General features: G+C 36.6%; 4 protein-coding genes across 5 annotated transcripts in view; 3 read left to right on the top strand and 1 right to left on the bottom strand.

The window, feature by feature from the left end:
• The window catches only part of LOC137020420 (neuroblast differentiation-associated protein AHNAK-like), a 23,009-nt gene extending 18,840 nt beyond the window's left edge, over window positions 1-4,169 (top strand). For both annotated transcript variants that reach the window (XM_067385932.1, XM_067385933.1), the window contains exon 7: window positions 1-4,169. This exon is cut by the window's left edge and continues 7,164 nt beyond it. In XM_067385932.1, the coding sequence (XP_067242033.1) occupies window positions 1-3,558 (3,558 nt within the window). In that variant the 3' untranslated portion in view covers window positions 3,559-4,169.
• Window positions 4,170-12,397: 8,228 nt separating this feature from the next.
• Window positions 12,398-25,541, top strand: si:ch73-49p17.1 (protein LBH). Its single transcript, XM_067385150.1, has 4 exons — window positions 12,398-12,559; window positions 20,861-20,945; window positions 23,107-23,323; window positions 23,504-25,541. The coding sequence occupies exons 2-4, from the start codon at window positions 20,862-20,864 to the stop codon at window positions 23,554-23,556; spliced, it is 354 nt and encodes a 117-aa protein (XP_067241251.1). The 5' UTR covers window positions 12,398-12,559; window position 20,861; the 3' UTR covers window positions 23,557-25,541.
• Window positions 25,542-39,701: 14,160 nt separating this feature from the next.
• Window positions 39,702-54,418, bottom strand: si:dkey-45k15.1 (exocyst complex component 3). Its single transcript, XM_067385931.1, has 14 exons — window positions 54,356-54,418; window positions 53,906-53,961; window positions 50,989-51,096; window positions 50,252-50,870; window positions 50,087-50,171; window positions 47,333-47,458; window positions 47,062-47,162; window positions 46,867-46,980; window positions 42,692-42,815; window positions 42,426-42,548; window positions 42,195-42,347; window positions 41,993-42,114; window positions 40,870-41,011; window positions 39,702-40,657 (listed from the first exon to the last, which is right to left on the bottom strand). The coding sequence occupies exons 2-14, from the start codon at window positions 53,925-53,927 to the stop codon at window positions 40,655-40,657; spliced, it is 1,842 nt and encodes a 613-aa protein (XP_067242032.1). The 5' UTR covers window positions 53,928-53,961; window positions 54,356-54,418; the 3' UTR covers window positions 39,702-40,654.
• A 706-nt stretch (window positions 54,419-55,124) lies between these two features.
• On the top strand, window positions 55,125-71,278 carry exoc3l4 (exocyst complex component 3-like 4). Its single transcript, XM_067385930.1, has 14 exons — window positions 55,125-55,397; window positions 56,712-57,004; window positions 57,281-57,361; window positions 57,816-58,040; window positions 60,402-61,029; window positions 63,351-63,468; window positions 63,584-63,709; window positions 64,248-64,348; window positions 65,449-65,547; window positions 67,772-67,895; window positions 68,214-68,336; window positions 69,097-69,249; window positions 69,334-69,452; window positions 69,543-71,278. Exons 2-14 carry the CDS (start codon window positions 56,737-56,739, stop codon window positions 69,757-69,759), a joined length of 2,382 nt encoding a protein of 793 aa, XP_067242031.1. The 5' UTR covers window positions 55,125-55,397; window positions 56,712-56,736; the 3' UTR covers window positions 69,760-71,278.
• The last annotated feature ends 811 nt before the right edge of the window (window positions 71,279-72,089 follow it).

Below are 72,089 nucleotides of genomic sequence, written 5' to 3'. Positions count from 1 at the left end.
CCCCAACCTGATGTTGATGTTCAAGGCATATCCATTGAAGGCAAAGCAGATATACCTGAAGTTGATTTGAAAGGGCTTGATGTGAAATTGAAGAAGTCAAGCTTTTCACTTCCAAAATTTGGTTTTTCAAAACCAGATATTAAGGGGCATGATGTTGATGCCAGTCAACCAAAGGCAGATATGTCTATGCAAGAGGGCAACATATCGGTTAAAGACCAAGATGCAGAAATACATTTCAGAGATGAAATGAACAAACAAGAAGATCCAACACATACAAAGTTTAAGATGCCCTCAATCAACTTCCCAAAGTTTGGACACAAATATCCAAAGTCCACATCTGATATTCCAGAAGCTGAAGTAGATATCAAAGAACCTGAAATCAGTTTCTCAGAAACAGGAGAGGTACAAACCACTGACATGGAAACAAACATAGATATTAAGGGGCCTACTGTAAATGTTGACATTAAGGTCAAAGAGGTGGACACAGATGGGACAGGAAGTAAGTTCAAGCTGCCAAATTTTGGAATTGGCATGTCAAAAGTAAAGGAGATAGAGACGGAGGGTAAAGAAATAAACATAGAGACTGGCCTGCTGTGTGAAGGAAAAGTTCATGTACAACAGCCTGATGTTGAAATTCAAAATGTGACCATTGAGGGGAAAACAGATAAAGTTGAAGTTGATTCCAAAGGAATGAAAGTGAAACTTCCCAAATTGGGATTTTCAAAACCAGATCTTAAGGCTCCTGAAATTGATGTGAGTCTACCCAAAGCTGATATGGGCACGTCACTGGGACATGTTGATGTTTCAGAGCAATCGGTAGAAATTAAATTACCAGAAGAACAACCTGATTTGAAAGAGGACAGTTTTGGCTCTCCAACAAGATTTAAACTTCCAACATTCAGTTTCCCAAAATTTGGAACCAAAACATCAAAGGACACAGTTGATATTCCTACAGCACATGTGGACATCAGTGAAGTTAGCCTTACTGATAAGAAGTTAATCATGTCAGGAGAAGTAGCAAGTGTTGACATAAAAGAGCCAACAATAAATGTTGAGTATCCATCCATTGAGATGGACATTAAAGGAAAGGATAAAGAACAACAAGAGAGCAAATTTAAGCTTCCAAAATTTGGGATTGCTCTCCCAACAACTAAAGCTCCTGAGAGTGACCAAGGGTTTAAGAAGGCTCTGACTGAAACAGAAGTGAAAATGTCAGGAGATGTGCTAACTACAGACAAGAAAGAGCTAAAGTTACCCAAAGGATCAGTGGAATTGGATATGCAAGCCAGTGAAATGACAACAGATATTTCACTACAGGGCACTACAGAAATGGGAGAAAGTGAGAGAGATGGCAAAACAGAAATAACAAGTCCACAATTTGGCTCTCCAACAAAATTCAAACTCCCAACAATAAAATTTCCAAAATTTGGATTTTCCACTTCAAAGGTCACTACTGATGCTCCTGATTCTGAGATCAAGGAAATTAAAGGTAGTTCAGTGGATTATGAGATAGAGACATCTAAAGTGGATCAAGCAGATGACATCGAATGCAAAACTGCAGAGATTGAAACCCCATCTATTGATATCAACATAAAAGCAAAAGAGATTAATCAAGAGGGACAGGAAACTAAATTTAAACTTCCAAAATTTGGGATTTCGTTACCCAAAGTAAAAGGTCCTGAGGTGACAGTAACTGCAAAAGAAGTAAAAACAGGAACACCTGAGGTGACAGTAACTGCAAAAGAAGTAAAAATGGGAACACCTGAAATTGGGATCACTGAACCAGAAATTAAAATCGCAGCAGATGATGCAAGTCTCCCAAAATTAGACACTGCTTTAGAGGGAAGTTCCAGCCTTGAAAAAACAGAGGTAGAGACAGAGTTGAAAGATGATAGCGTTGCTGTTTCAGGTTCTCCAAGTAAATTCAAATTGCCTACTTTTAAAATGCCAAAATTTGGAATGTCAGCACAAAAAACATCTGATGCAAAAGGAAAAGTAGCAGAAGTAAATGTACCAGATACTAAAACTGATCTAAATATTAAAGACAAGCCTTTACAAGTAGAAGTGTCCAAAGATATACACCGAGAGGGTGAAATTAAAGAAACCACTGAACAGCCTCCAGAGGTTGCTGTTAAAAAACTGGAGGGTGACAAAGGCTCCCCAAGTAAATTCAAACTTCCTACTATAAAAATGCCAAAGATGAGCCTTTCAAGAACAAAATCTCAGGATGGAGAAGATGACACAACCATAAATGCTCATGCTCCAGAAGCTAAAACAGAACCAAAAGATGATGCACAAGGACCTGGAAAGTCACCCAGATTTACAATGCCTAGACTTGAGGATGTTCTCAGTGGCTTTGAGGTTGAATTTAATGTTCCAACAATAGAGGAAATGGAAGCACAAATAGACAAACCATCTGTTAAGCAGGATCAGGAGGCTGGAGAAAAAGTTGAGGAAGCAGCAGAACATAAGGACAAAGGAGTGCAGGAGAAATCAAAGTTCAAATTTAAATTTCCAAAATTAGGATTCAGCCAGTCCTCAGATGAAAGTGATAAATTAGCTGATGCTAAGATTGAAGAAAGTGAAAAGCATCTGGAGGCTTCAGCGGATCAGAAATCAGCTGTTAGCAAAGAACAAGAAAAAACTGAAAAAGGAAGCTGGTTCAAGTTCTCATTTTCGTCTCCAACCAAAACTACAAAATCTGACGAGAAAGAAGAAATAATCAAACCACCTGAAGAGGCGAAGAAGTCTGATGATGTAGAGAAAGAATCCAGCAAGGCACAAGAGGAACCTGAGAAGAACTCGCTCAGCGAGGCTGTGGAAGAAAACATCAGCCCAACTTTATCACTAATGTCATCTGATGCTTTTGCAGATGTAAGTTCTGCATTAACCACTGAGCAGATTGGCCTGTCACAGACCTCTCCTACAAAAGTTAAAGTGAAATATGCAGAACCCACTGCCACCATTGGGGTCAATGATGTACAAACTAATGTTGTGACTTCCACAGCCAGATGCGAACTGATATCAATGGAGCCTCACCAGCCAGAGAAAGTCAACATCCCATTCTCATCAGATATGTCCTCAACCTCGGTGGACACTCTGAAACAGATGTCAGGGGAAATTCATGTCATCACATCGAACATACAAGCTATACCAGAAACACAGCAAGCTGCAATCCTTACTAATTTAGATGCCCATGGAATTCACACCTCACCACTACAAATAACACTAGGCTCAGACTCAGTGTTGACAGTGGAGGAAACCAGAGTGCAAAGTGGGAAGCAAACATTGGTGGAAAAGCATGTTGTGAAAGAAACATTACATGATGATAAAGAGACAATAATTGTGACACAGAGAACACGTGTTTTTGAAGGAGACTCTGCAGAACCCATTTCTGACGAGACGGCTTCCTCGATTCGTAGGCTGAGAGACACGGTACACACTGAGAAAATGAGGTTTTTTGACAGTGTAGAAAAAAGAGAAGAGGTCACAGTTGTGAGCTATGAAACATCTCTAAGACATGTGGATTCCTCTACCGATGAGAATGGGGGGAATTGAACATGATATATGGCTGAGTTGATTTTATGCTTTTGAATGTATGTTTCAGTGTTCTCTTATATAATCATAAGCCAGCTGAATTGTAACGCTAATTAAGTAAAATTACACTTACTTATGAACATATCACAGAGTATTGTTTAGCTAATGGAGATTTTAAGCTTAAGAAAATATATATATCCACTGTACAAACTATGTATGTACAAGGAATAATAGGAAAAAAATGATTACATTATAATTTGGTGTGTGTTTTGTCAGTGCACTTTACTGTAAAACTGTTATCTTGGGAAAATTGTTTACAGTGCAAACTCAATAGCCTAATATTCAAGCAAACACCATTTAAATAGATATATTCACAAATAAAATTAATTATAAAGTTGGTGTAGCTTTCAAAGACTGTTGACAGTATCACATATTGAGGCATTTTTTTTCTTTGAGGTTATCTATTTTGAGAAAACTATATAATTGCATATGAATCAGTGTTTCTGCAGCCTTGACAATAAATAAAAATAATTGTGTAAATATGTTTTTTTCATTTCAAAGTCTGTCCATTAGCAGTGTTTTGAAATCGGCCATCACTAGATATTGTTGAATAAAGTCGTTATTTTGTTTTTTTGGCGCACAATAAGTATTCTCGTCGTTTTATTATATTAAGGTTGAACCACTGTAGTCACATGAACTGTTTAAAATATGTTTTTAGTATCTTTCTGGGCATCTGAAAGTGTTAATTATCTTGCTGGCAATAGAGGCCTCACTGAGCCGTCGGATTATATCAAAAATATCTTGATTTGTGTTCCGAAGAGGAACAAAGGTCTTATGGGTGTAGAACGACATAAGGGTGAGTAATTAATGACAGAATTGTCACTTTTAAGCTCCCATGTAGTCATTTTTTATAGCTTTATCTATTGATTCTAAAGCTTATTTATACTTCATATATTTATATTCATTTAAACTAAGTGTTTAATAATAATTGATAAACTAAAATTGCACGTGTAATGGATTAATGGTATAATAATTACATAAATCAAAATCTAAATCATGCAAAATTATTACTATACATAAGCATTGCCAAAAGCCAGACAATTTTGTCTTTAAAAATCATTTGCTATGTAGTGACATTAAATTTGGAGCAAAAACAGAGGGAGTGACATGTGTCACTTTGCTCACAGCTGATTGGTTCAATTGTGGTTTAAGATCTCTTACCCAGAATATAACCTTCCCCCAAGCAGGTTAGCCGTGGAGCGTAAGTTACTGTGGTGGTGAACACTGCTAAAAGCCAAACCACTTTCATGGTGCCTAAAAATCAGGGCGCAAACTAAAATGAAATATACCTGGCTAGCCACTTAAACCGGCTTCATGATATAGGACCCAGTGCTTCTCAAACCTGTCCAGGGTACCCCAAGATAGATGAGTTAGATAAGAAAATTATCCTTGACCACTACTTCGACCAGAGGAAACCAGTGCTAAAGGGTAAAAAAGAACGATTGTGTCTATTGCCACTGAGTGATATACAGTATGTTCTTCTGTAGAGGCGATACCCTTAAATTAAGTTTGTGTGTGCATTCTTGTGGTTGCTTAGATATTGGAATTACACCAGCATTTAGTCTGTACTACAGTAGTTTGTAAAAAAAAAAATTTTTTTTTTTTTTTTTTATGAAATTCAAGAAAGGAATAGTCAGCCTGTTAGTAGTAATTAAAAAATGTACTTGATATTAGAATAATTTGCAAGAAACAAAGAAAGTGCAGACAATCAAAAAATGTCATTCATTATAATTTCAGTGCTAAATGTGCATTACATAACAATTAAATACAAATAATAATACAGTAACCAGAGCTGGGTAGTAACGGATTACATGTAATCTGGATTACGTAATCAGATTGCAAAAAACAAGTACTTGTAATTAGAATAAACTACTTTTTAAAATACTTGTAATCAGACTACAGTTACTATTTTATGGATTACATGATTACATATTATTTACACAATGGCAGTTAGTTGTTCACAATTCATTGATTCTCGTTAACGTTTATATTTGAGGGGGAAATATATATGAAATATAGATGAATATATATGAAATATAGATTAAATATTTGATGTCTGAAGTCTGTAGCAAACAAAGCAAAATCAGAATCGATAGTCAAACAGGCGTGGGTCAACAGGAAATATCAACGATCAAAATACTAAAGTCACACTCACAAATACAAACTCCAAATAATCACTCACAATCAATCTCTCAGGCACGACACTCTAGACTAACAAACGATACGAAGTAATGATGATGTACGATCAAAGACACAATGGCACAATGATGGCCCCTTCAGTGTGTTTGGGGCAGCCTTTATATCTGGATCAGGTGAGGAGGAGAACCATTTGCAGCCTCCAACAGGTTATCACAAGTCACTGCCCATCTGTAATACAAACATGCATAGGCACATACACAGAGAGAGAAAATACACAAGACAAACACAGGACAACAGGATGGGATAAATTAATAAATAACTCTGCTCATAACAAGCAGTGATATTGATTTGTTTTTGTAATGTTGCTGTTTTAAATTTACTTAATTTTAAGTAAATATGTTTTAAAATCATAAGATGTGATTTTGTTTTATTCAGTGTTACTATCAGCAAACACTAACAGGTACATTATTGAAGTATTAACTGTCCATACATTGCACTTTAAAAAGAATCTGTTGAGGCTCTTGTTGGTGAATAGAGTATTTTTTGGAATATATTTTTTCTTTGTATCTGTCAAAATTATACAAGATTATCCTACAATATATGTGAAATCAAATAAGGGTTAGCACAAAAGTAATGTAAATGTAATCCGATTACGTTACCAAAAATGTGTAATCCAGCAGATTATTAGTCTATCACCAGACCAAGCTCAATTTAAAATTGAACATTGGTCTGGGGAGTTTGCTATGTATTTCCTACTGCACAAGAGGCGTGATCAACGAGTATTATTCACGCAATTGGATAGTCCTTCAACCAATCAAATCAACGATCCGGGTGACGTACTTTGCAGAGCGATCCGAAAACTCCAGACAGGCTTAACCTCTTCCACTCTGAGGCATTTTTTAGATTTCCGCCTGAATTTGACATACCAAAGTTTAAATGTTCACCCTTCACACATACAGTGAGAGAAATGTAAAATATTGGTGTCATTGTAAAGAAAACCCCTCAAAATAACAAAATCAGACTGTAATACTTCAGAAATTACATTGTATGCATTTAAAATACTGTAATAAGCACTTAAAAAACAGGCGATTTTTGTTTTTTTTGTTTAAAATCCTGTTTTTGAAAATCTGTAAATCAGGTTCTGTTTGCTTTAGGGACCTGCTGATTATTTTCTTTGATTCCACTAGGTGACAGCTTGTACTAGAAAAAATATTTTGAATCTATCATCTTCTAAACAGAAGTTATTGAAATGTAACTGAAGGGAGGCAAAATGATATTTTAGCATATGAAAGTGTTCTTTGGATTGTCCTTTGCAAAAACAGGTTTTACAGACTGCATTACCCCAAAAATCCTATTTTTATTATATGGTATAGCACTTTATTTTATTATTTATTGATTTTCTTCGTTTTCATCTTTGTCTCTGAGATGCAAAACAAGTACTATGCTAAAAAGCATAAAAGAATGAGATATTGTTTAGCGTTTTACACTTTTTATTCTCCTTTCAGGTGACACAAGACAATATAACATATAAAATAAAATGTATGTGGTCTTTAACAATGTAAAACATGATCTACATCCTCCACATTTTTATCTTTCTGTGCATCACTATAATATTTTGTCCCTTGTGTTGAGAGCATCACCTTCCTCTGGCCTGTCTTGAAGATGTGAAGCTGAGGACCATCTGTTGCGGTGGTCCAGGATCTCATGCAGCATCTGAAACAAAAAATAAAAGTTGTTAGTTAGTTGTTTACAATATAATAATATACATTTTACGATTTCAAAATGTAGATTTACTCAAATGACGATTTTATTGAAGTCTGCATACTTGTATACTAATATGTATGAGTATGCATAGTTACGCAGTTTCGTCAAATGTTTTGTCAAATGTAACGGATTATTGGCTTAGTTGCTGTGCTTTCCCATTTCAAAATAATAATTTTATAATTAAATAAGCATTAGCATTGTAAATGCAGGAATATATGAGCTTACCAGTCAAATGCAGGGTCCTCTCGTCTCCCTCGAGAAAAGCGAGCTGTCATTTTCGCCGAATCATAACACGTCGTCACTGGTCCATGCCTCATCACTTTCAAGTACTTCAAAAACGTTTCTATCGGTGCCATTGGTGCTTTTCCCTCTCCATATGCCATTTTAGAAGTCAAAACAATACACAAACTATGAAAACACATGCAAATCTTCCATCAAACAGCTCCTCTCATCACTCGCAACGCGATCACACGCCCACCACGTGAAACTGAAGCGCGTGTGTGTGTGTAAAGCTGTGGTGTGATCCCGCCTGTCTGCCTCAATGATTTGTTGAATATCTCGCCATCTGATTGGACTAGAAGCTTGATTGACATGTCATTGGACAAATAGGATCCTTAGCTTTATACACATGCCTGATATGTATATCATCGTCATCACTGAAGGAAGCCAGACCGTTTGGATGATGGTGTGAAGATCGCGTGTTTCTTCATTCGTCTCCATTTTGTGTTTCGGACAACCGCAACATAACAGTGGATTATTTACCAATATAAGCTCACAGAAAAGTGAAAGTAGGCTCATTTGAAAGAAAACTTCATAAGGTAAAAGATGATATAGAGTTTGTGGCTGATTTTATCTTAGAGAAGCATTGAACGGGGTAGAAATGTGACATTTGTGTTTGTTTTTTTCCACATTTATCAAATTTATTGCGCGATTCTTTTGAAGATCGTTCAAATGGTGTTGTTAAAACAATAAAATAAACTATACAGCCGAATTCCTGAGAATGAGAGCTTTCTTCTGATATATGACATGTCTGTTTTATGAAATATGCGAAAAATTCATATTCATATTTATATTTCCTCATCGTAGTCAAGGGGAGGGGCGTTTTTGGCATAATTGTATATTTAAGCTTTATCTTCCTAATTTGTGTAACATAAACACAGAAGTCATTATATTCTTTGTAAAGATTAGATTCTAAGCTTTCAAATGGTACCATATGGGTTGGTAGTATCTCCAGAAATCTTAAAACAAAATAAGTGAAAATATTATGACGTCGTTTCGGCCCGCCCACGGGCCGGCAGAGTGGAAGAGGTTTTAAGGGGCGGTCACACTGCACTTTTCATTCCATTAAGGTGCGGTCACACTGCACTTGTTCCATTGACTTCCATTCAAACGCATGCGAATGCGTCAGACCGGAAACGCAAGCTCGTGCGAAGAATTTCGCATTTCGCTGCGTTCCAAAATTCAAGTTTGGTGAACTCTGACCTGCGAATTCGCATCACGTGAAGACGTGCGACCAGATCGATTCGTCACGGCATGACCTCTTGGCTGAATTAAAAGAATTATATTTTTGCAGTAAAGTCGAGTAGGTTCTATATTTGTACATTTTGAATGTATTGCTAATTATGTATTAAATTCATGTTTATAAAAAAGACAGGGCACTGATCAGGGAATCAGCCATATTCACTTGCATGATATACTGATTCACGACCTAGGGAACTAGGGAGCTGATTGATACGCAGGTTTAGTTTGTATTGGTTTGTACTTTGTAGCATTGATCCGCGGTTTGCAGAAGCAGCAATGGCATCGAGTGATTTTTGCAGGTTGTGCAAAAATACATGGAAGTGATCGGTATTTACACCCACTCGAGCAAATTGTTTGCTAACTAAAGAAGTCATTCAGCATCGTCGAGAGTTTAAAAGGCGACTCTGATACTGTTCTGGTTCAGTGTAAATGAACGCGGAATATAGACCCTTTTACTGTTTGATGATGTAGCAACGTATGCGCGCGCATTTTGGCAACGGAAGCGGTGTTGTTCCCTACAGTTTCTAACGTGTTAGCAACTCCGAAAGAGAATCTATATCTACAGCTTCGCGAGCGGATTAAGCAACACAGACAGATAAAGTTATTTTAAAAAGTTGACTTTATCAAATGGTATCCGGCTATCAGATCCGTGTAGTCAAGTGGATAGAAGACGTTAGCAGATGGCCAAATACAGTGGCCAGATATATAACGTATACATAAACCAGGGCTCTGAAGTTTTAAAGACAGGCAAGAATGACAGATATCCAACAATATGACATGATTTTTAAAGTGACCAATAACATCGACGATGTACACTATAATTTATTTAGTGCTAATAAAATGATTAAGCCTATTTAGAGAGAGAGATGTTTAATGTGACAAAATGTTAGTCATCGTGTGATAACGAAAATATAACTAGGTCTAGACTACTGAGCAGGTGTTTTCAGTGAACAGGCTGTAAAACTGTTGACTAAGTTCAGACACTCATGAAAAACTGATGCTGATTATCTGGGAAACATTCTCTAACAGCAGTCAAGTTGTCATTGTTTGTGTCAAACAAGCTGTAAATTTGTTGTAACATTAAAATAGGAGATCATGACTTATTCTGTGCTCAAAGTGATGCTCAGAGCTCCAGTGTTTTCCTCTGTGGGTGAACGAGGATGATGGTGAACAATTCCAGGATATGCTTTTTTTTCATTGTTGCGTTAAATCTTACCCAGATACAATAGTGCTATTTTCTGATTGGCTACTGTGTAGCCTCTTTCTTTTTTTGATTGGCTGATAAGTGGGGAGACAGGCTTGATTCCTGCCCGGCGCAGCGGCATATTAAATATATGAAAAATAGTTTTTCTGCGTGAGGAATGTGGCAGGAGTGCGTGACAAAAGACCGAAATGAGTGATTGTCACGTTCAGTGCGTTACACTCGAGAGCCCTGAAAAACTTTAAGTTGCTAACACGTTAAAACTTTCTTTTACTGTCTATGGTTAAAACCAATAGGCAACAACACCACTTCCGTTGCCAAAATGCGCGCGCAACTATTTGATCACGTGGGCTGTAAAAGGGTCTATAGCCGCCCTAAACTACGTCATTGTGATGACAACCAAAAAGAATTCCAGTCAGCTCAGGGCGCGAGATTCAAGAAGCAGGGAGACGAAACATATAGAGCAAATAATAAAAATATTGTCTACCAACAAGGGGCATTGAAGTAAAAGAGTCCTGTACTCACATCGTGAAGCAAACCACTAAAATAACAGCAGAGAATCTTCGTGTGTCATTAATCACTGTTAGTAATCTTCCTATGAAGAGACTTTCGGATCAGCGCGCTGCTACCTTTCTCTCAGATAAGGTAAATGCTTAACTCAATCAGCGACACTGCATTGTTATTTTGGAGTGACGGGTAGATCAGATAGTTTGAAAGCTGCTTGCCGCTTCTCTATTATCATCGTGTTATACCCTCCAATAGAGTGCCCCAGGGATGACGCGTTTTTGTAGGCAAAACCCGGAAGCGAGTTAGCATTTTAGGAGTTCCGGTTCCAACGCCGTCAAGTCTATGGGTTTTTTGTTCGGGTTTTTGCTAAATCTTCTGAAATAAGGTCTGTGGTTAACAAAGCCTCTAAATACTTTCACGTTTTTATCTATGACATAAAACACACCAGTTATAACCAACTTTCTTAAAATCGGCGGTTGCTAACAAATTGCTAAAAGGGATTACTTCCTTTGGCGGGGACTTTAGACGTCATCATTAAAAACGGGACATTTGGACAGCATTTCTCATGAAAAAGTGGATAAGTATTCATACACAGCGCAGAACATAATCAGCGAGCATGTTTATAAATAACATAGTTTTTTAAATACAGTTTGAGGAATCTTGGTGGTGACGACGATGATCCGCGACCATGGTGTACTGTAGTCCATTTATAGCCTACTGTTAGCCTTTTATATCTGACGACTTTATTTAGGCTTCAAAATCTATAAATGTTGTGTTCAAGGGTTGGCCTACAAAAACACGTCATCCGTGGGGCACTCTATAGCGAGCAAAGTGGATAAGCCAGTCTGTGATTGGTTCCCTTAAAAGTGTAACAGAGAGCAGTAGAAATGAATGTACGGGTTTCCAGACTGAGTTGCCGAGTGAAATCAAATCGCCGGCAGATCAGGCTGGGTTTACCCAGACTAAGAGATTATATTACTCATTACAAATTTAACTGATTGCAATTCATAAGTAATCTACCCAGCGCTGACAGTAACGTATGTTTTATTCTTAGAACTCTTCATTAAAGTTCAAATGGTTAGGAAAAAAATGAATAGGAAATATTTATGGAAAAAGTGGACAATGGGCAGTTACTATTGTATCCTGTTAAAGGGATCTTAACCAAATCTGAACAAAAAAGTCCACGTTTGCATGAAATATGAACGCAAACAAACACACAAAACAGAAGGCCTATAAATACCTCAGTGGGAAAAATGTCATGATGTGCAATGATTTCTGTGAGCAGCAGAGGGCATCAGTGATCCACAACCAACAACGTCAGAAATGAGTTTTCAACAATGTCCATTTCCTTCAACCAGAAAAGCTCTAAAATATATGAAAGAACACTAAAGCTTTACCATATTAACTAGTAACATGAGGTATAACAATCTTGAATAGAAACTTTTTTTCCTCTCTCTGTACCCCGTTGCTTCTAATAATCTGGTTCAGTAGTGCAGCTCTCTAAACTCACCCAAACACTTGCATAACAATCATCATCTGGAATCAGAGATCCTGAAAATTACATGAACAAACAGGCAGTGATGACGACATGGATGCGCGCTTCTCATAACCAATCGTGCAGCGATTCATGCAGCATGCATGCAGCTTTCAACATGTAAATGAATGACGTTGGTAGGATGAGCACAAGCACTATGACCGCATTCAACAGTAACTTTCCGCTCGAACTGGACGGACTGATGTCAACGGAAGGTGTTTGAGAGTTTAACGGGAGGACATACTCAATATAATAAAGTTCCTTGCACTTAAAGAAGAGAAGAGGACAAAATAAAGGTATTTGACATATATAATATAATATGGTGGTACATTGCATATTTAAAGTAAAGTGTTAAAAAGAAATCTTGAGTAGTATTCAGTCTCAGGAAACCATATAGGATTTATTGCAAAACTTAAAGGCTCAACAGCATATTTAGATATGCATATAATTTGTGCCTACATCTTTTTAATTGCTTATACAAATATCTGGTGTATTGATGAATAGCTTATATCTTTGACTAAATTAAATTAGGTACCTTTTTGATGGTTTTGTTATCTATATGCGTGCTATATTGTATTTAAACCACATTTGCCTTTCGATGGAGTTGCATATACACGCTATGAAACCTTTTTATTATGAGTCATTCCATTATAGGGGAGATTTTTTGTGTCCCTCAAATATTTTTTATATTAATGACTTTAACAATGAAAAGATGACTTAACTTTTGACTATGCCTAATAGCTATGTTCAGAAAACACATTAGTACAATCCATTAACTTTATTTTATTTTTGTTTATTTATTTTTCCTGTTGTCTTGATTCATAAATGTAGTTTGGTCGGTCCCCAACCACGTTTTTCTAACTTCTCCTTGTTGTAATATTAGCAAATTTGCACAATGAATATGAAAATAAAATCTAATATTTTGTATTTATATATTTGTTAAATTTTAGGTTTTATTAAAAAGACTTGAAAAAAAAAAAAAAAAACTGACCAAATGACATCATCCTTTCAGGATATATCAGTAGGAGACCATCTTAAATAGTCAACCCTGTTACCATGGTTTTGTATAGTAAACAATTGATTATTAAAAGTGTCATGACACTTAAGGTCATGACCTTGAATACTAGGCTAGTTATGGCTAAATTAACTGTAAATTCTGTTTTTTATTTATTTATATCAAAGCATAGCTATATTGCAAAATAAAATAATAAATAAAATATCAACTGAAAAAGGCACCCATGTCGTGGCATGGCCATCAAATCTAAATCTGTGATTGGTAAAAGCTGAGATCAGAATTTTGTTACACCTGTAGGAGTGAACCTTTAAAATCCAGGAAGCCTTTCTTTTCCTTCATGATTATAATCTATCAAAATAATAATCATAAAATAGTTGCTCTCAGTGAACTCAAAAAAGGCCTAGACATGATTTGGCACGTATGGTGACGTCTGTGCTTGCAATCCAAAAATCATCTGACAGCCAGAGGCTTTTGCCACTGAATTAAAATAATATCATTGTAATTTCTTGTAAATTCCACCCTTGCTTACGGGCATTAAAACAAGCACACGTGCATTCATGTGTACACGCAAAGACACCCATAGACCTCACGCATCAGTGTTAAAGTTAGACTATACTTTATGGCGTGTATGTCTGTTTTAAAGACCTTGAGTTGAGCTGCCTCAATATTCACCTTAAGCAAAGCCATAATTAAAGGACAGTTCTAACTAAGTGTATCTGTCAGTGTTATTCTAATTACACCACAATCTTATGTAAAACACTGTATTCAACAGTCTAGCAATTCTTTGAAAAAGACCAAAACAATACTCAAACAGTTGCTTAGCATGCTCCTAATACTGGTTCCCTGGTAACATCTTTTCTAACATCCCACAGAAATCTGTTAATTTTTCTCATTTTGCACTTTCTTGTCTAGAAACTTAGCAATATACAGTTAGAGCAACTAATGAAACCCATTACAAACTTCAGGAAGAGCATCTTACCACACTCTTTGTGACAGTTCACCCAGAACTCCCCAGTCACACACAACAGGTTCCCCTTTTTCTCTTTAGTGGCTGGGGGTTCTGAATCCTATATATAAAAAATAAATGAGATCTCATGAGAATTCATATTTTTTCGTAAAGTGTGGTTCTACCACATTACTTGCCTTTGCATTGACACTGAAACATACCATACTGACAGCCTCTAAATTATCTATGTATCAGCAACTTTACAGACGTACAAATAAATAAAAAACATATTTAATCTAATACTGAATTCATGGTATTAATTGTTTGATTTTGTTGCATTTATGATAAATTATATTATTTCAATCGCATTTATTTCACGCAGTTTACTCTTTTATTTACTATTTGTGACTTCTGATGCAAACTCATCTTAAAGAATTAAATAATGTTAAACAAGAATACCCTTTAAAGTCATAAAATGAATAAGATTTTTGTAATTGTTTTGCCATTTGTGTAATATTTTATGCATAAGTAAAAGAGCCTACTTCACCTTTCCATAACAGCGAGTGAAGCGGCATATGAGGCTTACCATTTCTGGGACACGCATATTTCATCACTGGACTATAGTAGTGAGACTAACACCACACAAATCGGCACAATACTAAATGTTTTTCTCTCATTATAACAGCGGAAACAACTTAAAATACTCAGTCAATTATGGTCATACAGATAAGAGTAAGACGTCATTCAAAACTGTAAAGCGTCTATTTTTATTTGTGTACACTGACAATAAAAAAACGTTTGTAAAATAAAGAAAACAAACAGGATGCTGCTTTCTGCCATCCTGGTTTCCTTTCTGTGAAGCTTGTGGAGCGCGTCACAAAATTTAATTGAAAATCAGCTGGTGTTTCTAAAATGGAAGGCTGCATCCTACAAAGCTGCATATCTCTGCTGCCACGTCATCAAACGTCACTGAAGGCCATCTCATTTTGAACGACCCTTGGAAGGTAACCTTTGTTTCACAACCTTCATTCAGTCTCTTTTGAAGAACATATCAGATGACATAGCCATGCACACTTAATAGAACGTCTCATTCTAGCGTTTAATGCTGAGGAGGACACTAGCCTACAAGCCTCAGAAGGACTGGACTAGGAAGGATGCGGTCTCAGCAGGATGCAGCCTTCCATTTTACAAGCACTCAGCGTATAGGCTACTGGATAGTCTGTGTTATCTGTACCGTGACAGTATGGGAAGAATACTGTTACACCCCTAATATATATATATATATATATATATATACTTTTCATTTTTATTACTTTTAGTTTTTTTAATATTCCATTTAGCTTGAATTTTTTATTTCAGTTTTAGTTTTAGTAATTTTAGTACTTTACCTTTAACTTATTTTAAGTTAGTTGCCGAAGCAACATTTCTAATTTTTGTTTAAAGTTTAAGTTCCTTTTCCAGGGAACTCAACGGCGAATGTTGACGCGATGGGAACGCTTCTATGTGGCGGGTCTCTGAATCGAATGGTACACCCTACAGTCACAAAACCACAAATGCACAAGAAGTGTGCCATTTGTGAAAGGGCCATTGTTGTTTGACCAACGAGGTTGGGAAGTTAAAATGGGGAACAAATAATTCTAAATGTGTATGTCTCTGTGTCCACGCTACATCACGGCTGGTGACGCACACAATTTTGATGTTGTTTATTTGGGAGTGCATGTATTTGTTTGTGTGCATTCACAGTCAGCTCTTGCATTGTGAACGGTTCTCTACAGCCTCGTTTCCACCGAAATTACCCAGAACAATTTGTCCCAGGAACTTTTCCCCCACAGACCTGTTGCTGTCTGCATTTCCATAGTGGTCTAAATAAGTACCGTGAAGATTAATCCGGTGACGTATGACTTTCCAGTTCCCGCTGGATTTCGTCCTCTGCATATAAGCTTAATAAATCCTGAACCTTGTTGTTGGTCCATCGGCCGTATTTTTAAACTTCAATGTTAATACTGATAGCAGACAACTCTTACTGCATGCACCACAACAAACTTTTAAAAATGGTGGTTAAAATAAAATGCTGCGTGTAGTCAACCAATTAAAATGCTGCATGAACTCAACCAATCAGCATGTTCAACACCCAAGTCCCACCCTCAAAAGTTCCTGAACTTTGAAAAAGTACTACCTCTGCCTCGTAATTTTTGAGGGGAGAATTTTTACCCGGAACTTTATTTAGACCCTGGTTGCTGTGGTTGAAACACTCCGATTACCACTCCAAAGTCCTGGGGAAAGTTCCTGTGGTGGAAACGGGTTTTATTAGAGTGCTCCAAAGTGTTTTCCAAAGAAGAAGGCCAAGCATGTGCACACCGTTGTTTGGGTCTGGTGACTCAGATCATGGGTGTCACAAATGGAGTTGACAGAGGATCTAGAGATTCTGATCTTTCTCCATTCTTATCCACCACTCCCCTCCCAAAGCCTTTGTTTCGGATCCAGAAGCCCGCTCTGCAGTTTCTTCTTTCTTTAATCTGAACGAAGGCATTTGGAAGGTGTGACTCAAGCTGTGGCAAGGCTCAGTTCTGATTGGCTAGCTGAGGAGCAGGAAGAAAAAGCAAATTGGATAAGCACTTCATTTGCGGTAGAGAACAACCTCTTTGTCTGAGACTTTCATTTGGTTAAAACCATACTCAGCTCATGTTTTTGCCCCAACTTTGTCTAATTATTACACAATTGCAGGGCTGAACGAGCATGGGTACGGACAATGCCTAAGGTTGAAGAGGCATTAAAAAGCTATCTCTCGCTTGAGCCAGCATCATGCCTGAAGGCTCTGACACTGCCCACAAAGCCCTGCAGGTTACTTCCGGGTTGGTGAGCAAAGCATACGTCACTGCAGGTCAGGCTGGTGCATGTCTACACAATCTGCTGGTTTTACAGGCATACCAAGCTGCCCTGCTTATAGACCTGGATGAAGGCAAGGGAATCCTGAGGTGGTTAAAGAACTCAGCTGGACCAGGGATCTGTCTGTTCATGCCACCAAGCAGATGACCCGCTCTATCGACCATTCGATGGCTGCCTTGGTTGTCACAGAGAGGCACCTGTGGCTCAATCTATTGTCCATAAAGGAGAAAGATAAGGCTTTCCGTTTAGATGCCCAGATTGCTCACACTGGAAATCAGGAAATCTATCTGTTAACCCTACCACCTCAGGTTTTTTTGGGGCACAGTGGTTTCCAGCAGCTTTTTAGCCCAATCTCTGCCCAGGAATGGTATGTTTGTACCTTTATGAAGTGCATGGATGTAGCTCTGGCTCTTTTGCGATTCCAGGACATCCGTGTGATCAATAACATAGACAAATGGCTTATTCTAGACCAGTCCAAAGTGATGGCAGTTCGGCATTGAGATCTAACTCAGAGGAGGTGCTTGAGTTTAGTTTTTGTCTAAACTCCAAGAAGAGTGTGCTCTCTCCAGTACAGAGATTGTTGGATTTTACCAAAATGCAGGCACATTTGTCCCCTGCATGGATAGAGTCGATTCTCATGGCCATGGGCAAGATCAGATCAACAGTTTGAGTTCCATCAATGTCACACAGTTTCAGAGACTGTTGGAATTCATGGCAGCTGTGTCCAACATCATACCTTTGGGCTTTTTGTACATGAGACCATTGCAGTGGTGGCTCAAGACCAAGGGGTTTTCCCCAAGTGGCAACTCTTTTCATATTATCATGGTTACATGCAGATACTTACAAGAGTGATGTGGAACAAGCCTTGGTTCTTTGCCCGTGGTCCGGTGTTGGGGGCATTGTGTTGTCACAAAATGCTAACAACAGATGCTTCCCTCATGAGCCGGGGTGTGATCCTAGACGGCGGCTCAGCTCAGGGTCTGTAAGGAGGTCACCATCTTTCATGGCACATAAATTGCCTGGAGATGAGTGCTGTATTTTTGGCTCTGAAATACTTCCTCCTGGATCTCAGAGGCTACCATGTTCTTGTCTGATCAGACAACACATCGGTCTCATATATAAATCACCATGGTGGTCTGTGTTCATGCCCTGTTTCTAGACTGGCATGCCAGATCCTGCTTTCAACCCAGTCTACATACCCTGGTACCTGAATCAGGGAGCAGACATCCTGTCGAGGCAGGGGCTGAAGCCTGGGGAATGGAGATTTCACCTAGAGGTGGTGGAGTCAATCTGGCAGAGGTTCGGCAGAGAGGATGTGGACCTGTGATTAAATGATGATCGCCCTCACACCTCCAGCACCCTTGAGGCTGGATGACATGTGACATGTTACAGACATGGGCAAGGCTTCAAAGCGGTGTGTTGCACAATGGATTGTGCAGGCTATCTCTCAGGCCTATGGTGTGCGTTGTTGGAAATCTCAGAAGCATAGACCAGGAGACTTTGGGATCTCTTGAAGCAGAAGTTACTCTTTATTGAGAAACACGCTGTGCGTCGCTGTGGTCATCCAAAGTCTAACTAAGGCAGTGACTTGGTAGTTCATATACATTCAAGGGGGAGGGATACATAGAGTAGAGGTGTGGACAATCTAAACAAAGGATGCAAATGCAGTAAGGAATCAGATCATTCCCTACATTTCCCAGCCATGATCTAATCAGCATAAATGTGTCATTCAAATGCATAGGTGCTAATCCAATCAGTCTGACAGTATCGCCCATACCTTTACATTATCATAGAGACAAAGACACTGCGTCTCCTTGCCATGCTTCCTGCATGCCTTAGTGTCTTAGAATTGGCACATTTTCACACGTGCTTCAGATACCAGTCATATGAAACCTTCCCAAAGTGTCAACATTCAGATGCAGTATCTCGTTATGATCATAACCCGAGATGTTTTCAATCTAACATTTCTGCCTCATTTTATTTCAACTTTATTTCAATTACCGACAATTGTTTTTAATAGTTTTATTTTCAGTTAGCAATAACAACAATAGGCACTGCCCAAATTTGATCAATTTGGGTTTCATTGTCAAAATAACATGAATAGTTTTATATGTCTTTGTACTATCCAGCCTTTAACTGCTGAATAATTGAACAGGATTTGTGAGTGTGCATGTGGGTGGTACAGTTTTATTATCCTTCAGCATTCGACTATGACTTTTGTCTGTTGAACAGACTGCAAACAGGGATGAGTCCTTCAGACTGCCATCAATCTGAATGAAAAGGATGGAGGACTGTTTCATTATTTTACCGTGCTTCGTTTTTGCAGACACCCTGTCACGCTGCAGTCAAAGCCTGGAGCAAAGTATAACTGGCGTGTTTGGTTGTGTGCATGCTGTTAAAACCATGTCAGTTTGAAAGGGAGACAGGAAGGGATTTTTTAGGGATCACAGACTGAACAAACATTCAAATGCTGCAACTGACATGAATTTCAATCAAGAATATTTTTTTATTATTAATTAGAAATAGTTAATTAAAATTGTGTTATTATTTACTCACCTGCTTCTACCTTTTTTCTTTTTCTCTGAAGTACAAAATTATATGTTTGGCTGAATATACAAGTGGCTATTCCATACAACAAAAGTGGATGGTACTTTAAACTGCCAAGCTCTAACAAGGACAAAAAAAAAAATATCACCATAAAAGCAGTTCCATATGTTCTTAATATTACAAGTAATCTGAAGCCATCCTAACACTTATAGTATAAGGGTCGATTGAAATAATTTTTGATTGATTATTCATTGCATTTCATTAATAATATTCCCTTCACATGTGTGCAATTCAGAAATTACATTTTTGATGCCAAAAGCATCAACAAATTAGTTTTTCCTTGTCATGATTAAGAACTCCTTTTGTGTTCCATGGTAGAAAAAAAGACAGGATTGAAATGACATTTGAAAATGATTGTTTTGGGGTGAACTATTCCTTTAATGGTTCTAAGCAAAGGTTACGTATTGGTGTATTAGTGTATACTGGAATTAGTTTCCAGAATGTTTTTTTTCATGAGCAGAAAATCAGCATATTAGAATGATTTATGAAGGATCATGTGACATTGAAGACTGGAGTAATGGCTGCCACACATTCAGCTTTTCCATCACAGGAATAAATTACATTTAAAGTTTTTATCGTATTTTTATCAAATAAATACAGCCTTGGCATAAGATACTTCTTTTAAACACATTATCTTACAGGCCATAAACTTTTGAACAGTAGTTTAGGCTTTCTTTTAAGAAAATTTATTTTTTGATTGCCATTGATGTCATATGTCTTACAGATGTCTGTTTTTGGGGTTCCCTGAGTTTAGTTTCTTTTACCTGTTTTGAGTCCCTGTGTCATTGGTTGCTCTTGTTACTTATTAGCTGATTGATCAATTCCAACTGTACCTTATTTTACCCCTCATTATCATGTGTATTTATACTCCCCTGTTTGGTTCAGCTCTGTGTTCTCATCAATATTATGTGGTTTTCGGTTTTCCAACTGTTCCTGAGTGTTGTTACTTTCTATTAATAAAAGTACTGCTTGCACTTGTATTCGCTACTCTCTTTGTGAACCAAGCCATGATTGTAGATACTTAATTTTCCTCATTTATTCATCAGCATGCATTTCTTTGTATAATACAGAAGTGAAACTGGTAAAAAAGATATTGGATACTATTTATAATATAGGCTTATTTATGATTCATTTTCTTATTAGAATGACAGATATAATGAACAACCCAGAACACAGTCGAGAAGACTTCACTATGAGTGACACCGGAGAGCAAGGCGTTTCCTTTCAGGTTGGTGTCTCGTCCAAGTCTTTTCATTGGTCATTTCATCCCAAGACCCCAAGCTGGGGTGAGCATCGTTAGCCAACTATGGTCGTAAGTCCCATTGAACTCTATTGGTAACGACGGAACTTGTGACCATAGTTCGCTTTGGGAAACGCATCCCTGATCAGTTCCTTCAATGCCATCTGATCTCTCTGTCAACTGATTAAAGATTCTGTGAATACTATAAAGATAATTGTCATCATTTACTCAACCTTGTGTTGTTCAAACTAGGGTTGCAACTAACGAATATTTAATCTCAGTTTTTTTTTTACTGACAAAACACATTTTTCCACATCCTGCCCAATGTTGTCCAATAAATGTGCCAACTGAATGCTATGAAAAATATAGTGAATATATCAATCTATATCTATGCTCTATGCAAAAGAGCTATAAATCAAAAGGACCCTACCTTAAAAATGAAGATAATAATAATGATAAGAAGAATGTTCTGCAGGAACACACACATTCACTCTGGACACAGTAACCTGTTACTGTCATTTCTATATCCTTGAAATGTATGAAACGTCTTACATTTATATTCGATTACATGCAGTTATTGCCTGGCAAGGCCAGACTGATATATCTTCTACAGTCTGCCCTCCGTCGCGATTCGAGTCAACTCCAAACCGTACAATGCAATCAGATTCGTTTATTTCAGTGACGCAAACAGTGTCACTCTAGTGTGGCGAAAGTCCCTTCAATATCAACAAAGATTGCGCACGGGAGACCCGAGAGTTTGTTCTGTTCAGCTGTGAATTCAGTTTTAAATGACAAAAAACACATTCATTTTTTACTTTTCGCTGTTGACTTTCTTGTCGCTTTGCTAACGTCATATCCGCCCTTCTCTGATTGGTTTACTCCGCTTCCTGTTTGCTCGGATTTGCTCCGCCCTAGAAATCGAATTGATTCAATGGCCGATTTTCCAGGCAAATGCAGTTATCTCTTTACAGTTAACACTCTCATAAAATACTTGAATTACATGTTGACATTTAAACCTAAATTTAACGTACAACATAATATATTTCAGCAAAATGATTATTTTTGTGCTGAATATAAATTGTCTCCCTCTAGTTCGGGGTTGTGCAACCCTGGTCCTGGAGGACTACCGCCCTGCAGATTTTAGCTCCAACCTGAATCAAACACACCGGCCAATCATGGTGTTCAGGGCTGCTTGATAATTACAGACAGGCGTGTTGGAGCAGGATTGGAACTGAAATCTGCAGGACGGTAGCCCTCCAAGAGCAGGGTTGGACACCCCTGCTAGTCGTAACGGTCCCGTCTATTTGACACGCATGCGCCAAAGTCTGGAGTTTAATGGAACTAACTTGCATGAATTTTTAACACTTACCGAAAATGAAAGTTTTGCGCTGAGGAAACATATCTCACACATTAAACAGCACATGTATCTGTGAAAGTGCCTGACAGGTCAAGCCATGTTAAACATTACCCTAATACATAGTTTAAAGCTTAAAATAAAGAATTCTCATGTTTTGGGCATGCTTGGATCACATACCTTTCCCGCAGCAGCTCATTCTGTTTTCTCTCTCTGTTTTTTTTTTTTTTTGTTTTCATTTTGGTGCTTTATTTTGACGTGACTGGTGGAAGTTTTCCGTGGACGGTGGGCAGATGCGTTATTGATGATTTTCATTATTTATCAATTAGTTGTTGCAGCCCTAGTTTAAATTACCTTCTTGCATTTTTGAAGAACAACCTGCATGCTCTTTTCCATATATTGAAAGTGGCATAAAAGTAGGCCTACTCTAAATCATACAATAGCTCTGTGTGATAAATAGCCAGGAATTTAAGATATTATTTATTGGCATAATGATGTCCTGTTCACCAAACAAAGTTATAGTATGGACATGTTTATGGTGTTGTTTTGTCATTTTGTTGCTTGACAGCCCTGGTCCACTTTCACTTTCATTATATGAAAAAACAAAAAAATATATGTAGTCTTAAAAAAAATAAATAATTGTGTTCCATGGAAAAACGAAAGTCATTAAGATGATTGCAGATGATTAAATGATGACAGCATTTTCCATATAGGTGAGCGGTTTCTTTATGTCAGTAAACATAAGTGGAACATTCAACATCTACATTATCTCAAAGACAAAACATCTATTTTCAGATTTTTCCAGACACAAAGGAGCGCCACCCCAAGCTGTCCAAGCGCCTGCCCTCCATCGTAGTGGAGCCCACAGAGGGAGAGGTGGAGAGCGGAGAGTTACGCTGGCCCCCAGATGATCTGAGAACCACAGACCCTTCCAGCCATACGCACACACCCTCTGAAGAGATCACGCCGATGTCTGCGTCACAAACCCAGATATCACACAGCCAGAGTGCAGGTGTGTAAGAAAATAATTTAGAAAAAAAAATGCAGTTTTGTTATTAACACTGACCCACACTACTAATACAAAGGTCTAAAGGGGAACAACTAAATATATGCTGCCTGAAGTCGGATTATATATTTCAGTTTAGAGAAGTTCATTTATAAATGACTATGTGTGCGTTTCCTCCCCTCTCAGATGAAGTCAAGTGCAGCAGCCTGGAAACATCAGGGGCAGCTGAGCATAACTGAAATTTAATAAAGACATTGTCGCAAGTCTGTCATTATCACAAGTCTCAGTTCTCACACAATTTTCACACTTAGAAAGGCACAAATACACAAGCAGCCAGGCTGGTGTGAATAAGATCAGAGCTCACAATGCTATATCTGAGCACCATTTATAACACATTTGTGGCTTTAAAAAGACATTTCGAAAGTCTTTTGTACTTTTCAAAATGCCTTTAAATTGCTTTCAGATTTGAAGGCCTAGTTTGTATCTTTTCCTGATGCAGAAATTATGCTGCATAAAAGTATCTTCTACATTTGTATATATGTCTGAGAATATGAGTTTCATTTGGATGCCAGAACAAAAAATGGATTGAATGAGCCCCTTTAAGTTGATAAATTTAAATGTACATAAAGAACTGTTCCTTTATCTTAAGTGAACAATATTGCATCATCATTTAGCTTTAATGACCAGCTGATTATATTATTCCACTTAATCAATGGCTATACTTATCAAATAAATGGATGTAAAATACTGATTTGAAATTCTTTTATTAGGTGAGACAAAAGCGATCGCAGAGTGATTACAAAATTACGAGAGAGATTAAATAAGCACAGCGATGTACGAAACCCATTGCCAGGTGCATATATATTTAACGTTTAATATACAGAAATATTTGACCACAGAAAGTTGTAATTTACTCATCAGAATCAAGTATATCAATAAGCCATATAATAAGCACAAGATACACAATGGTTTTGGACACTTCATGTATTCATGTCAAATCTAGAGCAAGATATTATTTGATTTGTTGTTATGCCTTTCACTTTGATGTATCCCACAAGCCCATATATATTCGGAATGAACATTATTCATAACATGCTCAATGGCTGAAAACTTTATGTGAGGAGACTCCATCCTCTCTCAACACCATCTGGCTGAGGCTTGTGAGGAATGACTGCTGCTGAACTTCAAACATGTTTGCCTGTCAATCATCCTGAGGACAAGGACATCCTTATATCTCCCAGCCCTGTCTGACTTTCTGCAGACATGAAATTATGTTTTTCGTGCACATACACAATATTTTCAAAGTCCCACACTGGACTACAGACAGAGACTGCCTATTATACAACTTAATTCAACTTCTGATTTTAATTAGTTGTGTTTGCTATAAGACAAGCTTGGCTGTTAATATTTTCTTTCTTAGGGTTATAGGAATTTAAACAGACACCCTGGTATATAACTCATTTTGAACAGTTTGTACTACAGGCATGAATGACACTTTAATTCATGCTGGGAAATACTGGGAAGGCCAACTCCAATATCATGACTGGCAGTTCGTAACTATTTTACGCTTTGGCGATTCGGTGTCTTATTTGTATTATCTTTTCCGTACGTTTATGTACAATCTGCATACGCCCCAGTGATGTTTAATATTGAGGGGTGGACCTTCGAGCTTATTTTTTTCAAAAATGTGTTTTTCATACAAAATCTCCATCTTGTAAATTAGTTAAAGGTTGTGAAATTGGGTTGGTATTGCATGTACAGTCACATTTTTGACAAAAAAATCTAGTTTAATGGCAATAGTTAAGATATTAATATTGATAATGTGATTCACTTCACAACATACATTGCACTCATTATATTTTAAATCCCCATTGTGAAACTGCCTTGATGTGTATCCCTGTTTATATATTGAAATTACATTTTATCTACTGTAATATTGTCATAATCCCATAACTAAAGGCTTGTGTTTGATTTGAAAACACTCTCCATCACCATCATATAAGCGGTGTCCCCATCAGGATTATTTTCTTTTTTATTGGCATGCATTGAAAGTTGTGACTTTTAGTACTTTTTAATGAATAATGAAACTGACATAATTAACCAGAAAATACAACTTTTTGGGGGGGAAAATCTGACCGGAATTTTTTTTTTTTTTTTTGTCCTTCATTCTCGATAAAATTTTGCAGTAAAGATGAACTGATATTTTGTATTACACTTGCTCTTATTATGTAGACATTTTTTTTTTGTTTGTTTAGTAAGTTAATAAAGATTAATATTAAATAACTGCTGAGTTTGTTCTTCATCTATTAAACTGTTCTCCATTGTTTAGACAATATAATCTACATTAATATTTACACCATTTATGTCTATTTTCTTATAAACTACTGTATATAGATTATGTGCAGCTTTTAATCATACACAGCAAGTTCTCTTCTCTGCTCAACATCCCCATTATTCCCAAAATGGCAAGGAATAATGGGGATATTGTTTGGGAGGAGCATTTTCATCTGATCCTGTCGATAGACAAGGACACAACAACCTCCACCACTCCATCTCCACCTCCATAATTATATTAATTAACTAGCATTATGTAGTCTGGTGGGAACCAATAGTTCAAGTCTTCCCCTTGAGCTCATCTACTGCGGACAGCAAGCCAAATCTATTTAGCTTTATCACTCTCAAGAAGTACATGACCATGTGAACTTTTTAAAAATTGATTTTATGACATGAGGTAATAACATTCACAGATATTCACACTTATTTTATATTTTCTCTCTTCCATCATCCTATTGGGACCCAGCTAAGATGTATGTGGAGTTCATTGTATCATAAATTGTATCATTTTAATATATTAAAATAGTGACTTCTTTCAAAGACAATAAAAGACATCTTGGGGTTACATGTAACCCTGGATCCCTAAGATGCTGCATCAGTTGCTGACACTATGGGAATGTCTTCAGTGTGCACCGGTGCCTGAAGCATGTGTGAAACTGCATGTGGCAGTCATGTAACGTCACTTGTGCATTACACATCGTTAACTTCAATTTGTCTGAAGCAAGATGCATAAGCATGCCTGCAGTCCATCTTCTGCTCTGTCATCACTGCCCCAGTGCGTCCCCTTCTCTGCTCAAGCACCACGTGCCTCTAACTGTTAGGCAAAACAGGCAATCAGACCTGCAAATTGAAATGTCCTCTCTAAGGTCCTGATCAGGCCCCCTTTGGTGTTCCCTTCTGACCCTCCCGCCAGGAACTATTCCCTGGCTGTGGGTTAGAGGGAGCTAGAGGGGTTGATAGACCCTGGACATGGTGAAGGATGAACTTCTGAACACTTGAGAACATACCTCTTGTGGAAGCTCAAACATGCTGTGTGAATGAACCTCATTATTTCTTGCACGTCAAGCAAACATGCTTGAGCTTCCATTTATCATAACTGATGTGTGCATTGTTGAATGTTTACATGTGAATATAAGCCTAAATTAAATCTGTTCATCATATTAAGCAATCATGTATCTACAAAAACTTTGGACTAAACAACTCAATTCATATTGATTAGTTTTACTGAACTAAACACTGCTTCACGAATCTTTTGTTTCGAATCAGTGGTTCGGAGCGTGTATCAAATGATCTCAACCTGCCATAGTCACGTGGTTTCAGTAAATGAGGCTTTGTTGAGTCATAAGTGTTTCAGAATTTCAGTGGTTTGCGTGGCTTTGGCAGTTTGATACACGCTTCGAACCACTGATTTGAAACAAAAGATTCGTAAAGCTTTGAAGCTTCATGAAGCAGTTCAGTGACGAGTTCTAGATATTGTTGAATAAAGCTGTTATTTTGTTTTTCTTTGGTGCACAAAAAGTATACTCGTCGCTTCATAACATTAAAGGGATAGTTCGCCCAAAAATGAAAATTTGATGTTTATCTACCCCCAGCGCATCCAAGATGTAGGTGACTTTGTTTCTTCAGTAGAACACGAATGATGATTTTTAACTCCAACCGTTGCCATCTGTCAGTCAAATAATGCTATTGGATGGGAACTTCTACTATAAGAGTAAATAAAACTTGCATAGACAAGTCCAAATTAAACCCTGCGGCTCGTGACGACACATTGATGTCCTAAGACACAAAACGATAGGTTTGTGCGAGAATCACTGCCGCTGTCAGAGCGCGATCAGACCAAACGAATCGAGTGATGAATGCAGTTGGACATAGTGGTGTATTAGAGGTAAAAAATTATATAAATACTGTTTGGTTTCTCGCACAAACTGATCGTTTTGTGTCTTAGGACATCAATGTGTCGTGACGAGCCGCAGGGTTTAATTTGGACTTGTCTATGCAAGTTTTATTTACTCTTATAGTAGAAGTTCCCATTGAAATGCATTATACAGCTGACAGACGGCAACGGTTGGAGTTAAAAATCATCATTTGTGTTCTACTGAAGAAACAAAGTCACCTACACCTTGGATGCGCTGGGGGTAAGCAGATAAACATCAAATTTTCATTTTTGGGTAAACTATCCCTTTAAGGTTGAACCATTGTATTCACATTAACTGTTTTAAATATGTTTTTAGTACCTTTCTGGGCATTTGAAAGTCCAAGTTGCTCTCAATGCAGGCCTCACGAGCCATCTGATTTTATCAAAAATATCTTAATTTGTGTTCCGAAAATGAATGGGTTTTATGGGTGTGGAACGACATGAGGGTAATTAATGACAGAATTTTAATTTTTGGGTGAACTAACCCTTTAATTAAGTAAAACAGATTCAATAAAACATGGGTCAAATTATGTTCAGTGAAAATACATATAGACAACAAGGCATGTGTGCATGAGGAGCACTTTAGAAGGGATTGGTATTTTAAGTGAAATAATATTTCAGAAATAAGATGATTATGAATGTGACTGTTCAGAGTGTCCTTGTGTTTAACAGCATTGGGAAATAAAGAGAAAGGGGACATGAAGAGATTAAGTTGTCCATGGAGCTCGATGACCTCTCTGTGATTAACATGACCCTGATGACTTAAATTCAGTCTAAAGCGTGTGACGAGCATCGCCTGCCCGCTGATCCAGAAATCCCCCAACAACCATGACATGCACTCTACTTTCATTATTTTATCTTGCACATTAGTGTTAATGTCACTATTCACAACTAAAACATTTTACTCGCCATGCTAAGTATCTAAGCTTCAAACTTAGCCTTTTTATTTTATGATATTAAGTCCTGAATAAAGTGACTCTTACTGACACACGAGTACATAATTTCTAGATTTGCATTGCCTGTCCTCGGTTAATGTCATTGTTTTCCTTTTTATCTCTTTTCCACTTTAGTCAAAACCCCTCTGTGCTTGCGCTGGGTAACTATGGAGATGGTTCAATGTAGGGGTTTGGTTACATCAGACATGGATAGTGGCACTTGACCTAGTTCAGCAGGAGCCTGATTAGCCACACAGTTATCAGCTGCTCCTCCTCATCATCATCATTATAGCTGTAGTCACAATCTTACTTCTTTGTTTGTTCATGCTATTTGGTGTTTTATAGTCTATTTTATTCTGTTATATTATTTCAAGGATATAAAAGGTGTGCCACCCACTGAACAGTCTGCCGTAGTGAACGGTGCTAAGGTTTGTCTCTCTAGTTAATAAAAAGTAATTGCTTGTATCACTTCACTTTACTTTATCTGTGCTGGCTTCAAACACAGCCAGGTGGGACGCTAAAGAAGGAAACATCTCTATCTACACACATGCACAAACATGCATGAACACACACACACACACACTAAATATACTCCTACATCCTGCAGTCAATGAAATTTAAAGGAGCAAGTCACCCAAAAACCAAAAATAAGAATTTTCTTTCCCACAGTCTGTTCCAAAGTACACTGTACTGTTGTTTTTACAGAAAACAAACCTTTAAGAATCAAAATTGGCAGTTCTTATTTTTTAATGGAATATTGCAGTATTTATTATAAAAGATTTATCTGTATATATAATTTCTTTTAATTCATGTGCCCTCTTAATCTTTAATCAAAATAATTTCCCCTCCCTCATGCATCGACTTTTCTGATGATGTGTTTACTGCTGTGAGAGTGGGACAATATAGCAAACCACAACCATCCAAATATCCAATCAATTACTGATGGACAAAATCAAGTGGCGGACAACATTTTTTGTAGTTCGAGAAGCCATTTCACCGTAGGGAAGAAAAGATTATTGCAGCTTTCGTTTCATGTTGACTTTGTTTGGTCAACATTAACTTATTCTACAGTGAAACCTGTAAAATACTGTCACATTTATGGTTCTTGAAAGTTAAAAAAAATAAATAAAAGAAAATATATATATATATATATATATATATATATATATATATATATATATATATATATATATATATATATATATATATATATTTTTTTTTTTTTTTTTTTTTTATTATTCCCAGAAGTTCCTGCCTGACAAATCACATGATTATATTTTGTATAAATAATTTTATCTCTTCTTATTTTTCATGATTCGTCATGTAACTTTCTGCTTTACCCCCTGTATTAATATGGTGGTTATCAGCAGATTTCAAAGCAAATTTTCATACTTAATGAAATATGCAGTTATAAGTTAATATACAGGCACCAGTATGCCATTCCATAACACCTAAAAAAACAGTTTGAAAACCGGTGTCATTGTATCGAGTCAGTGAATTGTTATCGAGAACTGGATCAGTCTGAATCATGAATGGATCATATTTAATGGTATTGTTTATATCATTTGATTCAGTGAAGAGATCAGACTCATTCATTCTTCATGGAGGAGATCTAGAGCAGACATCAATATTTTAATTTTTGGGTGAACTATCCCTTTAAATGCACTTTTAATGGGTCAGGGTGTTGCATTTTTATTTCTAAAAATAACACTCAGTAATGAGCATTCTTATTATGTCTTTGATTAGTTTTCACCTTATGAGTGTTGAATAGTGTGTCCATGCAGTCATGTAGATATTTGATAGTTAACCCAAAGAAAACAATTTCTTCTAAAATAAAAATAGTATTTTCTTTAATGTTCTGTTTGTCCATCTCTTTTTTTTTTCTCTTTCTCTTTCTCAGATGAATACTAAAGATTTCATCTAAAGATTTTTTTTCCTCCATTAACATCTTGGCAGACCTGCTACTGTAAATGTCATCTCAATCAAATTCCCACTAAAGTCATCCAATAATTGTGGACACATGCTGTTAAAGATGGTTGTGTGTGCTTGTGCGTGTATATGTGTGTGCATATTTCCTTTTTGTGCAAGCATTAACAGTGATTTTCAAGTATGTGTGTGCAGTTTCTAAATCTACTTTATTAGATTCATACACTCTGAAAAATGCTGGGTTGAAAACAACCCAAGTTGGGTTGAAAATGGACAAACCCAGCGACTGGGTTGTTTTAACCCAACTGTTGGGTTAAATGTTTGCCCAACCTGCTGGGTAGTTTTATTTAACTCAACTATTGTTTGAAAATGACTATATGGCTGACTTAAAATGAATCTAAAATGAAATTAAAATGTTCATTTATTAAATATATTAATAAATGTTAATTTTCAAGATATTTGGGGTTCATTTTAAGTAAGCAATACTGTAATTTTTAAACAATAGTTGAGTTAAGTAAAACTACCCAGCAGGTTGGGCAAACATTTAACCCAACTGCTGGGTTAAAACAACCCAATCGCTGGGTTTGTCCATTTTCAACCCAACTTGGGTTGTTTTTAACCAAGCATTTTTTAGAGTGTACATATAGCACTGAATACGTTTATTCATTCATTGAAAAGGAAAGATTTTTTTCTATTAGGAGAAATGATTTCTATATGAAGAAACCAGTTAGGAGGAGAAGGAACTCAAAACAGTGGAAACCTCAGTGAGAGAAATTAATTTTAATGTAAGAATGGCACTTAGATAATCCTGTTAGGGACATGTATGTATCTTGATTTTAACATACAGTATATGTTCGTAATAATGTAATAGGTTGGAGATTTATGTAGCTAATGGGAATCCCTAAAATGATCACATATTTTGGAAAGCATGGTTTATTCTGGTGAATTGGTTTGTTATTCAGAAGGTTAAATGAAGATTTAAAAAATATTAAGAGTTTCGAGCCCATATGTGTCATTTCATGTCTTTTTTGAATCAGTATTTCACAGTTAGCCTGTTCAGATTTGATGTCACCTGCATTCATTTAAAAACCCATAATGATATACCAATTTCAATCATGACAACTCTAGATCTGCTATGCATGCTGCTGCTGCTGCTGCAGAGAAAGTATGGAGAAGTGCTACTGTCATTACATTACACAGACACACTGCTGTGAGCATGAAAGTCATGCTGCTGCTGCACAAATAGGCATACATAAATCCAGCAGATCTAGAAATCTAGGTCTAGGTTTCAGAGTAACTCTGATCAGGACCAGCTTATAGCAAACACTGAACCAGACTATTTAAATGTTGTGCAAGCAAGCTCATTGGCTGCAGAATCAGCAGAGGCCAATCAGCTTGTGACATATAGCAAACAATGTGATTGCTAGCAGATTGCATGTATATGACCTATCAGTCTGTGCTCTCTAGAGTTTCATGACTGAACTAGTCATAAATAAGATCATTAAATAGATGCACAGAAGAGATGTCCACCCTGTTTCACTGACTTGGAGATTTCAAGCCTCACCACTGTGTTGTATGCAAACAAATATCACAGTCGCAATTGTGCCGTTTTTCTGAATATTGGCAGAACTTTGACCTGAGGCCACAGCACACACCTAAACAACAATACTTGCTTGTGTGATATATGTGACCCTGGACCAAAAAAAACAGTCATAAGTCACACAGGTATATTTGAACCAATAGCCAACAATTCATTGTATGGGTCAAAATTATAGATTTTTCTGTTATGCCAAAAATCATTAGGATATTAAGTAAAGATCAGCTTCCATGAAGATATTTTGTAAATGTCCTACATTAAATATATAAAAAATGTACAAACTCGAATCCAAAAAAGTTGGGACACTGTACAAATTGTGAATAAAAACAGAATGCAATGATGTGGAAGTTTCAAATTTCAATATTTTATTCAGAATACGACATAGATGACATATCAAATGTTTAAACTGAGAAAAATGTATCATTTTAAGGGAAAAATAAGATGATTTTAAATTTCATGGCATTAACGCATCTCAAAAAAGTTGGGACAAGGCCATGTTTACCACTGTGTGGCATCCCCTCTTCTTTTTATAACAGTCTGCAAACGTCTGGGGACTGAGGAGACAAGTTGCTCAAGTTTAGGAATAGGAATGTTGTCCCATTCTTGTCTAATACAGGCTTCTAGTTGCTCAACTGTCTTAGGTCTTCTTTGTCGCATCTTCCTCTTTATGATGCGCCAAATGTTTTCTATGGGTGAAAGATCTGGACTGCAGGCTGGCCATTTCAGTATCCTTCTTCTACGCAGCCATGATGTTGTAACTGATGCAGTATGTGGTCTGGCATTGTCATGTTGGAAAATGCAAGGTCTTCCCTGAAAGAGACAACGTCTGGATGGGAGCATATGTTGTTCTAGAACTTGGATATACCTTTCAGCATTGATGGTGCCTTTCTAGATGTGTAAGCTGCCCATGCCACACGCACTCATGCAACCCCATACCATCAGAGATGCAGGCTTCTGAACTGAGCACTGATAACAACTTGGGTTGTCCTTGTCCTCTTTAGTCCGGATGACATAGCGTCCCAGTTTTCCAAAAAGAATTTCAAATTTTGATTTGTCTGACCACAGAACAGTTTTCCTCTTTGCCACAGTCCATTTTAAATGAGCCTTGGCCCAGAGAAAACGTCTGCGCTTCTGGATCATGTTTAGATATGGCTTCTTTTTTGACCTATAGAGTTTTAGCCGGCAACGGCGAATGGCACGGTGGATTGTGTTCACCGACAATGTTTTCTGTAAGTATTCCTGAGCCCATGTTGTGATTTCCATTACAGTAGCATTCCTGAATGTGATTACGTGCTTTCAATATGGTTTTCCGGCCTTGACCCTTACGCACAGAGATTGTTCCAGATTCTCTGAATCTTTGGATGATATTATGCACTGTAGATGATGATAATTTCAAACTCTTTGTAATTTTTCTGTGAGAAACTCCTTTCTGATATCGCTCCACTATTTTTCGCCGCAGCATTGGGGGAATTGGTGATCCTCTGCCCATCTTGACTTCTGAGAGACACTGCCACTCTGAGAGGCTCTTTTTATACCCAATCATGTTGCCAATTGACCTAATAAGTTGCAAATTGGTCCTCCAGCTGTTCCTTATATGTACATTTAAATTTTCCAGCCTCTTATTGCTACCTGTCCCAACTTTTTTTGGAATGTGTAGCTCTCACGAAATCCAAAATGAGCCAATATTTGGCATGACATTTCAAAATGTCTCACTTTCAACATTTGATATGTTATCTATATTCTATTGTGAGTTTATGAGATTTGGAAATTATTGCATTCCTTTTTTATTCACAATTTGTACAGTGTCCCAACTTTTTTGGAATCGGGTTTGTATTTTTGTGAGTGGATATGCATTGCTAAGGGCTTCATTTGGACAACTTTTGGCAATTTTCTTGGTATTTTTATTTTTTATTTTGTACCCTCAGATGCCAGATTTTCAAAGAGTTGTATCTTGGCCAGATATTTCCTGGCAAACCATACATCAATGGAAAGCTTATCTATTCAGCTTTCAGATGATGTATAAATCTCAATTTCTAAAAATTGACCAGGGTCCAGGGTCACATATCTTATATAAAAGAACCAGAAAAAAGTACATTTACCTCCTTTAAGTTCATAGTTTTCAGTCACATGACTAGCATGGAGACCTTGAGGCCAGACATCCATAGAACTGCAGCACAGCCCTTTCAATTATCCATATGTTTCAAGCCATGAATATTTAGATCACCGCTCAGGTGATATCTAGAATTTCTAAATATTCTGGGTTCAGCGGCTTGCCTGTGCATAGCATGTTTTATTAATAAGATGTATACTGAATTTTGTGTTTTAATATTACTGTTTTAGTACTTAGTACAAACCTGTTATAAATAGCTAGCAGACAGCGGAGAGAAGCCTTGTTTTGCTCTCCAGGTGAGTGTTCCTATAAGGGTGTGACGTCACGTGAAATCTATGAATTGATCTAAAAGAACTCAGTTCCAGGGTCTTTCTCTTTTCTATGGATCAGTGGATGTGACACTGAAGAGACAATTTCCTAAACGTCATCCTTTTGATGATCTCGTGACCTCCCTACACACCTCTTTGTGTTCTCTCACTGTGTGACAGTGTGTTTATGCTTATGCTTATTTGTGTAGTCCGTTACACCTACTCAAGCTGGTTTGGCTCAGGTGACAGATGGATCATGAAGAGCTTGACACTTGTCTGTCAGTGCTTGTTTGTAAAGACAGCATTCATGAGAACTCTATTATAAGCCCTTCGGTGAACTGAGGGTGAGGCTTAGGTCAGCTTACACAATGACAAAAAGATCAGTAGCGTTAGTCCATTTGTTGCCTCCCCTTTTTAATTTCTTTCCATTTAGGGAGCATATAGGCATATTCAACATCCAAGCAACATTCCCTAAGTTATTTATACTTCTACATGAAAGGGATACAGACAGACAGCACATAGAAATCCAACTCAGAAGATACTGCCCCAGGGTATCTGAATGGAAAGTAAGTCATGAAGTGTGAATCTGCCTTTTTTGGATCAACTCATCTTCTCGTGTTATTATTGATTTTTAAAACTACACCTTTAAGATAAAACAGAATCATACGAGGTGCACTGGGATTGAGTGCTGCACTACACATTCTGTTTGTTCTTACCCATAATGCCGTTCAGCTCTCAGTGGTGACTCTCAGTCATGCTTTTTCTCTTTCAAAAACCATTGCTGACAGCACAGGGAGTGACACAAGCTCATTTTTGATTTCATCCCCAGACAAGAGTATTTGAGCGAGATCTGTGATGGAGGGAGAAAGAAAGAGAGAAAGGTTGTTTCATGGTCAACAAATGCAGGATTGCATGCAAGAAAATTATTTCATTTATCCCTGTTCATGTCAGCCATGGTTGTTGTTTGTGAAGTTGTGCTCATTTCCCTTCAGTCCTTTGTTTTGCGTCTGGCTGTAGGCCTATTATGTATGCAAAGCTGTATATTTGCATCAACAAAATTAGCTCCTCGCAAGCGAAAAGTTTCCCTGTATGTCTGAGACAGATGTTTGTTGGTTAAGTTAGTCATGTCATTTCTCTCTTCTATGTGGCAGGGAAAGAGGCAAAAATACAGTGGCTCTGCAGCCACATTGCAGACAGTGTTTAATGTATGACAGGTTTTTACAAGGCCAACAATTAACAAACATAACAAATACAGGCTATAAATACAACACTTCATAGAAGATAACAATAAATACAGACAGTATACTCAATTAGTGTCCTGACCAAATATTGTCCAAAAAATTAACAGGTTAAAGCAGAAGGTTGTGCTTAGAGTAGACATTATGTAGCTCCGCCCCTTTTAAGCGCCGTGTTCGTTGTCTTCCGATTTGTATTTCCACAGCATGAAGGTAAGATCTTACAAATTTATGAATGAATGAACTGCTCTTTTTAAAATCTTCCCGGTCTACTGACATTTATTTTGACATCTGTTTCAAACATCACAATGCTCATGAAATCTTTTGTTAAAGGCATAATATGTAAGATTTTTGGATTAAAATATGCAAAAACCACTAGAACAATGTTATATATTTTGCTGACTTGTGTACTTACATTATCCCAAATATTTCCAAGAATGTTTGAATCCAGAGAAATAAGTAATTTTAACTAGGACTTGAAGCGTGTCTGTGCGTCGCCTATCGCTGATATCATACCTGAGTTACCCTCGATTTCCGTTGAGCAACTGTTTGGATACATTAATCAGGAAAATAAGAAAATAGAAAACTTATCATCTTATATAGCTCAACACAGTAAGTTTTATTGTTTAAATCTCATTTTCTTGATTTACCATGAGTACTAGGGCTGGGCGATATATCACATGCGATTGTCACGCGCATTTCGTCAGTAAAGCCGGTTCCCTAATTACCGCGAAATCATCATCACCTGCTTTCAAATGGAGCCGCATTTAATAGACAGAGCCGTAGTTCACTGACAAGCTACGCAATATCGCGTTCATTATCGAAGGCGATTCATCTGCGATAATGCAATATTGCGTAGCTTGTCAGTTTGTCAACACCTCCCATGATTCCGCAAAACCAAGGCGGCATCAAGATTTGTTTTGAATAAGTGACCTCTAGTGGCAGAAAATTACATGTTATGCCTTTAACTCCACCATAAGTAAATATGCTTCACCAGCTAATTACTCTTCAACAGTGATGCCATAGTAATATACAGCCCTACTGCAAAAATGGAGGTTCAAACACAAAATTCTAAAGATGGGTGCATGCTTGTTTCTCTAGATCTATATGTGTATAGACATCCCTGAGCAAAAAAAACAAACAAAAAAAACTTTAGGCATTCTGAAATTCATGTTATTTTATGCAGTGTGCTAGGGCACAAAGAACACCCTGGTTTCCAAAAGTTTCTGAAACTATGAACTGATGATGACTAGCAGTGTTAGAGCAGAGTACAGATTTCTTTTGAAGTGTAATGTTGCTGTTTCTAGAAACGAGAAGAGAAAACTAGGGCAGTCCTCTCTTATTTTTAGTGAAGCAATAATCAGCATTTGGACCAGTATACTCAGCCCTCGTCACCCATTAAATGTAGAATTAAAAAATGTAAGACTTCAAAACAAAATAGATTTTACGTTTATTTTAAGTAAATCTGAGTGGTCCTTGCCTGTGTAAAAGTGGTTACTAAGGTGTTCTGAGAGGTTACTTTTGGATTGCTAGGTGATTGATATGGCATAACAAAGACAGTTTTAGGGTGTTTTTTATGGTTTCTATAGGATAACTAGGTCGCTGCTAGGGTGTTCTGGGTGGTTAATATGGCATAGCAAAATATCTTTTTATGGTGTTTTAGGTGGTTGCATGGGTGTTCTAGTTTGAGTGACACACTTAAGGTGATATACGGGGCAACTTTTTGAGCAATGTTGCCGTCAGAGGTCAACCTGGTGAGACATAGGGCAGCTAATTAGAGCAACGGACAGTTGGCAGCAACTAATCAGGGAGGAGCAAACTACTGCCAACCCAATAAGTACTTTATTATAAACACTTGTTGGGCACTTTATTTCAACTTTTCAAATATTTTCTTCATTTTTAATAAATATAAATGCCTTTCCGATCTGATTTGTGATAGGAAAAGTTTGGCAAAAGGTTGATTCGAACCCGCGTCAAAACCTACTTCCACATGCCAGACTCCCTACAACTTACACCACTACAGACGTTAAACGGAACATGTCTTTTTAGACATATGTTGGTATTTTAAGTATTAAATGAGGTATATTCCCTGTTTTGGGCTGACACATGACAATTTACCATCATAAAAAGATACAAGTTCACGCTCCTTTTCTTCGCTCCACTGCCGCTGAGAGGCCGCCATCTTGTTTTGAAATCTCTAAGTTGGTCATGTGATCGACTGCTTGCAATCTGATTGGAGGATCTCACACACAACTGATCTAAAGTATCCAGATAGAAATTTGTTGCTCATTCTCAATGGGAAAGTGCTCAAGCAACATTGCTCGGCAATATTGCTCAAAAAGTTGCCTCGTGTATCATCAACTTTAGTGATGTGTGGCCAAGTATGGTGTCCTCTGCATTTCACCTATCCAAGTGCACACACACCCGGAGCAACGGGCAGTCATTTTTGCTGTGGTGCAATTCGAGGGTTAGGAAGAGTGGAAGAGGGCGCTGTTCATTCACTCCCCCCACCTACATTTCCTACCCAAACACAGACTCGAACCTGCAACTTTCGGGTTACAAGTCCGATTCTCTAACCAGGGGTGCATTTCCCAAAGCAAACTATGGTTGCAAGTTCTGTCGTTACCAATTGAGTTCAATGGGACTTACAACCATAGTTGACTAACGATGCTTTCGGGAAACACACCCCAGGTCTGCCCCAGGTTGCTAGGTGGTTGCTATGGCATTGTGAGGTGGTTGCTTTGGTGAATGTTATGCATGGTGCAAGTTATGCAGAAAAGTTTAAGGATGGTTAGAGATCCCTGAAAAATCTGATTCTGTGCAGTTTAATAGTAATCAAAACTCTGTCTAAGAAGAAACTGAACCTCCATTGGAAGTATACACTATAAAAAAATGCTGCATTGATTCAACCAATGTTTGGGTCAAAATTAAATTTTTTAACCCAGCGGTTGGGTTTGTCCATATTTGACCCAAACATGGGTTGAGTTTTTTTTTTTTAGAATGTAAAAATGCCAGAAATTTGCATAGAGTGACAGAGAGAGAGAGAGAACTTTACATTTTTTCCAAATAATTGTCCACCTTTCACAACACTATTCTGGCTTTAGGTTTGCATGTTTTTTCCCCATCCACACAATTTCAGTATTATATCCTGCAACTTTAATGTTCGCCTCATTAACCCTCCAACGATGGGTCTGGGGAACCTCATGAGGCTTTTATTTAAACCTGATAGCATTTATCATGACTGATGTGTTGATTACATGCGTGTGTGTGTGTGCTGTATCTCAGCGTGACACCTCCTCCTCCTACGAACGATAAGGTAAAGCAGGGTGAGAGAGTGCTGGAACACATCTGACATAAGGAATGCTATGATGAGCTAAATATAATACTTACTGAGCACCGTAGGGACAGCACCACAGACATGTATTTTCATACAAACACACACACACTTGAGTCTAACACACATCTTCACAATGACATGACACCCAGGAAGTCATCAGCTGCCTCTGGTTTCTGTATTCAAATCAGCCAGAAGATATTTGAATAAGCTGTATCCTCTTGAGAGACAGAAGAGGAGAAAAAAGGTAAATATTCAGACCTGTGAACACGTTAAATAGGGCAAGTTGCAAAGAGGGATTATGGATTTGCAAAGAGATGCTCATGTGGAGGTGAGAGAAGGTGAGCAATGTGTCATTTATGTTGAAGAGGACTTATGGATGAGCCAGAGACCTATGGCATTCAATCTCTGAACTACAAATATCTTTAAAATCCCCTCCTAACCATTTCATGACATCTAACTCTACAGACTGTGGATAAGATTGTAATCCTCAGGACATCTGGACACAAGCCAGCCTGTCCTGAAATAACATACCCTCACGAGAGACACAAATATACACTATTTGCATATGGAAAGGTATAAATATATGTTTAATTGTCATTTATACATATTTAGGTCCATCCCCTCATATGGTTAAGAAATGGACAAAAACAAACAAATGTATAAACAAAAGTAGCATCTTGCATCGTAATCTCTATAAATGTTCCCAAAAGATTAAAAAAGTAAAAATCCTTTCGATAACACTCTGTAGTTACAGGAGGAAATGATTTTTATCTTCATGTTTTGCTCATTGAACATAAAATATATTAGGCTTAGGCTAAAAATAGATTTAATATTTGCATCAAATAAGAGAACAGGGAATAACAAAATATGACCAACCAATAGAATTTGTTTCAAAAGCAACACACACTCTGTTTTGTCTAACATTGTGTTTTACACATCACATTTTCATGATTGATATCACAGTAGATAAACAGATGGAGTCCATCAAGTAGGAGATAAAGCAAATCTTTCTTCTATAGTTTAATGCCTCCCTCTATTGGTAGGTATAAGAACAAACAACCAAAAACACGGCAGGCCATATTGAGGCTGCACGATAAACTGACAATCACAATCATTTTGCACAAAACCATAATCATGATTAGCCTAATAATCACGATTGGTCTAATTTTAGAAATTTCTTTTTACATTTCATTAGAATTATTGCACTTTTCCTGCAAGTACAACTCAAGAACGTAAACTTGTACACAGGGTTTATTTACCTCATAGTTTCCTGATTGATTATATTTATCATATACATTAACACATTCTTTACATTATGAACACTAGTGAAACCATTCAGAAGCTTCTCTCTGAAGCTAAAAATTCTAAAATTAATTCCAGTAATTTCAAATTATGTTTGAGTTTTTAAACATTAAACAAAAAAGCACAATGTCTGTTGTAATTCCAGTTTTTGACATGGGGGAGTGTAAGAATTACTACATAGGTAGCCAGAGAGTAAGAGAAGTCAGGTGTGTAATGTACTGTACAGGTGTTTCTGAATAACATTATCAAGATTGTTATTTTTATATTATTATATTATTTTTCCCCATATTTTGCCTAACCTGATGGTTCTTGAAGCTGAAGAGTGGCCAAAAGAAATATCACTGTAAAAGATAAAATTGTATTACTTCTTAAGAATAATGAATGCCTATATAGGCTAAATATGAATATGTGCATTTATAAAGTCCTTAAATAGTCAGACAGAATAAATAGTTAGACACAGATGATATTTGGTTATTTCATTCAATGTTATCTGAGAATTTAGTGCATCAAAAAATGTATCACACATCTACAATACTGTATTTCAGGAAAGTACCTCAATATCAGTGAAGAAGGAGTGATAATAATTTGTGTTCCCAGCATCCCGTTTAAGCACAGTAAACTGATTGATAACATTGTGCTTCTCCAAGCTAAAACCGTTGTCTCGGAAGTACAGAACAGCTGACAACTGCTTCTTGCTAGAAATGAGAAGTTAAGTGGTTAAATCAAACAAGTGAACAAGTGAATGTATTTTTTTTAAATAGTAATATTCAAAGTTATTAAAGGGTTAGTTCACCCAAAAATGAAAATTCTGTCTTTAATTACTCACCCTCATGTTGTTCCACATCTGCAAGACTTTCATTTATCTTCGGAACACAAATTAAGATATTTTTCATAAAATCTGATGGCTCAGTGAGGCCTACATTGCCAGAAAGACAATTAACACTTTCAATGCCCAAAAACATATTTAAAACAGTTCATATGACTATAGAGGTTCAACCTTAATGTTATGAAGTGATGAGAATACTTTTTGTGCACCAAAAGCAAAAAACAAAATATCAACTTTATTCAGCAATATCTAGTAATGGGTGATTACAAAACACCACTTCATAAAACTGGAAGCTTTACGAATCTTTTGTTTCTAATGAGTGGTTCAGAGCGTTCGGAGTGGTATCAAACTGCCAAAGTCACATGAAAGTCACGCCCCCCAGTGGTGAACTATTGAAATTTTGAAACACTTATCATGTAACAAAGCCTCGTGACTTTGGCAGTTTGATACACGCTCCGAACCACTCATTAGAAAGAAAAGATTTGTAAATCTTCTAAGCTTAAAGAAGCAGTGTTTTGAAATCGCCCATCACTAGATATTGCTGAATACAGTCGTTATTTAGTTTTTTTGGCACACAAAAAGTATTATTGTCGCTTCATAACATTAAAGTTGAACCACTGTAGTCACATGAATTGTTTTAAACATGTGTTTAGTAACTTTCTGGGCATCTGAAAGTGTTAATTATCTTGCTGTAAATGGAGGCCTCACTGAGCCATCAGATTTCATCAAAAATATCGTAATTTGTGTTCTGAAGATGAACGAAGGTCTTACGGGTGTGGAACGACATGAGGGTGAGTAATTATTGACAGACGTTTCATTTTTGGGTGAACTAACACTCTAAAATACTTACCTGATATCTGGGTAATTACTAACTAATGGAATTAACAGATCTTTTATCTTTTTCTCATTTTCCATTCCAATAATGTCACTAAGGTAATCTCCCAATGGATAAAGCCAGTTTAAGGACGATCCCTGTTAACAGAATAATATTTTCAGTGCATCTACCTTGAAAAATCCACTTGTATATTCCGTGATGCTAGACTGGATCTTACCATGTCCTCAAATAGTTTCTTGAGTTCATTCCATTGTTCTCTCATTTTTGCAGCAGCATCTTCGTTCTTGCTTTTTTTGCATGAATATTTTTTCTTCATTAGCTGGGAGACATATTCTCTGGCTACATAATAGTGCAAATCATTCACGAAAACCTGCAGATACAGACACTGTGTTAAAAGTGTTGCTCTGCGGCCATTAGAGAGCATCTCTGAGCAGATGAAAGGACTCACTTGAGCTGATGGAGCTCTCATGGATTTACAGAGCCCACGATAATTCTCTATTCTAGAAGCCACTTCTTTAAAATCTTCATCTGTTTTCAGCCATTTTTTTGTCATCATACCATCAATGTAAGGCTTTGAGGAAAATGGCATTGTAGTTAGTAATATTCTAAATATTAAATTATAAAAATAATGTGTAATGTGCTAATTTAAGATTATGAGGAACCTGAGACAAGAAGTTGGGTATATTTTAGATATTTATCTGCTGTATGGCTCACCTTGACATCAGTTTTGAAATGTTTTATCAGGGTCTGGCTAAATCTTTGAATCAGTCCATCCACCTGTTTCTCCAGCCGCTCCACCTGAGCTGAACAGTTCTTCTCATAGCACTGCACATTCTCTCTGTAACAACAGCAGCGACATAAAAACCTTTGACATGCATCTCAAAAAACTCATACAGGGACAGTGAGATTAAACAGATTTCTGTCATGACAACTTTCTGAGTGTTTGGCATGGGGATAGGTATGACAATGTTGATATGTTTGGACTTGGCAGAATAGATCTGTTACACTGATGCTGCTGTTGGTTATTGCTGCTGCTGCTGCAGAGCAAGTACAAGACTTGCTACTTTCATTACATACACAACACACTGCTGTGAGGAAGTAAGACATGCTGCTGTTGTACAAAATACCATACATTAATTACTCATAGCAGATCTGTACAGGTGGAGCTGGGGAGGGTGAAGGGTTTCTGAAAGTGCGCTGCTACAGCAAATGCTGACCAAGTATTTGAAGGTTGAGCAGCAAGCTCATTGGCTACCGATACAGCAGGAACCAATCAGTTGTGCCCTGTAGAGGGTATGCACGTGATGTCACCGATGGCCAGAGTGACTGCGGTTACGGCCACTGAGTGGTAAAAAGACTGAGTGGCAGCATTGGTTTTCAGCCTGAATGTCACAAAAAACACTTTGCGATTGACTGTATAAATACATTTGACAAGAAATCTGAGGTATACTTTTACAGACTGCCGAAAGCTAAAAAAAAAATAAAATAAATATGGAGTCAAATTAATGCCTTAAAGTTTTGCACAAAAATAAAGTTTTGCAAAACACAAAAAAGAATTGAGCAATAAAAAAATGTTTTGCAAACAAAAATAAAGAATTGCAAAGGAAAAATAAAGTATTGAGCGGAAAAAATAAGTTTTGCAAACAAAAATAATAAATTGCAAAATAAAATAAACTAGTGCAAAAATAAAAATATAATCAATTACAAAAATCAATTACAGCTGTAATCCTATTTTATCTTTGCCACATATTTTTCATGCTCAAACCTACTAAATCATTTGCAACGCTCATTTTATTCTGCGTTTCAGTCAAGCGTGCGTTCACGACACCCGTTTTCTTTTGCGCTGCACTTTTCTGTGCGGATCTCTTTATGGCACTGGTTTGACGTGGGGGTGGAGTCAAGAAACGGGGGCACGCCCCCGCGAAATGCATTGGAGGGGAACGTAATCGGCGACAGGTGAAATAATTCTTTGACATGGTGAAAAATAATGAATGGTTTGTTTTTGTTGGTTTGTTTAGCATATGTTGTCGCCGATTACGACCCCCTCCAATGCATTTCTTATAGTAATATGACCCGTTTCGCTCTGTCTCACTGCCTGTATCCACTTTTGTGTCCTTAAACATTCGTTTTTTGGGGTCAACAGCTTATAAAAACTTATTTCTGGGTTTTTTAGCTTGTTAGCTGTACACCTTGTCACACAACACCTTTTAGGCAATGTTCTGTTTTTTGTAATGTGTCAGAAAAGACAAGAAGGCAGCCTGGAGATGGTTGGATTGTTTTTCCCCCGGTGGGCGTGGTTTTCAGATTATAATAAATGCGCTCTGTCTCTATGCTTGCCTGCGTCTCAATATGCATACTATTCATCCTAAATAGTATGTGACACTAGTACTATTCAATACTATTTAGGGCGGATAGGGTGGATAGTATGCATATTGGGATGCAGGACTTGATCTGTTCTGTTCCGATCTGCGTCTCCTGCCGATGACGTGTTTCGCGGAGGCGTGCCCCCGTTTCTTGACTCCACCCCCACGTCAAACCAGTGCCATAAAGAGAACCGCACAGAAAAGTGCAGCGCAAAAGAAAACCAGTATCGTGAGCGCACGCTTGACTGAAACGCAGAATCAAATGAGCGTTGCAAATGAATTAGTAGGTTTGAGCATGAAAAATATGTGGCAAAGATAAAATAGGATTACAGCTGTCATTGATTTTTGTAATTGATTATATTTTTATTTTTGCACTACATTATTTTATTTTGCAATTTATTATTTTTGTTTGCAAAACTTATTTTTTTCTGCTCAATACTTTATTTTTCCTTTGCAATTCTTTATTTTTGTTTGCAAAACATTTCTTTATTGCTCAATTCTTTTTTTTGTTTTGCAAAACTTTATTTTTGTGCAAAACTTTAAGGCATTAATTTGACTCCATAAATAAAAAAAAGAGAGAAAAAGAGAAGGGATCACTGCAATTTAGAGAAAGAACTAGACTCCAGGCAGTGAAACATGGATTTGCAGTTATCATTTTGTCAATATTTAGAATTTTAGTGTAAAATCATAATGTATATATTGTATTCTATTGACAACTCATAAAATATTCACCATCTTATATGCTGCATAATTGGTTGTTTTAAAATAAACACAGACAAAATCTTTTCCAGTTTTCGGACTGGATTATATATATAACATTGATATAAGTGATCGCCTGGATTTAGACCTACCTATATTGTATTTATATATAGGAGTTGCTTTACATATTTCCCCGATGTCAAAATGAGGCACATATAAATGTATGGAAGCATGATTCCTGGCTGCATGTCAATATCCATGGATTACTGGATCTTTGTTAAGTTGTAACAGGAACACTATTGAGCCTGTGCCATCAAAGTTACTTTCGAAAGGCATGAAAAAAGATTGTTCAGATTATGTTATTTACATTCCATTTTACTTTTCTAACTATCCTTTGTACATCTAACATGCCTGGACACAGCACGCTTGTGAAAAAAAAGTTTATTTAACTGTACTGAATTTTCCTTCATAGTGTACTTCAAATCTTAAAAGAAAGTATATATGAAGACTTCAGATGCAAAAGCCTCTAAGTGACATCTGAAATCTTCTTATAAAATGAGGATTTTCATCAAGCTCTTATGTTTATGTTCAGTTATTTCACTTTAATGGCAATGCAAAGGACTTGTTAATTGCCATTAAAGTGAAATTTTGATAAAAATGCTCATTTTAGAAGAAAATTTCAAATGGCACTTAGTGGCTTTTGCATCTGAAGTCTTCATACATATATATATATATATATATATATATATATATATATATATATATATATATATATATATATATATATTAGTCAAACCAAAAATTATTCAGACATTTTTTTATATGTTTTTACTAGTGGGTGCAGCACACCCACTAGTAAACACTATATTTATGTAAGTGAGGATAACAAAATAAAGTAAACTGTGACATATTATACCCAAAAATTCTTCATACAGTGGACTACCAGTAAAATTTATTAAAATTTGGAACCAAAAATTATTCAGACACTTCGACCTGACCATGTTTTTCAAGTGCTATCTGACATAATTAAAAAAAAAAAAAATTCTGACACAGTTTAACTCTGAGATCTTGTCATATTTTATTACCATTTTTTAAACTATAGTGAATAAACTGTAGTAATGAATGAAATGTTCAAGGTGTCTGAATAAATTTTGGTTTGACTGTATATATATTTAAAAATATACTAGAAGATAATATAATATTAATAAAATAATGACTAATTTAAGTATCCTTAAGTAGTCTTTCAAGATTGTTTCTTAACACACTTAAGTACACTTTTAAAAAGTGCACTTTGTAATAATGTCAAAGTTTAATTTAAGTACATCTTAAATCATTATGTTTTAATAATCATGTTTTAATTAATATTTGTATTTTGTAATGCTAAGTACACTTATTTTAATGTGTTGACTAACTTACTAAAGCACATGTAAAATACTTGACTATAACTTTAAGTGCAGTGTGTTATGCAATATAAAAATTAATATATTTTAAAATTGCATTTTCATTATTACAAATATGTAAATTAATTACAAATATATTTAATACATGACATACAAGTTTCAATAGAAATTACATTAAAGTATATTTTAGTTTACCATAAATGCTTGTCAGTATTTAGCAGTACACATTAACATATTTCAAAGACAAAAGAAGTAATTCTGAAATTACATATAAAGATGTACTTAAGTCCTATACTTAAGGACTTACATTTAGTTCACACTTAAGAATATTCTTTTAAAGTACTTTATATTTTTCCATAATAAGTAATATATATATATATATATATATATATATATGATGAGAGTGTCCCTTTCATGATGGACTTACTTGAGTGAATTAAAACTGTTGATGTAGCTGATGTGATATTGTACCCATAGACAGCTGTCCAGCAGGTCAGAGGTCAACAGAGAGCTGGTGTGTTGTGAAAACTCTTCTTCAAATCTAAAAGAGAAGGACACTTTCAGAGAAGGAAAGATGCAGAAGTGATCTCAAGTTAAACTATAATAATACTGTGACACAAACCTTGTATGAAATGGATTTAGCTCCTCTAAACAAAAGCACACCACTGACTTCCCAAGATTCTCATCGATCTTCTCAAGATTCCCAGCATAACCTGCTATCCGCTAACAACACAAATCAATAGGCGCAATGATGACAAAGACTTTTTTCAGTGTAGGAATTCTGATATGGATAAACATCATATGAACTCTGTATGGAATTTATAAAAATTGTAAAATTAATAAATAATCAGAAATATTTTGATCACCCTCTAGTGATAAGTTTAAGTCCTGACCTGACAGATGTCCATGTAGGTTTCTGAAGTGAGGAATCCATCATCTGTTCTATAAGGAGATTTCTTCTTTGTCCACACTTCTTTTTCAATTATGATAATATTCTCCAGTGCAGATTTAAAGTCGTCCTGGTATCAAATATGGTATCATAGTAAAACAAACTCATGTAAACAAATTCTAATGCTGCCTTCACGTGCTCTCGGAATTATCCTAAATATAAATAGAGTTTCATAAGTAAAAACTGCATATGAACACCCTCCCGTTTCAAAACTTGAATGCGATGAGCTCGTTCGTGGTGACTGTGGGGAAAGCGGGAATTATCAAATTTCCAATAGAGGGTATGCATGTGACGTTACCGTCGACCGTTACGACTGCGGCCACGCCCACTGAGTGGCAAAATACTGAAGGGGGTCGCACACCGGACGCGGTGTACAAAATCGAGGTCTTTAGAATTCGAACGCATTGTTTTCTATGAGTGTACGCACACCGGTGGCGACATTCGGCGCCTGTCCGCAACGCCCAGCTACGACTCAGAAAAAAATATAAAACAATGCGTTCGAATTTGAAAGACGTGTCGCGGCGCTGAGGATCGCGTCCGGTGTGCGAGCCCCGCGGCAGCAATGGTTTTCAGCATGAATGTCGTGAGAAACACACAACACATCCAAAACGGGAAAGAGCTTTGTGATTGACAAAACCTGAGGTATATATTTAAAAACTGCAGAAAGCAATGACTCCAGGCAGAGAAACGTGGATTTGCAGTTACCATTTTGTGTCAAATTGTTGGATTTTGAGGTAAAATCATACCGTATATATTGTATTGTTATATATTGTGTTGACAACTGATCAATTAAATATTTTCCATGTTATATTCTGCATAACTGGGTGCTTTTCAGTAAACACTGACAAAAACTATACTATAAAACTATATATGTTTTAGGGCTGGACAATATGACGATATAACATTGATATAAGTGATTACGTGGATTTAAACCTACCTATATTGTAGTTATATAAAATATTCACTGGCAGATTTGCTTTATGAATTTCCCCGCCGTCAAAATCAGGCACATATAATGTCAGGAAACACGACTCTTGGCTGCATGTCAATATCATGCATTAGGGTTTATTTGACAAGTTGTAAGGAACGCTTTTTCGCAGTTTCCCCTGTTAAATCCAGTCACGCAGCAGGTTATTTTGCCACTCAGTCCAGCTGAGGGAGCGCGTTTTCGGCGGGAAAGTGACGTCGACGAATACCCTCTATAGTAGCCTACGTGAAGGCAGCATAATTAGGCTAGGCTACTTCACGTGGTGTTCACTATGTAACTTTTTTCGGTTCAAAATTAACAAAATTTAAGTCAATCCTTCTTCCAAAACGAGTTTTTGTCTTGCCTTCATTCTATGGCAAATGTTTATATTTTAGACCTAGCGGGATGGTTTTCGCGGGAATTTCGTACATACTGCACTTGCCCATTCGTGTCTCTCATATGCGTAAATACAGAAAAGTTTGGGCGTGCCATAGGTTAGTTGTCACCATCGAGCGATAAAGACTTACATTGAGCAGTTAATTCTCGAACCTGTGGGGAAATCATTTGAGAAAGAAAGATAGAAAGAAAGAAAGAAAGAAAGAAAGAAAGAAAGAAAGAAAGAAAGAAAGAAAGAAAGCCAAACAGGAGATTATGCTGGCAAAACGGGATGCGACAGCCGGCAGAGCTCGTAATACGAGAATCAACACTGGCTTGGCTTATTGGAGAATTTTGTAAAAGCGATACTGAGATACTTTTATTACTCAACGAGTATGGTATTTTATTTTATTGTCATATAGCTCTCTTTCAGAGTTCATTAGCATTATTGTAAAGGGTCATTTAAAGGTACAATATGTAAAATTTTTGCAGTAAAATATCAAAAAACCACTAGGCTAGTGTTATATATTTTGTCCAGCTGATTACTAACAATATCTCTAATGTTTTCAACTACTTGTAAATCATGAGAAAATTCCCATTCTAAACAGTGACACGGGGCAGTGCAGTCGCCTGTCAATGACGTCAGTTATCCTTTGTTACCGCCTTTACTGACGTAGAAACCACATGACAACAGTGCCATGGACAAATGCGGAAGTAGTGTCTAGCATCCAGCAAACCACTAGCTTGCTTCAAGCAGTTCCTTATTTACTTCTTGCACGTTTTATGGTGGATTGTGTTACTTATTTATGGAACATAATTACTGTTTACCATCTGCCGCTGGTTCTGTCGACAAGGACAGCTCCCGTAAACTCATGACCGGAAAAGCGGAAGCGGCGCCGGCGACTGTGTCATAATAAAAGTCCCGCTGCTCGTGAAGCGTGTGTTGATCAATCGTTCCAGCTCCTCGTTCAGCTCCCGCAACACTCGGTCCTGCTCTGCTTCATACTAAAGTAACGTTAATAATCGCATCCACGAACATGAGTTCTTCCAGACTCCAATCCCTATTCTTTTGCACCGTCCGGTGAAATGGAGACCACATGTCCCAAGTTTCCGCTCTAAAACTTGCCGTCATCAAACTACGCCTTTGTTTTGAATAGGCTTCTAGCGACCTCTATCGGAAAAAAATATCACAAATTGTATCTTTAAAGCTTTGAAACGATATGTATTGTGAAAAGCGCTATACAAATAAAAAATGTGAATTGAAAAGTCACGCAGAAATGTATGCATTTTTTTTTTTTTTTTAACAAAGAGTACCTTCAACCTAGAATGCACTGTACTCTCTTTCCAGTAACTTACCTCTTGGCGATCACGGTATAAGGTCTTTATTTTATTTAGCAAGTCTTCTTCCATTATAAGAGTTCTCTGCTTGTCTCTCAGATCACTGTGGAACACCAATGAAATTCCATTTAATTGAAACTAAATTATTCAGATATTTATGTGTTTTGTTTTTTAAAAACTCACCTGGGGTAGCGATGAACAATGAAATCTAGAAGAGCGTAGTAATCTTTCAGCTCTGTCACCATTTCCAGAAGTGTCTTTAAATGCTCTCCTACAGCCTCATGATGGCAGGACACATAGGTTTCAAACGCTTTAAAGTCTTCTGGATATGAGCTCAGAAGTTGAGTCTTCACTCTCTCCAAATCCTCCACCACAGCTTTACCCAGAAGCTCCAGATGCACTGCCAACCAGGAAGCGTTCTCCTCACAGCTGTCCAGGTGAACTTTCTTTAGAGTATCTTGAACCCCGTCTCGTATTGCATCCCTCCATGCTTCCCTCCATCCCTGCATCACTCCTGGTTCTCCCTGTCTCTTCTCTTCCTCCTGGATAATGTATGCTACATACACCAACAGCTCTTTATTGCACGGAGACAGAGCACTGGAGTTGCGTACAATGACAGACATTTTGTCTCTTAGAGTCCCAAGTAGCATACTGACTTCCGTCTGTTTATTAACAAGATCCGTGGGAGGAGTTCCTTCCCCCACAGCTTCCCATTCTTTCTGGAGCTCCAGGCGCATGGAGAGCAGGTTCAGATAGGCCTTCTTCAGCATATCTGTTTGTATATACTCTCTGATCTTCAAAACTAGTGTGAAAACGAAGCACCAACGAGAGGGAGTATTGCTATGAGTAATATCATATATATAGCACTATGCATTACTTGTGCCTTCATTACCATCACAACAAATGGACTAGATATTTACCCGTGCTTGGCTTTTGAGGGATCTCTGTGTTGTTGATTTCAAAGTTGTTACTGGTGGATTTCTTTTTTTTTCTTTTGAACGAGGTCAACCTTTGAAAGATGTCTTTTGCTGTGCAAACATAGAAAATATTATAAAAACCATACTGCACAAAATCAATATTAAACTTTTTCTTTCTCAAAATTACCAGATGTATTAAAACAACATTAACACTTAAAGGCACAATATGTAGTTTTTTGCCATTAGAGGTCATCTATTCAAAACGTCTTCAATCACACACAGGCAGTGGAAAATAATCTGTATAATAAAATGTTACAGTATGAAGCAAAGCAGGGCTGAGTGCTGTGGGAGCTGAACGAGGCCGCTGGAGCGGTTGCTCTCATTAGCCACAGTCACCGTTTCCGCTTCTTCTGGTCAAGCGTACAGTATGTTGGGTAAAGCAGCTCTGTTTTTATCATATTAGATACATTTGAGAGTGTGTTATGATGTTATAATGTTACTTTTAGCGTTCACTCGGCGGCTGCTATGAGGCACTTGTTGCACACTGCAGTAAGCTAGATCGATATTAGATTATCTTATTAATAAATGCTGGATGGCTTGTGTTGTTAAATGGCATGCAATTCATTTTTCATTTAAAAAACATTGTATGATGGAAAGAATGCTGTATTACGGTTGCTAAAAATGAAGCTGCATCTGATTATGCTATGTTAGCCACTTGACAAAATAGTGTTATCACTGAGGCATGATAAAAACATGGTACTTGCAAAAAATCAAGAAAACAAAATTCAAACAATAACACTAAACGTGTTGAGCTATATATCAATGATAATAAAACATATATTAAAGCGTCTTTGGTGTTTCCATGGTTTCTACAAAATAAAATCGGAAATCGAGGGTAACGCAGGTATCATGTCATTGATAGGCAACGCACTCAAATGGTCCGTGGTTAAAATTGCTTATTTCTCTGGATTTAAACATCCTTGGAAAAATCTGGGATAGTGTAAGTACACAAGTCAACAAAATATATAACACTGTTCTAGTGGTTTTTGGATATTTTAATCCAAAAATCTTACATATTGTGCCTTTATTGTTACAGTTAACAAATTACTCTATCAGCAGACCATGAATAACCCCAAACGTTCAGTTGAGTCATTCAGCAGCAATATTATGTATGTGTTAAATAGGCTAGTGTACAGTAGTATGTGTAAGTATGTAACATCCAGGGGTTAAATTGGGCCGGGGCCGTCCTGGGCTGAGCCCCGGCACATAGGCTTACGAGGGCTCGACATACGCTTGTCCGGGACTGCGGGACAAGTGAATTTTTTGAAATGAAAGAAAATTTTACTTGCCTGACTAGATAATTAGCTTGAATAAAATGTCAATAACAACCAAAACGCGAGAATGATTAATCTAGCTTAAGTGGCGACTGATAGTGGATGTACTGGCGGTGATATTGCGCTGTTGAGGATCACGTAACCTCTTGAGGAGAATTCAAAACAAATGAGCTCTGTTCACACAAACTCCGTTACCATGTTGCAATAAAAATTCAATGGAGTTTAGCTTGCTATTTACGACGTATGATAAAGTTAAGCATCACACGACCGAAAGTGCTGAATTCCTGAATATCACCTCGATTGAAATTGACACTAATTTCATACAACAGTTCAATAAACAAGTAGTTAATATCAATCACTTAAGTTTTAGATGCAATATGCCTGTTTTTTGTTCTATTGTAGCAGCGAAAATAGTTCCAAACAAAGCAGAAGCAGCGCATCTCGCAGCTGCGCTTTGAACGAATCGGTTGAGTGAACATTCAATCGCCCATTCATAAACAACTGCTTCATTCTTGATTCAGAGTGAATCGTTTGAATAAATGACTCAGTGGCTCACTCATTAAGACGGTCACTTGCCGCCATCTACTGGCGGTTTAATTTCATGTTTAAAAGTATAAATTTCCCACCAGCATTTCTTATTTGTTTATTCAAAAATATTTAAAGAATCTCATAACATTATTGAACGCAGTTGTACTTTTTCAGTGTAAATTATTTAATTTGGTAACAGCCCTATAGTGTCTTACTATTTTAATTTAGCAAATGTAAGAATATGAAATAAAATATAAAGGATTTGAATAATTTTTTTTTTCCAGTCAAGCTACTTTTTTACTCTGACAAGTAAATGATTTAGTTGTCCAAAGGACAAGCACAAAACCAGGCTTAATGTCGAGCACTGCATTTTGTATATTCTGTCCTTTAATGGTAGCATTACTCTTATATTTGATACTGACACAAAGGAGAAGGCACAGGCCTACAGAAATATTTTATTGTCATCAGATGTAGCTCTGCACACTACCAGCATCTATAGAATGATTTTGATCAGCATTTTATTTTTCATAGCAGAGGGCTCTCTCAACTTGTTATATTTTACAGTTTGTCAAATTATACGATTTTGTAGTCTTTGCATACACATGCACCCCTCGAAAGCCTGAAACCACAGAGCCCCCCCACATAACAAATCCCAATTTAACCCCTGGTAACATCATTAACAGTGATTGATATTTTACTGCTGATAGGGATTAGAAGTGAAAAAGGAGAGAAAACTATGTTTTAAAAGCACCTTGTGAGGATATGTGGAGAAAAACGGCAGAGCATACCACAATTGTGCAGTGCCTGTTGTTTTTACAAATAATGTCACATTAAAATACCAATCTATTATTCAGAAAAAAAGGTGGATTGCACATATTAATATTAGTAGCTATTGTACAATCACACACCTGCACATTTACAAATTGTTCCTTTTATTTTGCATAGTACCTACAACAATTTCCACTGGGCCAGCCATGTGGCAATAAAACATTCTTTGCTACTTTATTGTATTTATTTATTTCAATTCAATTTCATGTAACTGACATCAATCTACTTACCAAAAGTGGGAGATTTTGCCATTGTTACACTTTCTCCAAACTGCTATTAAGCAATCCTATTCAATACATGAGAAAAGGAAAGTCAAAATGACTTGTCATGAAAGTAATATATTACGCAACACCAGCCGTTCAAGGCATTTTAAAATGGTGCTTTGTCAATAGGAATGATCATGAGATCATAGGATCATACGAAAACAAGAAATTGCAAAACATGCATGCATGCATGCATGCAAAAAAAAAAGAATCTAAAAAATAAAGTACAGTATAGAATTATTAGATTATGATAGCCTGCCATAAACATGAAAAGCATAAGTGAAAGAAAATAAGCAAGGGTTAAGTCTTTTAAATGGTATCAGAAACATCTTTCAATCTAACTGATGATCGAAATCATTTTAGTGTCGTCTCTAAAAAAGCACAAAACATGAGAGGTAAATAATGTGTAGCTCTTACCTGAAACCTTTTCAGGGAATGTGCCTTTCTTCTCGGAGGAGCTTTACATAAGCCAGGGAACTTGCTTTCACTTTCATGTATACTTGAAAAGACACGCATACACCTTTGAAAGCCAGTGTAAGGCTTTTTATCAATGGAAGAATACGTTCTTTCATTAGGAAATAATAATAAATGTCTCTAACAACACGAACATCTGCATTTGCTCTAATTCGGAGGGAATTAAAACAAACAAAAACATGCAGCCAAAACAAATCCAACATTAATGTTTACACATCCAATTAGTTACAAATTAACAGAAAGAGATAAAAACTGATTTCCCATGTAGGCTAGATACAATATATTCACAACTGATTGGCTTCAGTTTGATCAATACAACGTCCCAGTTTTGCTAAAACTCAGAATTTTCAGAGGATTTATCTTTGTTGCAACTTACTAGAAGATAGGCTACTAAGCATATATATATATATATATATATATATATATATATATATATATATATATATATATATATATATATATATATATATATATATATATATATATATATATATATATAGCAATAGGGCACAGGCCTTGCTGTATTGTGAATACGCTGTATTTTGCTCAAATGAAACACACAGGCTAATGCTTTGCATAACCACTATTTTCTTTTTCTTCAGTGGTAGGCACAATTGTATTTTCATAGATTATGGGAATCTGAAAGTGTAGTGTAATCATTTTAAAAACTGTCAAGTCAGTAAAAACAGTGATTCATTTGTCAGACTCGTATTTTAGCTGAACTCTTGAATCTGACGCTAGTTCCTGTACTAGGCTACCTCATGCGGATTAACAATTAACAATGCACCTATTCAGTGACGTTTCAAGGTGAATCCCATGCGAGAACCAGGGTTTTTCGCAGCTCGTATTTACGGGAAAGTAATTAGTTCAGTTTTGCTGTTGAACCTGTCGGTGCAGTGCGTTTGCCAAATGTTTATGTTGAAATAGATTTTAAGATAAAAGACAGTTACCAGTGGCAGACTTTGACAAGAAACTCGGATCTAAGGTGAGTGACGGACGGCGTTCGTTTTACAATGCCATGTTTTACGAACATATTTATACATTAATATAAAGTAGCCTAATAACTGCTTTTGTCTTTAAACGTGTTTTTAGAACTGACTGACTTTTAAAATATATAGGCTATTTCTCCCAATCCTTTAATCTGGGGCTGAAATCGCTACGTCGTTTCAATAACACATTCATAAGCGTCAGAGTTTAGTGCTAAAAGATTAAAACTTATGTTACATTAATGTAATGTGCAAATTAACGGGATTCCTTAAGCTGAGCTGTTGTCCGTGAAACATATTGAAAGGGTCGAGAAGTATATAGTTTAGAAAGAGCACAGCCTGTATCTGTATTTTCGGTCTCTAAAGCACTTAAAAACATTTATCATGGTGTAGGCTAATGTGCTCAAAGTACCAGTTAGCCACACATGGTGTTGCTTTTGGTATAAAGCAGACATTTCCTTCCTAAATCAGAGTCTACTTCCAAGAAACGGTCATCTTTTGGTGTAAGAAACTATGCTCCCATTTACACTGAGAAATATTATATAGCCTAATAAATAAGTTAAAGTGGACCAGCTTATCAAGCCATTTAAAGATATGAGTTAATTAGTAACCTGTACAGAAATAAATGTATTTAAATTGCAATGGAGTGCTTTGTATAATAGTTACAGTAGTGCAAATGCTACTAAAGAATCTAATGGCACAAATGGAGGCAGGAATGAAGATTAAAGAAGTTGACATTTAATTATTGTGTAGGGTATTAACATGGACAGGAGAATTAAGTGTCCAACTTGGACAATACAAGTAATGCACTTAACCAGCATTGCCTCAAAAAAATCTGGGCTATGAAGGTTCTTTCTTCAGAATATTTGTGTATTTCTTGTTTTTGCCTGACATCCTAAGCTTTCCATAAAGGTGTAATGACAGGTTAAGTGGCGTATAGATCCTAATTAAAAATTTCTTAAAGTGTCCTACTTTTTGTCACCCTATGTGTGGTTAATCTATCAAGTTTGGGACTGGTATTGTGAATATTTTAAATGATTTTATATACGAGTTCATGTCTTTCTGTTGTTATGACAACATGTAGGCCTATGCCTTCTACAAGATTCCTCTATGGTGAAAAAAGTCATGTTGTCAGTAAACAAAACAAACCCAAAAAAAAAAAGAAAAAAAAAGAAAAAAGAAACGAGATCATGATGTACCTGCTGATAGATTCAACAGTTCATTCTCACATTCGGCTCACAGTCAAACCTTGCATTGCCTTTTGGCACAGTATTTCAACATTTCTTTAAAGTTCTTTATATATTTTCTGCAAGCTTGATCCAACTGACGCATGGCAAAATGGCAGAAACTAGAAAAGAAGAAGTAGACGGGGGAAATGAGGTTAATGACCCACCAGAATGGGGTGAGGACGCAACAAAGGATTTGAAAAATGGTGGAAAACAGATGGAAAGTCCAGTCAAGGAGAAGAGTCTTGGACTTATGAAGTCATTCAGAGCGAGTTTGAAAGCTGTCAGTCCTATGTCATCGAAAAACAAAAGGTCAGAGAGCACAGACAGCGACCAAAGCCAAACCTCAAATTCTACGTTACGATCACCTTCTTCTCCAAGTAAGTGTATATCCATAACCTGATGAAAAAGTGTTGTCGTTTTTTAATGACAATGACTTTCCAAGGTCAGAGTTGTAAGAGCTAAAGCAGAAGATATGGTACTTATAAAGTAAACAGTGTTAGTTTAACTTAACTTCTGGTAGCCACAGAGCAGAATTGTACTAACAGATCTTAATCATAAGGAACCATGCTAGCCTGTATAACAGATGGTAGTTGCATATAAGGCTTTTTTCTTTACTTTGGTTTTCTAAACCCCTTGCATGTTTCTCTATTCAGGCTTGAGCAGAGGATCGCCCTCACAATCTTCATTTCAGAGTCCCAAGGCAGAAAAAGCTTCTCTTACCAGAACTATGTCAGGTGACTGGTCTTTGCATGTCACTAGATTCACCTCTAGACAAGGGAAATATGCTTAAAGCTACCATGACAGGATGTGTTGATAGTAAATTTTGCAAATAATGAAGAAGGTTTATTACTTAAATATTTAAACCTTTTGGGAGATCTGGCCTTAACTGTGTTCTAAAATTCACAGAACAGTCAATGTTCAAAAAATATGTCATCCTGACCTTTATATCCTGTTTATTGTATCATTAAGACATTGCATAAGTGTACATTTGAGATATTAGATTATTCAGATGTTTTCTTTAAACTATAAATTTTCATTTATTAAAAGGATGAAATTTAGGGTAAAATGAGCTTTCATATTACATGGTAATTTTTTTTTGTTTGTTTGTTAGAGAACATTTGCTCAATTGAATGTTATACATACATAATGACATGAATCATCCCCTGTAACTGTTCATTTTATTCTCAGATTCTGCAGTTGGATTAACAGGTACATTGGCAAAGAGGGGAGCATCGATCAGGCAGAGTTTGGGTCTGGGACCTAAAAAACACAAACAGGACCCACTTGAACCTGTCACAGAGACCATAACTTCATCTGAAGAGCAGGAAACAAATAGTGTGGAGAGCATAGACAGAGTGTTGGAGCTCAGAGACACGTATACTCTGCCTGATATACCAGCTTTGCCTTTGTCAGGTGAGTGTTTATCGCACAACTAGTGTGTGTCCTCTCTCTAGGTAGCTGACAAAGAATTGTTCAACATCAAATTAACATTTTTGTTACACCATTAAAGGGTTAGTTCACCAAAAAAATTAATTTCTGTCATTACGGACTCACCCTCATATCGTCCCAAACCTGTAAGACCTTTGTTCATCTTCGGAACAAAATTTAAGATATTTTTGATGAAATGCCACTGTTTCGAACCACACATAGACAGTCATTGCACCTTTTGAGGTCCAGAAAGATAATAAAAACATTGTTAAAATAGTCCATGTGAATGCAGTGGCTCAACCTTAATGTTATGAAGTATGAGAATACTTTTTGTGCTCAAAAACATAACAAAAATAACGACTTTTTAACTGTAGTCATACGCAGTTCACGTAATGAACGCAGTGCAGGCTTTCGCATTCTATGTCAGGACGACGACTTATTATTGGCCGGCATTCAGACGTAAACACAGAAGCCTGCACTGCATTCACTACATCAGATACCCTCGGATTTCATCAAAAATATCTTAATTTGTGTTCCGAAGACGAACGAAGGTCTTATGGGTTTCGGATGACATGAGTGTGAGTAATTAATGACAGAAATTACATTTTTGGGTGAACTAACCCTTTAACTTTTAGGTCTTGCTTGAACATTGTTTTTGCTCATGTTTTCTAAAATACAGTAGGTCAAGTCAATATCATCTAAAAAAAGTTGTTCTTGGCCCTATGATGTTGGTCTTTACACTGAAAGGGGGCTGGGGCCCACCGTCTTTTACCCCCTAAGCCCGAAGTGTCCTGTCGGCGGGACACCACCCCCCACGATAAAATTCATAATCAAAATTATTGATGAAAATTGGACATCATTATTTAAAGCACTCTCACAATTAAAAGGAGTCCAATCTGCATAATCCAATAAGCCAATCACGAGTTATTGCTTATGCAATTACGACACATAAAACCCCACAAGCGCACAGATGCTAACTGAAACTAAAATGTAGCTTTAACATGAAACTTTAGCTTATAACTTCATGAAACTTGCATAGATTGTTGAAAATGGCACAACATTACTTACGGTGGATGCTCCCGATTGAAATGACTCCAAGATCAACAAAACCATAAGAGCCGTTCACGAGTTACTCCATGTGAAAGAACGGTTTTAAAATGTCCATCAGAGGGCGCCAATGGCTAAACAATAAGGCTACCTTGATTCCAAATGCTGTAACTTTTGATTTCTTTATGTGATCACCACAAAATTTGAGCCAGATACAGCTCACATATAGTGGAACATCACCAAAAAAATGAATGATCCTGCTACCATGCTACCATTTCAAATGATACCAACATTTTGACTCTCCTTGCTATAGTTTTGGAGTTTGTGTAAAAAAAAAAGGAAATACCCTCGGGGCTTAAAGGGTTAGTTCACCCAAAAATCAAAATTCTGTCTTCATTTTCACAACCTCAGGTTGTTCCAAAGCTGTATAAATTTCTTTGGTCTGTTGAACACAAATTACGATATTTTAAAGAAAGTTTGCAACTAGACTCCTTTGGGTCACCATTGACTTACATAGTAGAAAAAAATACTATGGAAGTCAGTGGTGCCCCAAAACAGTTCAGTTTCCCACATTCTTCAAAATATCTTCCTTTGTGTTCAGCAGACCAAAGACATGTTGTACAACTTTGGAACAACCTGAGGGTGAGTAAATGATGACAGAATTTTCATTTTTGGATGAACTATCCCTTTAAGGGTTAAACTTTATAGGGGCTTTGAATCACCCTTATTTTGTTTGGATTCCTGTGAATTCAAGCAATGATTCTCTCTGAAATGAGAAGAGGTCATAAAACAGACATGCCACAACAACAGCAACAAAAGAATTGTAAAAAGCAGTTTAAAACAGTCTTATATGGTGTATAGCCTGTCACACAACACTACCCACATATACTGTACACTACTGTTGAATGTATTCAAAATATTTCACAATATTACTGTTTTTATTATATTTTTGATCAAATAAACACAGGCTTACTGAGCATAAGAGACTTCTTTCAAAGACATTAAAAAATCTTAATCTATAAAGCACTTCACAAATGCTGACATTACCCAGACCACATCCTAAGATTATAATCAGAATCCCTTCAATTGCTAATCTATGGTAAACAGAGCACGAATGGGATATTTTTGGAAAGCATGAGCTCATAATGTTTAGATATAGAGTATCATTCCAGAGTGAATTATAACAGCTGGTGATGCAAGTGTGTTATTGATCCAGTATAACTCCTGCAGTAATCCATTTACTAATATTTTGCTTTTCCCCTCCTCTATTCTTCCTCTGTACTGTGTTACTTGCTGCAGTAATGGAAATTAACAAACTGATAGAGGGGGAAGTTTTAGAGGATGCTTATGTGAATCTACTCTCTCTACGTTTGGAGCTTCAGCGGGAGCGTCAAGCTCTAGATCAAGAAGACTGTCCCATCGAACTAGTGCATAAGGAGAAAGACCTTAGTCTGCTTTATGGTACACTAAGAAACAAAATGTCTGCCATTGTACGCAAATCCAGTGATGAAAAGTACTGCAGTGCTCACAATAAAGAGCTGTTGGTGTATGTAGCATACATTATCCTGGAGGAAGAGAAGAGACAGGGAGAAACAGGAGCGATGCAGGGATGGAGGGAAGCATGGAGAGATGCGATACGAGACGGGGTTCGAGATACTCTAAAGAAAGTTCACCTGGACAGCCGTGAGCAGAACGCTTCCTGGTTGGCAGTGCATCTGGGGCTTCTGGGTAAAGCTGTGGTGGAGGATTTGGAGAGAGTTAAGACTCAACTTCTGAGCTCATATCCAGAAGACTTTAAAGTGTTTGAAACCTATGTGTCCTGCCATCATGAGGCTGTAGGAGAGCATTTAAAGACACTTCTGGAAAAGGTGACAGAGCTGAAAGATTACTACGCTCTTCTAGATTTCATTGTTCATCGCTACCCCAGGTAGGTATCCAATTAGATTCTGTTTTACTAAATACAACTAAGTCATGCTGTTCCAAACCTGTATCAATTTAATTTTTGACACACAAAAGTTGATTTTTGTTGAATATCCTGGCCGTTTGTTCCATATAATGAAAATGAATGGGGGAACTCAAACACAAGTCAGGAAATGACAATAAAAGCACCATATATGTATCATAAAAGTGATTTGCATGACATATGGTACACTACCATTCAAGAGTTTAGGGTCAGTAACATTTTTTAAAGGGATAGTTCACCCAAAAATGAAAATTTGATGTTTAACTGCTTACCCCCAGGGCATCCAAGATGTAGAGGACTTTTTTTCTTCAGTCGAACGCAAATTATGATTTTGAACTGCAACCGCTGCCGTCTGTCAGTCAAATAATAGCAGTGATTGGGAACTTGAACAATAAGAGTCGAAAAAACTTCCATAGACAAATCCAAATTAAACCCTGCGGCTCGTGACGACACATTAATGTCCTAAGACACGAAATGATCGGTTTGTGCAAGAAACCGAACAGTATTTATATATTTTTTACCTCTAATACGCCTCTATGTCCAACTGCGTTCAGCTTCCGGCTAGTGAGGTCTGATCGCGCTCTGACAGCGGAAGTGATGTTTCGCGCTCATTGAAGTATATGGGCGTCACTTCCGTCATCAGAACGCGTTTTTTGACCTCACTAACAGGAAGCTGAACAAAGTTGGACATAGCGGTGTATTAGAGGTAAAAATTATATAAATAATGTTCTATAAAGTTCTATAAAATAAAGCAAGTTTTATATACTGTTATAGTTGAAGTTCCCAATCACTGCTATTATTTGAATGACAGACGGCAACGGTTGCAGTTAAAAATCATCATTTGCGTTCGACTGAAGAAACAAAGTCACCTACATCTTGGATGCACTGGGGGTAAGCAGATAAACATCAAATTTTCATTTTTGGGTGAACTATCCCTTTAATGTTTTTGAAAGAAGTCTCTTAACCTCACCAAGGCTGCATTTATTTGATCAAAAATAGTCAAAACCATAATAAACTTTTTTAAAATACATTTTAAAATGTAATTTTGTACTTGTGATGGAAAAGCTACATCATTCAGCATTATTACTCCAGTCTTCAATGTCACATGATCCTTCAGAAATCATTCTAATATGCTGATCTGCTGCTCAAGAAACATTTCTTCTTACTACTATCAATGATGAAATCAGTTGTGCTACTTCATATTATAATAAGTTAAAGCAGAACTAAGTAACTTTTTTTTTACCTTCATAAATAGTTTTCTAAGTCCTCACGATGGTTAATTGACTTGTAGTGGTGTGTTTGAGGCGTGCACTAACCCCCTCTGGCACATCTACGCCAAAAAACAGCACTTGCAAGTTGAACTGCGCCGACTCGACACAATCTCGCCTCATGTTTCACGTTCACGCGAGAGTGACAAAATGCTTTACGGTAATTCAAAAACAATGTATGTATTATGACTTTATAAGACAATTTCGAAAATTACCCACCTCCATCAAGATTTCGTGTACTGTATTTGCAAAACTACTGTACAATAGATTTGTATGACAATTTTTAGTCATTGTTCACTGAAACACCACATCAGGGTTGACATCAATGGCATGTAATCAGAAAATAAATAGCATTTGATGCCATTGACACCAAACCTGGCATGACGCTCAAAAATGGATTCACATAACTGCATAAGAGCCAATCAAAAGACTGATATACTGCGTCAACCAGAGGCTCTTCATATGAAATTTCAGAGCTCCAAACATCCACTTCTCAAATCGTGAAAGGTCTAGTGGTTTCTATGCGTTTTTAAATGACCCAAAACTCCAGTTTGATAAATAGCTCTTCGTGATTTACTCCAGTCCTCTTCAGACCTTATATGGAAACTCATGTACGAATCAGTTGCTGAGATTCATTGTGAAGTTGGTTTCACAATAAAGCACAGAACCATACATTTAAAGGATGTGCCTTGGGAGTTGAGAGTCACATGTATTATGACAGATTATGAGATTTAAGATTTAAAACTTCAACCTCTGGTTTCACAGACAAGGCTTAAGCTAGTCCTAGACTAAAATACATGTTTGAGCTGAAAGTAACTTCTACTGACAGATCTTAAAATATGTCAGTGTCATTGTTTTTTCTTAAGATGCACACCAGTAATGTTTTTTTTTTTTTCTAGTGAACATTTATAAAATGCCCTAATTGAACTAAGGCCTAATCCTGGTTTAGGATGAAACCGGGCCCAAGAGTTATGATGTGACTGTCACTTAATTTGTATTTAACTGCTGTTTCCATAGTGAGAAGATTATGGGAAGCTGCTCTCTGCAGCCAGAGCTGAAGGAAGATCAGAGAGTGCTTTCGCTGGACAAAAACTTCCTTAATCAGATTAAAGTCAAATACTGCAGTCGCTTACAGGTAGCATACGAGCACATCTGTCATCTGAGATAACACTAGTAGCGAGACTGTACTGAAAGTATGATTTAGTCAAGTAAGATTCTGAATTCAGTGTCCAATCCTGTGCTCTTAATAGGCTGACATGAGAACATCACTTGACAGAATTATTGAGTTGGAGAATGAGGAAATGTGGAAAGAAAGGAGAAAACCAAACATTGATGAGGGAATCTACAGCTCACACATTGACATGGATATCTGCACGGTGAGACTGCACTTTCATAATTAGCTCACCTTCCCTTAGTTTTAAATGGAAGTCAAATGAAGGTTAAAGGGAAGTCCTTTGATTTCCCATTAATTTGTTTAGCAATAGAGGGCAGTATAGGACCTTTTTCTTAACTTATAGTGGCCCCAAAACTATTTAAACACTCATAGCACAATCACACTTTGCAATCAAATCATTTCCAGTTTAAAGTGATAAAAAATAGGTATAGTAGAGAACACACACACACAAAAGTATTTGGACACTTAAAGGGATAGTTCTTTATTTACTCATTCACAAGCTGTTCCAAACCTGTATGAGTTTCTTCCTTCTGCTGAACACAAAAGAACATATTCTAAAGAATGTATGTAACCAAACATTTGATGGACCCCATTGACTTCCATAGTATTTTTTTCCCCATACTAAGTTAGTGGGGCCCATCTTGGTTTGGTTGCCAACATTCTTCAAAATTTGTGTTGGATTAAACTGCTCAATTCATATTGATTCATTTTAAAATGCCTTTATATGTTTCCTTTCCAAGAATATTAAAGGGCATGTACAAGGATCCAGTAGAATCGATGTGAACCTTGAGCAGAAGGTTGTCCGATCCTGTCTGGAGGAACTGAAGACCTTTCCAAAAAGGTTTGTGATAAAGAACTAACTTGCTAACTGGAAGTTTTGTAATTTAACAGCTCTGAAAGCTTCTGTAGTTTATATTTTATGTGCAGATTGTTTCACTGAACAGCTGTTATATCTTTATTTGCTGATTTGACATTTATTATTGGAGTAAAAAAAGGTTTCCTTGTGTGTCAACTCAACTAGAGGTCTCTGGCTAAAATTTTTGATTATGATTAGGGGAAAAAAAAAAGAAGAAAATTCTGGTGAAAGAAATGCATAAATGATGAAGAAAGCCAAAATATTAAATGTCATATTGGATGTATATTTACTGAAAAATCCACTATTTTGTAGAGGGGGAGTCAAAATGTCAATTTTCACACTACAAAAAAATGCTTTTCTTAGTTTTAGAGTTTTTGTCTTGTTTCCAGTCCAAATATCTAAAAAATTTTTAAATCAAGAAGCATTTTCTAGACCTGTTTTACTGCCATAAATCCACGGAAATGGTCAAGTTGAGCCATATTAACTTGCTCTCAAAAGTGTATTTATAAGAATCTATATTTGAATCAATTTCAGGAATATTTGGAAAAAAGGATTTTGTTCTTTTTAACAGTTTTGAAGCTAGAGTTCAAATACACATTACCGTAACTACATGCTGCTGCATTGGCATAAAATGCAATGAAGATTACTAAAGTTAACAGATTTTACTAATAGACCAATCAACCTCGGTGTAAAAATAAAATAATGATGCTGTCATCTTTTGTCATCTTTTCACACCCCTCCATGAAATAGTGGATTATTCAGTAAATATACATCCATGATATTTATTATTTTGGCTTTCATCCTTTGTCTTTCTACAGAACAAATATTAACAAAATCAATCATTTGAGCCATGGACGTTTCTAAAATTTGTTTGCTTTTACATGAAATGACGCAAATCATTTTCAGTCCCCCCCCAATCTATTCATGTGACAGACCTTTCTCACTTAATTTAAACCACATCGCATTAAAAAATTCCCACATTTATTCCCCCGCCCTCAACAATATCTGACAAATCACGTGATCTTAGATAAATATATTTCTTTTTATATATCTGTATCCCTGACTGTTGTCATTTGTCTCTGAAGGTTTGAGTCAGCATTTGTTGAGTGGAGCAGTCCTCTCTCTAACTCCTCTCTCTGGGCAGAGTATCGCATCAGCTACATCAACAGCTTTAGTGCACTAAAGTAAGTCGTTTACACAACACACAGCCCAAAATTAAATTGTCAGTTTCATTGAAACTATTTTACACACGTGTTCTTGAGGAGTATAAATAATATATAAGTTTACAAGTCTAGTTCCAAAATCAACATTATCTCATGAGAAACCCATTGAGAAAGATTATGTGATTACAAAGCCAGGAGGTGGAGAAAGCCATTTGTTAACTTTCACATTCATCTCAATGGCAGAATGTTTTTTGAGCTTCTAAACTTTACCTATCATCACATAGTTCAGACACCAGCTGTTTTAAGCCAATCACCTTAAATGCCATGAAGCCATAAATTAAAAAAAAGAAGAAAAAAAAACATAAAACAAACAATCTGTCACGTGATTTCCAGTAATTCATGCTGCACAGAGGCAGTCAGGCAGTTGGCAGGGGAAGTCCCTGACGCTGGGGAATGTTAATGCGACATAAACCCCTAGATGTGCGTCGCTAAAACTTAAACCAATGATCTTGCATGGTTCTAACTAATAAAAGGGGTTATTAGAAGAGATTTTAGATATGAATGCCTTAAATATTACAAAGCAGAAAATACTTTATTAAGGTGATCATTATTATGACATAAATTCATCCTCTTGTGTGCTTTGTTGTTAGCTGAAAAGGCAACCAGAAACCCCTAAGCTTATTAGCTGTATCCCAATCCATTTGCTAAATGTGATACACTACCATTCAGAACTTTGGGGTAAAAAAGTATTTTTAAAATAAATAAATAAATACATACATAAATAAATGTATTTAGCACGGATGCATGAAATTGATCAAAAGTGACAGTAGAGTTTTAAAATTATAAATGTTGTTCAATTGAAATTTGTATCCAGCAGAGAATCCTGAGGAGAAAGAAACATATTAGAATTATTTCTGAATGATCATGTGACTGGAATAATGATGCTGAAAATTCAGCTTTGCCATCAGATGAATTACAATTTAAAATATATTAAAATAGAAAACTTTTGAAACTCTAATAGTAATAAAGATAATAATTCACAATATTGTCGTATTTTAAATGCAGCACTTTAAAAAGTACAAAATCTCACAGACCCCAAACTTTTGAGCAATAGTGTATATCAGCATACATCCATGTGTTGTCAATTTATTTCTGGTTGGATGTATTTGTATGTATTTAATGTGTGTAAAACTAAACGATTTCATTGGCCTTACTGTTTTACGATTAAACTATTGTGATTTGTATGCACTAAAAAGGTTTCTAAGAGCCTAAATCACTAGCTATGTTTCCATCCACCTATTTTTATGTGCATAATGCAATATTGCATTAAAACAACCGCTAGATGAAAAGAATTTGTTCATAAATTCAAAAAATGCACATTAAATACTTAAGTGCTCTATCAAGGCAGATTCAGTTTTATCCAATAAGAAGACATGAACATAAACTATGACGGAAACACATTTACTGAATAAATCCCTTGATGTGCAACAAAAAACTCACATGACATTGCCTCAACAGTGTGATTAGATAACCGAACTAACCAGCGGAACAATTTCATTGCACAGTATCGCAAATGTTGGTTTTGATCATTCTGAAATGCCTGAGCCAAAGTCTGTCATCAAAATGATTAGGTATAATGTCCTCCCAGAAGTGTTTCCCTCATTCATGATGAAAAAAAGAACTTCTGTTTTTATTACAGATATTTTGCGCCAATTTCCAAGGAGGTGATGATTTTGTTCTCTTGAACGCATGGGGTGGAAACGCTTTATTCACAATAGTTTTATGTGATATTCCAGTTTTGTGCACAAGTTAAATTCACAACTTTGGATGGAAACATAGCTAATGTAGCATTGCTTAACAAACAAACAGACAAACAAACAAAAAGATTAAGTAGTGAGAATGTCATTGTACAGTCCTTTGTATAATAGAATTCAAATCTGGATATAAAAAAAGATAAAATCTAAATGAAAATAATTATTTTAGATGTTATTTTATTATTATTATTTTACTTTAAAAGATAGATAAGAAAATGTGGACATAAAGAGCAAAATACAAACTGCATACAGACAAAACCCACATTTTATATATATATATATATATATATATATATATATATATATATATATATATATATATATATATATATATATATATATAATTATTATTATTTTTTTTTTTTTTGCTTTTTATCTTTTGGACAGCTGTAAAGCAATTATAATTTCAACATTTCAATTTTTATCTCCAGAGAGCACATGGAGAGCTTTAAGGACAGCTGCCCCATTCCGCTAGAGCTGGTTCGAAGGGAAATAGATGGACTTACCACCAAATTGAGTCAATCTTTGATGGATCACTTCAAAACGGATGTCAAGGTGTGAGCTTCTGAAACACTCATTGTTAACTTTAATTGTTAAACAATGGCAATAGTTTGAGAGACACACCAGAAAAAATTAAGAAAGTACCATTCAGACAGTAATAACTGATATTGACCTGATATTCACCTTTTATGAACAATTTTACTATAATACAAAACTGATATAAAAATTATATTGTGCAGAATTCTAAAAGTAAGTTAATAAATCACTGAATTCAGTCATAATGTTTGTGAATATGCATCTAGAATTTAATAATTAATTGAATGTGTAAGATTTATAATGGAGTGAGTGAATATTAAGTGCTTCTGTTTGTAGCCTTTCCTCAGGAGACAAATGACAGGAAAATGGTTTTCATTTGATGAAGACTTTTCACAGCTGATCAAAAGAACTAAGACTCTTTCTGAACAGACCAAATACATGAGCCCAAAACATAAACAGGTGAGACTATGACAAGTTCATTAAAGGGTTAGTTCATACGAAAATTAAATTTCTGTCATTAATTACTCACTTTAGTGTCGTTCCACACCCGTAAGACCTTCGTTCATCTTCGGAACACAAATTAAGATATTTTTGATAAAATCTGATGGCTCAGTGAGGCCTGTACTGCCAGCAAGATAACACTTTCAGATGCCCAGAAAGCTACAAAAAAAAATATTTAAAACAGTTCATGTGACTACAGTGGTTCAACTTTAATGTTAGGAAGCGACAAGAATATTTTTTGTGCAACAAAAAAAAAACAAAATAACGAAACAAAAGATTCGTAAAGCTCTGAAGATTCATGAATCAGTGTTTTGAAATCATCTCTAGATATTGTTGAATAAAGTCGTTATTTTGTTTTTTTGGCACACAAATGTATTCTCGTCACTTCGTAACAATAAGGTTGAACCACTGTAGTCACATGAACTGTTTTAAATATGCCTTTAGTAGCTTTCTGGGCATCTGAAAGTGTCAATTATCTTACTGCCAACGAAGGCCTCACTGAACCATCAGATTTGAACAAATATCTTCATTTGTGTTCTGAAGATGAACAAAGGTCTTACAGGTGTAGAACGACACGAGGGTGAGTAATTAATGACAGAATTTTAATTTTTGGGTAAACTAACCTTTTAAGTATATACACACACATCAATTTAATACACATCTTCGTGTATTTATTGTAAAATCCCCCTCTTTTCTCTGCCTTCTCCTGTTTATGCAGGCCTTTGTGAATGAAGCTCACTTTTTCATGGTCAAGGAATATGTTTCTCAGCTCATGAAGAATAACTACTCATGCAAAAACAGGAAGAATGAGACGGCTGCCACTAAGATTGCAAATCAGTGGGAGGAACTGAAGGAGATTTTCCAAGAAATGGTATAATAAAATGCATCTTTGAACACCAGTGCTTTTTAATTAAAACATGCTAACATATTCCTTACTGCATCATTCTCTGTATAGCATTCTACCTCAGATTGGCTCCATCCAGTCGGGGACCAACTGAGCAAGATCATTGGGTGCAAGAAAAGTGATGTAAAACATAACCTACAGCCACTGGTTGAAAACTATCCAGACATCAGGTGCGAGTCATATTATGTGCTGGCGATATCATTTACAATTTAACAAATGTTAATTTTACTTTAATTCAACAAATGTTTCACCCTTTCCAGAAAGAGCCATCTCTCAGCTGTGCTGTACTTCCGAGGAATTATAAGAGGCAGGGAAAAACATATTATACTACAGCGATTGGCAGAGCTGAAAGAGAGTGTTGGGAATGCTGGGAGTAAAGAGCATGCTCTCTTTAATGAGATTCAAGCAGCAGATAACACAGAATGCCTGCCTGGTACAACCTTCTCCTGTCTGTCCTTCATCATGCCAGACAGCTAATCCAAAGAATTGTACTTCATTTGATTTGAAGTGGAAATAATGATTATACTGTTTGATAGCGACAGTATGCCTAATAATATGAGCGATAAGGAATGTTTTCATGCCATTGTGAATGATTCAGTCTTGTATTCTAACAAGATTATTTGGTAAATGTGTTTTTGTCTATTATCATGTGGAATTAAGTGTAATTGAGGGTGACACTTTAAATGTAATTAGACCATATTGTAAGCATAGTTTTAAAACAATGCCATTGGCCTTTTGGTGATGATAATGTGATATTTCTAGATGCCACATCTTAGACAAGAAGCTTTCTCAAAAGTGCATGCCAGTGGTGTTTCAGAAGTCCTGCACAAACAATTAAAAACTCACATTCAGGTCAGGTTAAACTGATGTCTTGTTTCATTTAGAAATGTCATAATGCAGAAATGGGTTGTTAATGTTGAGTACCATATCACAACATCCTTAGTACACCACCAAGGTCTCTATAAACACCACATCAGTGCACTTTTAAATAGACATGCATTAGGCTATAATCCAAATTGATGTATCATATTTCTTCTTAAACACATATCCAATTTTAACCACTGTTATTTGAAAATGAACTTCTGGATTTCAAACTTGGACAGTGTAATTTTTGGCCCTTTAGCAGATAAAGCTACATGTCACTTGCGGAAGAATGTTGTTTTGTAATAACGTGAGTTGTTCTTCGGCTCCGTTCTGCACAGATGAATCTGAAGGCTTGACGACCACCATGTAATGTATGCTCGTACTTACCACTAGGTGGAACCCTGCATACATGTATCCTTGTTGTGACACTGAAACAACAGAACAAGAAATGGATTCATCATGAACAACTCGTAGTGTGTTGTGTCCATAGACAGTAAAAGAAATGGACACAGCGACCCCATTGGGACTCAATTGAGTCAAGTGAAGCCCATTTTTAGCGATTTTTAGCACTTCCTTTTCTGACGCGCAGACTCACACTAAGCTTGATGACGTCAGCAACCTGTCTGACAGATGTAAATCTTCTAGTAGCTGTGCGTGCAAACTGCCATCGTTAATCTTGCAGAGACGGCGAGCTTGAGCGTGGAGTTCTTTGGCGTGAGTGAGCAGGAGTAAGTATTCTGATTAATTATTTTGTACAGTATTTTAAAATGTAACGCCAGTACGCCATATTAAGATAATCTCCCCTATTGCCTGCGAGCTTCTCCTCCTGTCTGTACGGTAATTCCGCTACTGTGCGACAGAGAGTCGAGTGGTTATGACGCAATCGTTAGCTTATTTTTACAAAAACTGTTTCTACGGGGCCATAATGTAACATAGAAGGTAATGGAGCCCTTTATACATTGTCGTGTATGTTTAGAAATAAATAATGGACAAATGGAGTCTTTAAACGCCTCAGATGTAAAGTTATTCACTGTCAAAGTGACGCCAAAATGAATGGGAGTCAATGGGGATGCTAACGCAAGTGAAGTTCTGCTACAAGATGGCGGCACCTGGCCGACTTCAACTTCCGGTCGACTTCCTTGGGCACTGGTTGTGTCTTTATCTGCATCTATTAAGTATTAAGCCTAAACAGCTAACTATGAGATACCCAAAGGGTATTACATGGTGTCACAAGTTCACAATTGACCAGCTAAAATCTCCACACAAACTGCAAAAAACTGAGCTGTATCTCATTGCAAGCAGAACATCTGAGCAATCAGGCAAGATAAAATGTGCTACTTTTCTTCACTTTGCTGGAGATGAAGCGATAAAGTTATTTAATGCCATGGATTTTGAAGAGGAAGAAGCGAATGATTATGAAGTACTGAAAGAAAAATCCAGGCGTTAATTGTGAACCATGGAAAAACTTAAAGGTGCCCTAGAACATATTTTTAAAAGATGTAATATAAGTCTAAGGTGTCCCCTGAACGTGTCTGTGAAGTTTCAGCTCAAAATACCCCATACATTTTTTTAAACTGCCTATTTTGAGCCATTATTACATATGCACCGATTAAGCGTGCGGCCCCTTTAAATCTCCTGCTCCCCCGCGAGCTCTCAACTGCCTTAAACAGCAAACAAAAAGTTCACACAGCTAATATAACCCTCAAAATGGATCATGCATACATTCCTGTGAGTATAGTGTTTATTTGGATGTTTACATTGATTTTGAATTTGAAGTTTGAGGCTGTGCTCCGTGGCTAACGGCTAATGCTACACTGTTGGAGAGATTTATAAAGAATGAAGTTGTGTTTATGAATTATACAGACTGCAAGTGTTTAAAAATGAAAATAGCGTCGGCTCTCTTGTCTCCGTGAATACAGTAAGAAACGATGGTAACTTAAACC

Source organism: Chanodichthys erythropterus, chromosome 5 (assembly GCF_024489055.1).
Source record: "Chanodichthys erythropterus isolate Z2021 chromosome 5, ASM2448905v1, whole genome shotgun sequence".
NCBI lineage: Eukaryota > Metazoa > Chordata > Actinopteri > Cypriniformes > Xenocyprididae > Chanodichthys > Chanodichthys erythropterus.
Note: the sequence above shows the minus strand (reverse complement) of the source record. Positions and strands in the feature narration are given on the sequence as shown.

What these genes read in the sequence shown, in the direction of transcription:
- si:dkey-45k15.1 (XM_067385931.1), bottom strand. Translation starts at nt 53,927, where the DNA reads ATGGCAAAATCTCCCACTTTTG. An exon ending in AACAGTTTTAATTCACTCAA is followed by an intron (nt 42,816 to 46,866) that starts GTAAGTCCATCA and finishes CTGTTGTTACAG; the next exon opens with AGAGAATGTGCAGTGCTATG. An exon ending in TGAGAGCTCCATCAGCTCAA is followed by an intron (nt 42,348 to 42,425) that starts GTGAGTCCTTTC and finishes CTGTATCTGCAG; the next exon opens with GTTTTCGTGAATGATTTGCA.
- exoc3l4 (XM_067385930.1), top strand. Translation starts at nt 56,737, where the DNA reads ATGGCAGAAACTAGAAAAGAAGAAGTAGACGGGGGAAATGAGGTTAAT. An exon ending in ACCAGCTTTGCCTTTGTCAG is followed by an intron (nt 58,041 to 60,401) that starts GTGAGTGTTTAT and finishes TACTTGCTGCAG; the next exon opens with TAATGGAAATTAACAAACTG. An exon ending in ATTGTTCATCGCTACCCCAG is followed by an intron (nt 61,030 to 63,350) that starts GTAGGTATCCAA and finishes CTGTTTCCATAG; the next exon opens with TGAGAAGATTATGGGAAGCT.
- si:ch73-49p17.1 (XM_067385150.1), top strand. Translation starts at nt 20,862, where the DNA reads ATGACAGATATAATGAACAACCCAGAACACAGTCGAGAAGACTTCACT. An exon ending in AGCAAGGCGTTTCCTTTCAG is followed by an intron (nt 20,946 to 23,106) that starts GTTGGTGTCTCG and finishes ATCTATTTTCAG; the next exon opens with ATTTTTCCAGACACAAAGGA. An exon ending in ATCACACAGCCAGAGTGCAG is followed by an intron (nt 23,324 to 23,503) that starts GTGTGTAAGAAA and finishes CTCCCCTCTCAG; the next exon opens with ATGAAGTCAAGTGCAGCAGC.